Here is a 72,089-nt window from a genome sequence, read left to right on the forward strand (position 1 = left end):
TATCTTTGTTACTCATTGCTACCAAATAAAATCAGAAGAAGAAGAGTTGGTTTTCTAATCTTGAGCTGCTTTACACTACAGTTTTGCCATTCACACATCTTTCATACCCATTCACACACTGCACACACCATGGCTCAATCCTAAGTACAGTAAATGTCATTTGACTTTTACTTTACCCTTTAACACCGAAGCCTAAAATGTTTTTTGCTTGTTTTAAGCATAAAAGAGCCAGAAAATGTCCTGTGAGTAAGTGCTTTTGCCAATTTTTCTGGCAGTTATTTTACAATTTCCTGCATGTTAAAATAGTGTAACAATAGTTAACAATTTAAAATGAAGAAAAAACACTGTAGTTGCACACAAACACCAGATTTTGCATGTTGAGTCATTGTCTAAATGTCCAAAAACAGGCCCAAACATGGAAACTTATGCACAGGCGTTTTTCCAACTCTCTCCTCTCTGGTGACAAAGATGCTGATTCACTGACTTCCTGCAACAGTGCGAGTGAAATTTGACTTGCAACATCTCAGCTTTCAGAAACAGTTCGATTATTTTCCGATAACACAAACCGTTGCGGAATTGCAGTAATGCAAAGTGCGTAATATTATAAAAAGTGACTTCTACCAAAGTCATTTTCTGGTAAGAAACGTATACTTTTACTCAACTATCTTTTTTTAGGTACTTTATACAAGACTGGACATACATTAATGCGGCTGTTTCTTAAGTAAATATCAAATGTGTGTTGAGCTCAGTGTGGTCATACAAAGACATTTCCCCCTCTCATGCTCCCTCTTGTCCCCCACCAGAGCCCACAGATGTGAAGCAGATTACACCCCCCCTTCCCCCCTGCCAGCCCCTCTTTCCACTGCAAAGAAAGAAATCATTCAGTTTCAGCCTTTTCTACAAACTCCCCTCCCAACAACAGAGAGGGGCACACAGACGAACACACTCTCCAGCCAACTCTTAACTGTGTGTGTGTGTGGGTTTGCATTTTTTTCCCCCCTGACATGAAGAAGGAAACCAAGTAAGTATTTGTTCCCTGAGCTTTTAAGAAGTGGTCGTGGACCTTTCTGAGTCACTTTAAAGGGTGAAAACTTGCATTTATTTATCTGTGAAAATTCAGTGGAGACAGGTAAGTTTTCTGGATTTATCCAACTTTTACTTATAGCACTGTATTACTGTAATATGTTTTTTTTTAATCTTTGTTCTTCACTGGTAAAAAAAACAGAAATCTCTAATCTGAATTGCATGTTAATGATGGGATGTTTTACTTTGCTGTTTTAAGTGAAACTTCTCCAATTCTCCTTGACACTTTAGTCAAGATATTCATAAGCATTCACCTGTATTTTATATATATGTAATACTGGCTTATTGCTAAAGCCTCTTGTTGTCATAGTGACAGTGAAGCATCTGAGAGTGTTATGAAACACACCTGTTTGACAGGCGGGGGCCATGCGGCCGAGCTGCACCCGTGCTCTCAGCTGACTACCAGTAAGACTACTGAACGTCACTCTGTTATTTAATCATTTAATTTATTGACAGCGGACTATTTTATTAGCTAATAAATTGCATTTTAATAAATGTTTATAAACAAAATGCCAAATATCTATATAATTCAAATACAAAAAAATGGTTTAACTTCCTGCATAAGCAGTCCTTTGTGTTTGTTAATTGGAAATACTTAAACAAAAGAAGACAGACATCACCTTGAGCATTATAAAATTAAGTTTTTGAGTAAATGATGAACTAATCCAGGAATTATTTGCAAGATTTATGAGTTCCTTGTTGGAAATGAATCAAAAAATGTGGTAAAAGTTGCATTTTTATCCCCATGTGCAACTTACACAGGTCTTATATTCTTCTAACTGAAGACAAGTGTGGATTTCAATAACAACTGAACTACTTTTAGAAATATTTAGGTCTAATTTTTAGATTTTTCATGTAACATTACCATCCATTTGGATTACACAGTTTAAACATGAACTAATAACCTAAATAATGTGATATGTATGTTTTTTACAGACAAGGAAAACATTCAAGAATGAGATTTATGTAAAATGATCAATAAGTTTTGAGTCTAGCCGCATTACCATCAAAGGATGCTCTGAAATTTAAACTTGAAAAAGAAATCTCATACGTTGTAACTCAAGGAATTATGGTTGTTTCACATCTTTAGCCATATTTAAAACTTGATTGTTTTCACAATCAACAGAGTTACTGTGATTCTGAGGAAACTGATTAAATACAATTTTAAAATAGGATGATTTAAATTGTATCAAATAGACGTGCCACTTTTCTGAACCACTACACGGGGAGGACGCAGTACGACTCAACATTACTAACAAGAAGTGTGTGGCTGCCCTGCATTAGATCTTCGGCTATTTTAAGCCAAATGAAAACCACTTCACAATGTCAGAATGAAGCCAAAAAGAGGGTCGCCACAGGCCACGGAGAGTCTAACACAAATAGTGGTTCAACCAAACCGTGAGACGCCAATGTGGAAACTGTGCAGACGTGTTTTTTTTTTTCAAAAGACAAAGGCGACTGCTCTTGCCAATCTTTGACTCACAGAGGAGCATGTGTGCATCGAGTTAACGGGCCTTTCAGAGACTGAACTAATATCACTGAATATCCTTTTACGGCAGCAACGATAATTCAAAACAGGCACAATAAAGTATGTATTGTATAAGATGTTTACATTCTCTCAGTAAGGTGGGAGTGTATGGTTGCTGACTTTCAACTGACCTTCACAATTAATTCAAGAATTATGACGTTTTAAACACACTACACTGGAAAGCTATTCTACATGTTGTTTCCTTTGGAAAATACAAGTAAATAATAGAACTAAAGAGAAAACGACCAAAGCTGTAGAATGTTGGCTCTTTAAGTATGTGTTTACTGCTCTTTTGACAGCTGTTGTAACACATGTGAGGCTTCAGAGGTTTTCAGAACCAGAGGGAGCGACAGACAGCAAGCAGCCCAACAGTTGGGTGTTTTATGAGTTTGGGCCTCGACACCACAACTCATCTTAAAATAAATAGACAATTTCACGGTGTCCGTTCTAGCTGCAGTCACGAGCAGCGACGGGGTAATCACTCTGTGTGTTTCTCAGAATGACAAAGGTGCAATGCAAGCTTACAATAGAGCAATGGAAAGTTGAAATATTATCAAAAGCTGCGGTAAAAGTCGACTGCAGCGGAAACCATACGTGTGCTGACAGGCCTGATTCAGGGTTTTTAAATATATTTCCAGATGCTGAGGAGAGAATGTGAGTCTGCCATACGATGAAAACCACCGACAACTGCAGCACATACAGAGAAAAACAAAAACTCTGTGATTAAATCCCACCCGCCGTTGAAGATTTTTACTGTGGATTTACAAGGTGAAAGATTGTTAGACAAACCCGACTGTGTAAAAAAAACACAGCTTTGTCAGCTTTTACAACTCGAGCGTGACACAAGTCATGCATTCACAAAGCCATGGCTAAGCCACAGAGCATCAACAATTCTCACACACAACATTTTTACTTCACCAGTGTTATAAAACGGTCCAAGAGCACCGATGAGAAGAACGGAGAAAAAAAAAATCACATTTCACCAGGAAAGGCCTCTCATAAAAAGCACAATTAGACATGATGTCATGAGGATTTTCATGCGATAATTAGAGGCATTTGAGGTTGAATGTGAAACCCCTTGCAATGACATTTAAACAGCACAGGGTTTTATTGTGCCGCAAAAAAACATCTGTCTCATTTTATGTGATATGATCTCCCCACTTTGTTAATATACATATTTTAAAACCAACGTCAGTGTATTTTAGAATTAAGCAACTTTTTTTGACGTCTGAACTGAACTGAAAAAAATTTAAATTTCAGGATTACAAATGATTCTTTTGATTATCAGGTGAGATGACCCATGATGGAACCTCTGGAGTCTCTGGAGTCAGTGATTAAGTTAAGTTTGTAGACAGCTCAGATCCAAGGAGGACTGACACAATGCCTGACATCTGAGTGAGGCACCATCGCAGATTCTGGTGAGCAGCAGGCCAGGTCTGATAGGTAAAGGTGATAGGTCCAGATGCCTGGTGCCTTGGTATGTTTTTGTGTCTTATAGTAAATTATGGCTGTTTATATTGATGACCAGGTCTGGTTCTAAGAATATGTGCGTAATTGGCTGAAGATTAGAATTTTCTCTCACAGTGGCTCGCACTGCTGGCTCATAGCAAGAAGGTTGCTGGTTCACATCCCGGTCCAGGCCTTTCTGTGTGTGTGCGTGAGTTACCTCCAAGTTCTCTGAGTTCTCCGGTTTCCTCCCACATGCCCATAACCATACAGAGGTTATTAAGACACTCTAGATGAGTGAATGGTTGTTTATCTCTTTATGTTGGCCCTGTGATGGACTGGCGATCTGTCCAGGGTGTGACCCCGCCTTTCAACCTATGTCAGCTGGGATTGGCACCAGCAGCCCCTCAAGTGCAGGATAAAGTAGTAGATGATATATGAAAAGGAAAGAAAGTATGAGGAGAGTTAAGTGTTAGTATTTTCCTCGTATAAGGTGTCAAATAGTTGTTCAAGTATTGCACTAAATACTACAGATGATATTTTTTCTCATTCCAGGTTACCATGTGTTGTTGGATGCCTTTAATCTTGGCCTGGGTATCCATGGCAACCCCGGCGCTCTGCCAAAGCGGGGACGGCGAGTGGGGTTCCGGCTTTGACATTTATACTTCCACAAAGGCCCTCAATGACACTTCGCAGGCAGCTGGTGATGAGCCCGTGAGGATGAAAAACAGCCATGACTGGAACACATCGGCAGTATTTCCACTGTCCTCACCTGTGCTGCATTATGAGGCTCAACCTGATAGGTGCTCGGTCCACTTCAGCACCGACGCCGCTTCGGCACGAAGGCTGAGAGCTCAGAAGGAGGAGCTGGCTTATCTGCAGGCCATCCAGCGTGGAAACGAAGCGGTGGTAGAGAACCTGGTGCAGTTTGTCGGGGCAGAGCTCGAGGACCAGAGGTATGAGGACGTGATCAGGGAAAACATTATCGGCATCCAGGAGGGCCACAAGAGATGCCACGAGGTGGTAGAGAAAGCTGAGGAGGATCTGGAGAAGCAGCTGGAGGGTGACATGTTGGACAACGTCGCTAGGATGCACAAGTGAGTCGAATGTGTTAAAAAGTTAACCGCTAAATTGTGAAGAGAGTAGGCGAAAGTGATCGTCTTTTGTTTCTTGGTGTCCAAACAGAATCTGGGTTCAGACGGGTCACATGATTACATTTACATTTAAGCATTTAGCAGACGCTCTTTATCCAAAGCAACTTACAAAAGAGGAATAAGCAACATATAAGTAGTCTTGGAAAGAAATCCACTCGAACAGTGGACTGATAGAGGGTGAGATCCAGGTGCAGAAAGAGATGCAGGAGAGGGGGTAAGGGGAGTGCTAGGACAGAAGATGCTCTTGGAAGAGCTGGGTTTTCAAGAGCTTCTTGAAGACAGATGGGGAAGCCCCTGTTCTGGTAGCGCTCGGTAGGTCATTCGACGAGTGTGGAACGGCACATGAAAAGAGTCTGGATTGTCGTGTGAGGGATGTTGGCACCGCCAGACGACAATCCTTTGATGAACGAGGGGTAGTCGAGAGGTAACATATGCCTGATTAGCTGCTCTCTTTGTCTCTCTTTAACTTATTTTCACAAGTGGGAGTCGTCATCCATCCAGTTTGGCGTCTGTCATCTGTCACTTAATCAGAGTGAGCTCTCGTAACCTCGGGTCATGAAGCTGCCACGGCAGGTGCATGTGAACCGGAAAAAAAAAATCGTTCCTAACAAAGTGTTGTCATCTGCCCCGTGATGAATTTGGCATTTAGTGAGAGAAGATGAACATCAGTCAGCGCATTGATTGCCGTACTTCAACGGAAAAAAATCAATCAGTTACATTTTGGAGGCCATCGTGAGTGTGACACGGTGCAGTTCATACTCAGCACTTCAACCCGAAGACCACCGGAGGAATCAATAACTGTTTAAATTGATTTATCAGTCAAACATTTTTTTAACAGCTGCAGGTTCATGTCGCTTAAATGTAAGTATTTGATAATTCTCTGAATTCTCTCAAATAATTTGTGATTATGAGCATTTTCTGAGCATTGGTTGAGGCCCTGGAGATGAATCGACCATAATATTATTTTGAATTGCACTACATGTGTTTATAAATGCATCTTCTCCTTTGTGTTTCCTGTTTGTTTGTTTATTTTCTTCCACAGCCATTAACATTCCACCATTTATAATGGGTTTTATTGTCCTCACCTCTCGTTTCACACGATCTTTCCCACTTCCTTCTCTCCCCCTGGTGACCTGGGCTGTTGTCGTTGTTCTGGAGCAGAATCAGAGAAGAGTCCTCGTCCTTTGAAGACATGCTCCGTGCTGCAGCGGCCATCGCCAACCGGCTGGAGATCTCGTCAAAGAACCTGCAAGCCTCATTCACCAGCAGGCAGCTGAAAGACATCAGAATTAAAATGCGTCACTAAGGACGTGTTGAAGTCTCCACATGCACTTAACGGTTCACGTCATCTCCTGAACTCGTGGATGAAATTGTAAATAACAAAAAAAATAATAAAGAGGTGATGTGTCACGGTCAGCCATACATAAACTGTACAAATATGATTTGTGAGCAAAGAACTGTTGGGTAAAATCAGGTTTTTCTTTCACAAACCCAATGCCTGCCCATGAAATACAAGCTATTATTTTGCTTTTTTGGCTTTATTAGTGAGGTCAAACATGGCAACAGCATGCGCTGCAGGTTTGAGCCAAGCTGAATGTTTATGAATCAAACCAGATTGGCCTTTGGAGTCCAAGCATAATGACTCTTTCAGTCGTCTCTGGAGAAAGCTGTGGATCAGCCATCTGGTTCAAGGGTGAGGACGGAGGCTGGAACACACTTAAGATGGCATGTGGGTTTCAATAGAGATGGCAACAAAAAAAAAGAAAACAACTGCACTTTCTTAAAAATATACCTGTAGATGACATTGTATAGTTAAACGATTCCTGAAATTAGGAGGAAAATTAAAAACTAAGATCTCAATATATTGAAGAATCTGATTATGCCCATTTATGGAAAAAAAAATTGCAAGATAATTTTTAAATAGTGCCTTGATTTTTGTAACTATTAAAGTTTGTACAACACATGATTTGAAATACAGTGTATGTTTGACTGAGTAAACAACAACAAACAGCACATGAGCCTCTTTGGTTTGGTTTCAAAACCATAAAAATGTTCCTTGGTACCATGTGGTGTCATGTCTGCAAAGGGTCTACTCTCTCATATTGACATTATGGGGATGTAATGTATTTTATTTCTATGGTCCTTTAAAACAAACCACAGTGCTTTACAAAATAAACTAATTACAGACACAGACGGTAAAAAACTAATTCTCCAAGCATAAATCAAAGCATGAAAATACCAGTTAATAACTAAAAGTGAACTAAAAGAATAAAAACCGTCACCACACTACTGGGTATTAAAAGCCATTCTGAATAAATCAGTATAAGTTTGGATATAAAAAGGCACAGGTCAGTGATAACACCAATCTCAGGGGGAGCTTATTCCAGAGTCTGGGGGGCAGAAACAGAAACGGCTCAGTTGGGATCACTGAACACGTTGATTCACCCAGTGTGACCTCTAGCTGCTCCCAACAGAGAAAACCCCACAGATGTCTGTTTTGTTTTAAAGCAAACAGGTTGTATTTTGAGTTATTGGTCATTTATTTCCCCAACATTACAACTTAGACAGTTAAATCCAGTGTGTGTTTACTCATTTTTTACCTCTTTTTCTGCTTTTACTGACTTTCATCATGGTGATTAAAGCCTGGTCCTAATGAGATCACATTGAGGTTGATGTGAATTGTGGTTAGGTTAAGGTTAGGCATTAAATGGTTATGGTTAAGGTTGGGGATATGGTTCAGATTTGGCTGTAAATAATGATCAATATTGGTCAAAGCAGAGTCCTAATAAGAATATATGTGCAAACCTTTGTGTGTGTGTGTGAGAGAGAGAGTGAGAACAACAGAGCGAGAGAGGAAGGGAGAGAGAGAGAGAGAGAGAGAGAGAGAGAGAGAAGCAGGGGGAGGGGGGAGAGCTATTAGTACACGGGGAAAGACCGGAGACACTCACATGCAACTTGTCTTTTCAGAGTGGATGATGCTGTGAAAACGGATGTGATGAGCCACAGTGGTCACTAACAACTTCTGATTACGAGGAAGAACTAATATAAAGGATATCACAACATGCAGGGACGCGTAAATTACGTAAATCTTTGATTCTTTGCGCGTAAAATGTGGATACACTGATACATTACGGGATAGTTTAATGATTTAAATTCTTGAGATCAGTTTCAGTTTCATAAACTGCTACTTAAAGTCCTAAAACAACCAGATGTAGGCGACTGTTGTTTTCGCTGCCGCTCCCTGATTCAGCACCGGCTGATGGACAGCTCTCCGGCTCAGTGCGCGGAAACAATCGATGGCACGACGCTCGCGCTCATCCAGAGCGCACGGAGCTGAAAGTGAGCAGATGTGACACGTCCGTCCAAATTGGGCTTCGAGTGGAAGACGCCAAAGTTCCGTCTCTGTTCACAGATATAAAAACATCTTAGCGCGGCAGCGGCAGGTGAAGTTGTTCGGACATGCCTCCCGGCTGCGAAGATGACAGATTTTGCGCCCACGTCACGCTGTCATCAAGGTAACGCTTTTGACGGCAGGCGGAAGCAGCTCCGTGCTCTCCAGGGGAAGTTGTACTCTCCCTCTGTCCTCCACCAGCACCGGAGTCCAACATGGGACACAACCACCTGTTCTCCGTGGGCATGGCTGTGGTGTGGTCACTGCTGCTCTCTCAGTCAGGTGAGTTCTTTTTAAACATTACGCGTCACATTAAAGAGTTCATCGACATGGTGACAACATGAACGGCAGCTAAAATGTCACATTTAAACTGAGATTCAAAATGAACATGGTACTATATTAAAGTGTCAATGACTGTGTGTGTATACAATGAGACACTGCAATGTAAACAGACTATTCTGATTGTCTTGACGTGAATGAAGGATGAGACATAATCAGGTTGAATAAGTATTCTGATTTAGCACATTATGTCTTAATCTGATTTCACAGCGGTTAATTTTATGTAGACCATTAGCAACTCCATTTGTGTGAATAATGATTTATTCAGAATAAGAAGATAAGTAATCAAATAATTGGTTTCCATGTTGAAAGTTTCTACAGATGATGAACTCATGATGACGATAAACCTGTGGACATAAATGCTGCTGCTCCTGCTTTCAATCTTTACACAACTCACGGAGCTCTTGCGTCTTCTCATTTTGACACAATGTTCCACCATCAATAATCTACTCCCCATTTAAGGAAGACCTCGATGTCACTCTCACACCCACATTAGAGATAGAATCCTTTGTCCTTGACCACGTTCAGAAATAGTCTGAGCGACGCAGAAGCAGACGGAGAAAAATTAAAAGTCCTCAGGGATCAAACTGAGGATGTATTCATGTTCAATTGTCATATTTAGATTTTTTAAAACGGTCAGAATGTGGAGTAAGGTTTCAGGATTTAACCCCAGAGTCATGTCCTCACTTTTTATGTTAGGAAAAGCCCATTGTTTTATTTAGAAGACATGTTTTAGTAAACATAGTTATGGAAGAACTGTGTCAAGAGTTTGGGCAGCTCTATATGCAAGCGGATTCAGATTTGTGCACAAACCACTTCTCTCTCTCTCCCTCAGTGTTGTGAGATAACTGTTTGTCCTCTCCCTCAATACTACAGCAGTTCCTTGTGGTACCTTCATCTTTTCCCAATATACATCTCATAACTGCACCGACATTTCAGTTTTCCCTCTGGAGTCCTGCAGTTTTGGTCAACTCACAGGAAATTGTTGCTTTTTTTTCCTTCTTCTTCTTCTTACTGAACTTTTTTTTACTGTAAGTATTTGACAGCCCAATTCCGCCAACGGCGCCTCTGGCCTGAGAACCTGCTGACTCGATCATCCAAACTGGTCAGTGTTTTATATGCGCTCGCCAAGGGGCCTGGCTGCAGTCCAACATCGACGGCCCGGTGTGTGCCGCATGTTTGGAGCTGTCATCTCAAGTCTTTGCTGGCTGAAAGCTTTGATCTATGGCCCCCACAAGCCTTTTCCAGCCCCACATCTGCTTCTTCCCACATACACACGGGCAGATGCGCGTGTGCCATCCTGACTGAGAGAGCAGATAAGGAGTCTCTGGTGAATGTTTCGTTTACCAGAATTCAATTAGTTTGTGATTGCAGGAGGTTGAGCCCAAACAAACCTTGGGCAAATGAACAGGATTCACACAGTTACCATGTTTAATATCGGGTTTTTAATTTACCAACAACCCATAAAATCTCAGCCTCAGCATATGCTTCATTTAAAAAAAACGTAATTGGAAGAAGTTAGCACCTGCATATTGGACCGTGTCTTTCTACAGCCCCTGAAGTCATGCAGTTAGCATGGGCGATAAATCATTTTGAATGGATTTGCATGTCCAGTTAACTGTTGCACAGCATCCTCCACTGGACTGACCCTACATTTATGGGTTGCAAGAACTTGTCAATACTGGTGTCAGGACAACAACTCACCCATGTGGACAGGTAATAATGTGGCCTTGGCTAAGTAACCATGGCAGCTGCTGCTATAGATGCAGGTGGCCCAAGGTCTTATTTTAGGAGCCTAGATGGCAGCACACTTCATTGGGCTGCATTATATACCCTTGCAATGCCAAACGGAGCTTTGCAGGGAGAGGGTTATTAACAGCATGTTTTGTTTTTGTATTTGAGCTTTAGGTTTGGTGTGATGCTTCTACATTTCTATAAAGACAGAACTTCTTCCAGGTTTTCTTTTTGTATACTAAGCTACTAAGTAACATGATCACATCAGTGTGTGTAATCGATTATTATTATTTGACGAATCAACTATTAATCCCTTACTAAATTAACCGTCAACTATTTTGTTAGTCGATTAATTGGAGTGTTTAAAACAGGTTTCTCTGATTTTTCAGCTTCTTAAGTGTGAATATTTCTTTGCTCCATACAACAACAAAATCATTAACACTGAATCATTTTGGTTTGTGGACAAAACAAGACATATGAGACAATCACCTTTTGCAGGGTTTGGAAACACCAATCAACATTTTTCATAATTGTCTGACATATTACAGACCAAACAAGTTCCCAAATAACGGTTTATGGCTGCCATATCATTACCATCATGTATCAGCTGATCAGTTAGTGCAGTACACAGCCAACATTACATCATTTTATATATAGTCTGACAGCCAAAGAGCACTTCTACGTAATACTATATGTCTCCAGTGGTCACATCTCTTTGGGAAAAGGAATATAGTTTTGATAAATTCAGCTTCTGTTGAGATGTCGTACATGCATGACGACACAAACACACCCTTCGTTCTCCCCTTAAAAACTCTCCGGTAATTGTTTTATGCATCGGTTGTCACAGAGTGACTGGCAGCTCAGCAGTAAACACCCTCTACCAGTGAGAAATTAGCTCACCTCCAAGTAACGATGTGTGTAATTGACTCCGACGACGCTGATGAGTGTGGAAGCTGCTGTGATCCCCAAGAGACGGGAGTCCTGTCCGTGTCCATGCTGCTCATTGTCTGGAGAGAAACAATACTCGGCCTGAGTTTCTGCACAAATCTGTCTCAGCAGCTTGTACAGAATCAATTTGGAAAACACCACAACAATGACACTTAAGGGATAAAGAGAGAGGTAACCGTTGAATTTGTGTGACTACTGAGGGAGGAAGGATTTTTCCCCAGGTTTCCCCAGGGTAGACAAAAAAGTAGATAAGACATTACCAAGAAAAGTCTTAGTTGTTTTGGGTATAGGCTTGAGTGCAGGAACACAGGATGTTTGTTATATTCAGCCTCATTTCCAGAGGTTGCAATATCATGTCAGTCTGATTTACTACTGTTTGTTAAGTGAAGATTAGAGGAGAGAGATCATGGATATGATCCCTGTGTGCTGTGCCGCTCCCTTAGTCCCATCTTCTTCCACTGAACCATCTTTTACCATTAACTGTAGCATTACAACAAATCCAATTTAAACTAACATCTGCTACTTTCATTTTAAGAGATTAATATAGTATATTTAAATTCATAATAAACATCATATTGTATTTCCAAGAGAGCTTGTTTAATAATGGATTGTTGGTTATAACAGCATATTAAATCTTATTTTTTAAAAAGATGGTGGAAGTTAGTAGAATCTGAAATTTAATTTCACTGAACTGAATAAATGTCACCATAAATTACATTAATCAACACCGTTCCTGTCTTAACTTTCAATTTTAAAAAAAGAGGTACAACTGTTTAATTATCATAAATAATGTGTCCACAGTACATTGTCAAGAGAGGACACACTCGTATGCTGAGGACAAGCTCTTCAAGACGCTGTTTGCTGGTTACAACAAGTGGTCGAGACCTGTGCCAAACATCACCGACGTGGTCATCGTCAAGTTCGGACTGTCCATAGCTCAGCTCATTGACGTGGTGAGTCTTTGATGATATTAACACACTTAATATTTAAATTTCGTCTTGCACTGATAAATATTTTTACACAAGTTGTGCTTAAAACTGTCTTAACTACAGAATAATTGATGCTTTTTAAAGTTTATCTAACCCTAAAACTGTGAGCATAATGCACTGCCACTATAGAAAACACATGCAAATCACGAGGATTAGACATGCTTGTACAATTTATAATATAATACATATATACTGAGTATTTTCACTTCATGTGTTTCATTAAAACATTTTCCTAATTTGCTTGTGTCTCTTATATTTGCAGTTGTTATTAGTGAAAATATGTATTGTTACATATTTATTTGGTTCACAACAAAAAAAAGTATTTCAAGTATCTCACTCATGGTTAATTCCATAACCTTAAAGGAATTATTCCCAGTTCTCTAAACACGAGTATCGCCTTACTTATGTATACTAGGAATAATTCCTTCACATAAAGTTCGCTGCCATCTGAGTTTACTAGCGTGGCTGTTATGCTTCCACTCTCCCTCCCTCGGTCGTGATGTAAAATGCACAGAAACAGAAACAAAACATTGCTATGTTAAAAAAAACACTTTGTGTGAACTCATCTTGTTTGATGAGAAGTAGAAGTTGTAGAAGTTAAACACTACAACTTTAAGTGGAAAAATGTAACTAGAACTATAATTAGTATAATAATTGCTATTAGTAATACTCACTAATAACTGTCCTTGTATATATACACATTTTTTGTGAGGGATGACTTCATATTGTGCATTAGATCACTAGAGAAACCTCTCACATGTATTACTGTATATACTCTATTGTGCGCATATGACTGACAGACTTAACTCAATCTCTGTGTCTCTGTCCCTCTCTGTGTCTCTGTCTGTTAGGATGAGAAGAACCAGATGATGACAACCAACGTGTGGCTGAAACAGGTTTGAAAAAATAATTTAATCATGTGCACGTCAACTAAATACAGAACAACTGCCCCCTTGAATAAAACAGTCTCTGTTGTCTTTTCTCACAGGAGTGGAATGACTACAAGCTTCGCTGGAGACCATCTGACTATGACAACGTGACGTCCATAAGAGTGCCGTCAGAGCTTATCTGGGTACCAGACATCGTCCTCTATAACAAGTGAGTGAGATGAGAGCAATATTAGCACTACAACTAATGACTATACGGTTCTTATCCTTCAATGTGCAGAGTCTGTTGATGACTTACAGAAAATATTAGACAGTGGTCATCAGTCTTTTGTCATAGAAAACAACAAAATCAACTCATTCTTATATCCGAGAATCAAATGACTGATTGATTTGATTTGTTTGATTTAAAAAAATGTGCTATTTTTTGTAATTGATGAATGAACTAACGTTTGGTTTGATTCTATATAACCAGGTAAAGGAACCTTTGACTGTATTATACTGAAAAATGTGATCACACAGTGATTAACTGCTTCTGATTAAATGATAAATGCTGGGAGAATGGCACCATCTAGTGGCTTTTAAAATAATACACCTTCAAATCTTGATCTATAATTGTTTTTTTTTTAAATTACAAAAAATATACACGTTAAAAATGAAGCCAGCATACAGCACATGCAGTGCTGAAGTGTGAAATCTACTCTAATGTGAAATTTAATCCAAATTAACTACAGTCCTCCTTAAATTTACCTCATGGGGATTAAATCAAGATGGTTGAGGATGGAGTTCTGCTCCACTGAGTCTGTGCAATCACAGTCTGTACGTGGAAATAAAAAAGGTGACTCAGACAGATGAAATGATAAGGACTCGTCATTAAATCCTCAGCTGAAGCCATTATCACATTAAAGCAATGAATGGAGGGGGATATTACAGCAGAAGATTATTTGTGGGGGAAATCATAACATATTTTAATTGCATGGATTCTTTGTTTTCACATATATTTATATGTCACTCTGTGCTCCATCATCACTAAAATGTTGATCCTATACTATTCCAGTGCCGATGGTGAGTTTGCGGTGACCCACATGACAAAAGCTCACTTATTCTACACGGGTAAAATTCGCTGGGTGCCACCAGCCATTTACAAGAGCTCCTGCAGCATCGACGTCACCTTCTTCCCCTTCGATCAACAGAACTGTAAAATGAAGTTTGGCTCTTGGACATATGACAAAGCCAAGATTGATCTGGAGAGGATAGAAAACACCGTGGATCTCAACAACTACTGGGAAAGCGGCGAATGGGCCATCATCAATGCCGTGGGAACATACAATACAAAGAAATATGACTGCTGTCATGAGATCTACCCAGACATCACCTACTACTTCATCATCCGAAGGCTGCCCTTGTTTTACACCATCAACCTCATCATCCCCTGTCTGCTCATCTCTTGCCTCACTGTCTTGGTTTTCTATCTGCCTTCAGACTGTGGCGAGAAGATCACCCTCTGCATCTCAGTGCTGCTGTCCCTCACTGTCTTCCTTCTCCTCATCACGGAGATCATACCATCCACATCCCTTGTCATCCCTCTTATTGGCGAGTACCTGCTCTTCACCATGATTTTCGTCACCCTGTCCATTGTCATCACCGTCTTTGTGCTCAACGTGCACCACCGCTCACCCAGTACTCACAAGATGCCCCGCTGGGTCCACTCCGTGTTCCTGGACCTGATCCCACGCTGGCTGTTCATGAGAAGGCCTGCTCCAGATGGCCGGCGATGCAGACTGCTGCTGCTTCAGCGGGAGGCAGCTGCAGAGCAGCGGCAGTGTCGGATAGCCGGGCACAAACCTGGCAACTGCCTCAGCACCTCTGCTAACTGGTTAAGAGAAGGGACCACTTCAGAGGACTCTGAGAGAAGCTGTTATGAGGATTTAGAGCTGGGGACCCTGACATCGTATTTCTCTTTCCGTTCTCCCTCACCCAGACCTCCAGGGTCAAGTCCTCCACCACAACAGAAAACATCACAGAACAGCCAGAACAGACAGGAAGCAGTCGGAGGGACAAATAGACAGTTACCTGGAGCTCGAGTCAATCCCACTCAGAGGCCAACAAAAGTAGAAAATGCTGTATCAGACTCAGCGTTCCTGCTTTCACCAAGTGTTGTCCGTGCATTAGAAGGGGTGCACTACATTGCAGACCACCTGAGGGCAGAGGATGCTGACTTCAGTGTGAGTATCAATAACAACACTGCTGATATTATCACTGCTGACTTGCAAAGCTACACACTGTACACTTTCCTCATAGTTTTACTGTATGAACACATAAGGAGTAAGCTGTACTGTAAACCACACAGCACAGACTGTCAAGATTACACAGTAAAGGAGCCAATTGCAGGATTAACTAAAACTAAACACAAAATAAATCCAAAACAGGAGGAGATGGTTTAAATAAAATACAGACAGAAAATGTGAAAACACCTTCAAACACAAGCAGCTGAAACATAGGGAGCAGAAAACATGAGAACAGAGAAAAAATATACTAAGGAGGCAGAGATAATTGAACACAGGTGAATCAAATCAGGGCTAGCCAGACAATCACAGGAGACGAAAAGAAGACAAACACACTTGGTAAAACTAGACAAGGTACACACACTTGGAAAGAAAACAAACAAAATTCAACAAACACTACAGTAAAAAGTACCAAAAGTAAATATACACACAATTTGTACCAGTATATGAACTTAGTACTTAAACAACACACAGGATAAATATTTATACTGATGCATAATAATAAAATGAGGGATTACCAGATGTTATACCTGCAATTGTATCTGCTTTCTCATGATACACAGGTGAAGGAGGACTGGAAGTATGTCGCCATGGTGATTGACCGCATCTTCCTGTGGATGTTCATTATTGTCTGTCTGCTTGGGACCATCGGCCTCTTCCTGCCCCCTTGGCTAGCCGGCATGATCTAGCCCTTGAGAGAAAGTACTACAGATGAATGTAACACCCTACAGCCCAGTTTATGGCCTCATACACCACCAAACCAGAATAAAGAAATAAAAAAGGACTGTTTTTATGGACCCTTCTCACAAGTGTGACACATTTTAAATCCCTGTATGTTCTTGGCAATGTTAGGATACCTCACACTCAGACTGTCAGCTTCTCAGGCTCAGATTAGCGTCAATTTGTACTGGTCTGAACTGCACTTAGCCTCAGGTGCAATCCCTGCAATTCACCTGTTTGACGAGAATGCCAACATTAGCACACGTTAATATGCTTATATGGGTGGCAAGCTCTTGCTAGGACACAGGATTTAGCATGTCAATGTTTGTTTTCGTCATCTATTTAGCATGTTGTTAAGCTAAAAAAAAGAAAAGGGAAGCTAACTAGCTAAATAGTATGACTCTACAGTAGTTTGAGGGACAGCAATTTGAAAGTCAGCCACAAACACATTCAATTATTCTTACTGAAGCACTGAAGCTAGTTGGAACAGGAAGCTAACGCTCAGCTAAATATGCCTCCAAATGTGTCCCAATTCAAATGTTGACTCCTTACCTGCATAACTAGCACCTGGATAATGTAGAAGTTGTTGAAGTATTCGAAGAAAACTTAATAAATTAACAAATTCTTCTGTTTTACTGTTTTTTTTAAAGATAAAAACAAAACAAGCTCTGTAATTTCTGCTTCTTAAATGTGAACATGGACCTGTGTTTTCCCCCTGTGAGAGGTAACTGGGGTCTAGTTTTGTTCTTTGGTTTCATGGCCCTTTCATTTTGACAAAATACAGAAGGAAAAGCACAAGTGTATTAAATGGAAGATGGAGGAGATGGCTGAGGTCCATGTTGCTTCCTCATTTTGAGGGTGCACTCTGGCTCACTGCAACATTGTCCTGACTAGCATGAAGTGAACACAGCCACAGTTAATGTTATCAGTAAGGACACCTGTGCTACTCCTGGGGAAAACATGTGCGACTGCAGTAGTGATGCTGACAGCATTTATTCTCTACTTTGCTTTTTATTCAGCGGCTGTCAGCCTGGAACTGAGACGGATGTAATGGACATTTATTATGTTGGTCGTAATGCTTGACGAGTACATGTGGGTACATTAAAATTGAATTCTGAGCTATGGAAAGTTTGAAGAGTCATAAATCACAGTCAAGTGTGAATTACCTGAGAAAATTCTTTGATTTTGACTATGTAATTCAACCAAAACAGCCTGGTTTGTCCAAGAAACTGTATATTTACTGGACTTATTTCTTTGTTTTTAGGTATGTTGCAACAATTAACATTATTTTTTTTGTTGTATATGGAATAAACCCCATGATGAAAACGATTGAAAACCATGTCCTACCATTAATTGAGTGGTGTAAATGAAATTTGCTGCCGTTGTCACACTTTTACATGATGATATCCATAACTGGCGCTTCAGATTATTTATATAAATTGTCAGTAATTCATTCATAAAAGAACCAGTCTTCTAATGTTATCTTCTATGGTGTCAATAAATGTATGTGTATGTGTAGAAAGCACAATAAAAAGCTGAACATGTACAAAATCACACATGCCAATTCTAAACTAACACTTGACAGGTTCAGCGCTGGGTGATGTGATAATTATTGTTAATAAATGCCATAATTGTATCCCACTGATCTGTTGTTAATCTCTACAATCTGCCCAGCAGAGTCAAATGAGTCACATTTCACATTTCACAATATCATGTGAAACCTTTAGATTTAAATACTCAGTAGTGACAGGTATGCGTCAATCAGCAAGTGTCACAGGGAAATTGTATACATCATTCATTTTATTCTTATAATCATTTGAATTATGTGCTAGTATTTCATATTTTATGGACATGATACAAAAACCTTTCAAGTTGAAAAACTGAAACATTTGACATCTGACAATTTATGATCCATTCCATTGAGTCTTCATAATTTATGTATAATGCTCGTGATGTTAACATCATTAACATAGTGATTTTCTTTTGTTTTCACCTTTAACCTGTCTGTTTTGAAATGATACAATTTCCTGTTTGCATTACATCTTTTTCTCTGCAGTAGAATTATCGCATTTTACATTTGTATTTTTCGAAGGACATGTTTCATATTTACAAGGGCATTTCCACAGCAAATAATAAAATGCATAACTCAAATTACATTTTACATAGAATGATGTGTGTCAGAAGAGACTGCATCCTAATTATAATGTCTGATATTTGCCAACTATCTCATAAACCGCCCATTACAGTGTTGGTCAAGAATACTATGACATATTTAAATGTTTAAATATTCAAAACAACACATTTACATGATGACACATGTCTGTAGAACCAGTGGCTGGTGCAGACTCAATTTAAGTGATTTTTAATGAAACAAAAATATTCAGCTGAGTGCAAATGTTATCTCTGACTGACAGATGAGAATGTAAGGTTTACATGTACACTGAAACTACAAAGTTTACAAGTCCATTAGGGACTAGCCACAGGCTTGGCTAAGTTGGCCCTGACTCTCGCTTGGTCCACAGCATCCAGCATGTTCTTGCTGTCCACGGCCAGAGTGTGTGCTGCAGTCAGCAGCTGTTTCTTGCACTCCTCCTTCAGAGACGTGATAGCGTTCTGCTGGGCCAGACGCATCTTACTAATCAGTTCCGCCATGTCGTTGTTCAGCAGCTTCTGAGTGCCCTCGATCTGTGTCAACGATTAGCAAACACTGGATTTATTGTGTATTTATTGTGTAAATGACTAGTGAAACCTGTGTCTAGTTTTTATTGAAACTGCTACAGAGATGTTGTTTTGCAGAACAAACTGTATATTCAGATGTTTATAAAAAAATGTTCTGCAGTTGATGAAGATATGCATCAAGAGCTCTTAACAGCTGTGCGTGTGAATGGGTATGAGAGATGAGTGAAAACGTGCTGCACATAGATGTATGTAGAGTGAATGGGTGAATGGCAAAACTGTAGTGTAAAGCAGCTTTGAGTGGTCATCGATACTCGCTATATAAATACAAGCCATTTATCATTATACAATATTTGTTCTTGTATTTTTGTGTTGCTTCTGTTTTGAAATGAAAAGAAGAAAACAGAAGAAGACAGGTGGGAAAAACCTCAGTGTACCTCAGTCCTGACAGACTCGTGTAAGGTGGGCAGTATATCATCCACACTGCCAATCAGATCTCGTAAAGCCTGCCCTATAGACTGTGAGCAGAGACCAGTACAGAGAATTAATCAATTGTATGAGTCGTGACATTTGCCGTTGGTCAGAATTCATATGCCTTTGCCAATGAAACAGTAACAAAAGTGAAAGAAATGGCAACTTTATACTTAAAGGCAAATGGTATTTCCTCATTGTACCTTGATGATGGTGATATAAGCGTCGGGCTGCAGTTCAGTGATGTCATTCTTCAGCTGAACAACAACTTTGACCACGTCCATAACGGATTTATACACTTTGTCATCAGAGCGGTCCAGTTCTGCTGTGCGTGCAGGCTTAGAAAAAGAAAAGCTTTAAGTTTTTCCAATAACCAAATACTCATCATCGTTATTTTAAATGAGACACCCATTCACCTAAGAAGTAATTAAACATTTATTTTTTTTTATCTACAAATCAAACCCAATAATGGTCTTTTATATGATATATGATATAATATAAGAAAATGAATGGATGTAATTACCTGCGCTGTGAGCCGTGGCGGCTTCTCTGGTGGTGCTGTGAGGCAGAAAGATGAACGTTAGGTGAGACAGAGAAGAAAGAGAAGAAAGGCGAGGATTAAGAGACAGATAGTAATTCTTTAGTATTGGTTTAATGTGGATTTATAAATTCCTTTGAGCACTTGCCATTTGATGTGTCATCTTCAGGAGACTAAAAAGAATAGACAAAGACAAATCCCATGAGGATTAATTCAAATAAACCCTGTGAACACATTCACACACAGTCGCTGCATATAGACAATAGTGCGGAAAGAGAATTTATTTCTAGTCTAATTTAGATTTAGATTTTTGGTGTTGTGGGACATCATGCTGACTACACCTGGTCACTTGTCCAGTGGGAATAAGAAAAAAATACCTCAAAAAAACATTCCCAAAGCCATTAGGTGACAGAAGTGAATGATTTTCAGTTGAATTTTAATACATTTGAATGACATTTGGTCCTTTTAATTTCTCCTGAAATCCCAGTGTGTTCAGACAGACACCTACCAATGAGAGGGTGGCTTCATCTGATCCCATGGGGTCCTGCAAAAGAACAGGCAGGTTCATTTTATAGAATATGGACGTTGACCCTCTCTTTGGAACTGTTATCAGAGGAACATTCAACGTAAGACTAGGGGGCCGTCGAGGTCGAACGAGAAGTTTGCTATTGTTTAATGGTGTCTCGTTCAGCGTAGCCTCCAGGGCCATGGTGATTTCAGGAGCAGGGGGACACAGAGACACAGAGAGGGGGTAGACAAAAGTTAATGATGTTCTGTTTCCCACCAGGAGTTTCTCTTTCTTCTCCAGCCACATTTTATCCTCCATCATCTGCGCTTTCTGCCGGCGGAGAGTGTCCTGCATACTCTGTCTCTCTCTCTGCCACAGTCGCTGAGCGTCCTCCCTGCTGTTTGGTCCAGCGCGAGGAAACTCGTTCTCCTACAGGATCATGAGGAGAATGTGACAGGATGATTAATACCACAAAACATCTTTCCATTTATGTCTTCATTAGAGGTCGACTCTTTAACATTTTAGCCAATTACTCTGATAGGGCGATTTACAACGTATTTATTAGCATTGGCGGACACTGGCTGCAATAGTGACCAATGGCTGTGCTGCCTCTGCATCAAGGCTCCACAGCCATGTTTGTTACTGCCTAGCAGCCAGTCAAGCACAAATTATAGGTCAATGGCTATTTTTGCTCATTTGAGGGACATTTTTGCTATTCTATTCATCACTTGCTGCTGCCATCTTATGGTAATAGATGCTCAACTAATTAGGTAGTAACATAGTCATTGGAGAAGTATGGAAGTATTATACAATGTTCAGATTTTGGAATTTGTCTTGGAATATCAGGACATAATTTTCTTGGGGAGTTGAGGGTAAGGGGCTATGGTCTATTAATCACCTATCAACTTTTTAGTGGTTCAAAGTATTCTAACGGCTTTATTTTAATAATTTGACCTCTAATCTAAATGCAAGTGTTACTTACCCCCATGCTGCGACGTCGAGGAGACCTGACTGGCAGTGCCAGAGTGCTCATGGAGTCGACGGGTGACTGATATTCACACGGACTGGCCAGATCAGGCGAGCTGGCACACAACGCCTCATTCAGCTGCACAGATGAACACATACAGACATCGCAAAAACACTTTATTTTTAAGTGAAATGTGTCTTTTTATGGAAACCTGGCATCTTTAAAGGTGACTTTGCTATACCTGAATGTGTAGACCGATACTAAGTGTGTTCCCAAATCGTCCTGGTTTCATTCTGGTAGGCTAGAAAAAGTAAAAAAAAAGAAGTACATACTGTAGATTAACACATTTAAATTGTGTGCCAGTTTTGTGTAAATATCTAGATTTGACATGTGTGTCATACCTTTGGAGGAGGCTCATTCAAGGTGAACTTGGGATCAAAGAATTTTGTTGAGCGCGCTCTGTCCCTCTCTCGCTCCACTTCCTGCTCCTTCTCCATCTTGTGGACATCGCTGATAATCAAGAAGACAACTCAGTCTTAGCGAAACTAAAAACTAAATGAAATCAAAATTTGGACTACAACATATGTGTATATTATCTTTCAACATGTTTGGTTTAATAATTTTAATTTAAAAAAACAAGCATCAATGGCTGTAAGTGAAGTTGGTTTATAATGACAGCTTCAGTCCAAAATCTGTTTCTGAAACACTTTTCTAAACGTTATTTGTTGAAATCCTCTTCACAATAAAAGATAAAAAAAAAAAAAAATCATTGCAGAGGCTTCAATAAAAGAACGGAACGTCGCTGTGGTGCTTTTGTGCAGCAGCTCTGAGAACATATTGAAATGCAGCTGAAAATAAAACCTATCAACTAGACAAGAAAAAAGGAAAAAGAAAAAACATCTTCATTAATTACACAACACTGCTGTCTATTCATTTTGAGCTCTCAGGGCCACCATACCCTTGACCCGGTTGTTTGTGAGTCCAAAGAAATTGTCACTTGCGAGATGCAAAACATTTACTGATGAGAAAAACACTTGCGATTCATTGAGTTGTATGCAATCAGTGCTCAGGGTTATTTCTTAATTGTAACAGAGAGGTCATCACAGAAGTGTGACCTGATGTCATCATTCTAACCAAACCAGCTGTGGGGAATTAAAATTAAAATGTTCATTTAATAGAGTTCATTTAATACCTGATCTTGACCACCAGCTCTGTGAAGTTAGGTCTCTCTCTGGGGTCGTAGGACCAGCAGCGGGTCATGAGCGAGTAGAGGGCAGGAGGGCAGTGATCTGGCTTGGGCAGCCTGATGCCTTGCTCCAGTTGGTTGATTACGTCTCTGTTCTCCAGCCAGAAAAAAGGCTGCTGGCCACGGCTCATGATCTCCCACATGCAGACAGCTGACAGAGAAATACAGACACAAAAACATGCTTGGGTGTGTGTTTAACCTTTAATCTCTAAGACTCCAGAGAACGACGGAACTGTAAATAAAATATAAGCAAATAAGTTGATTAGCCAAATTACTAAAGTCTACAAATGTATTCCACCAACACTCTGTAGCAGTCAATTTTCACTTTAGTATCACAGACAAAGGCAAAAGAAAGTCCTTTGTTGTCATATCAGTTTAAATCATTGTTCATTCTGTGTCATAACACCACCACATAGTGCCTGTTAGGGTGAAGATTAACCAGCTACTTCTCTATGCTCTCTGCTCTTTCTCTCTCTCTCTCTGTCTTAGCAGTTTTAAGTTCATGCCTCACCAAACATCCACACGTCACTGGCTGAGGTGAAGCGTCTGAAGTTGATGGATTCTGGGGCCATCCACTTGATGGGCAACCGAGTAACCGAAGCTGTAAGAAACGGGAGGTGTTAATAAATGTATATACGTTATCCACATGAGGCAAACATTTCTAGTTTCTTCTTATTTTCTGTAATCCTGCTTTGATATTTCCTGCATATTTCTGACTGTCCTTTAGGACATAATTTAGAAACCCCTTGCTTCAGCCTCTTTTGAGATAAAAGGTTCTGATTTTCATAACAACAAATTTCAGAAGGAACACAGTGGGGAATAGTGGTATAATGTATTCAAAATTATTCTTTCAAGTAGAAATAAAATCCATCTCGCCACATTTATCTGTCAAATGCTTTACACTGTAATCAGACATCAGAGTATTAAGTATTATTTTGCATCTGCTACCTTTGTAGTATTCTTCTTCCTCGATGTACCTCGATAAACCAAAGTCTCCGAGCTTCACACAGTCTGGACTGGCGACAAGCACGTTCCTAACTGCAATGTCTCTATAACACAGGAAGAAAAGGTTAAACTGTATGTAGGTGTAGAGGAAGATAACATGATTAAATGTGATTAATGTGCAAATGATATTGCACGTTATCGCTCAACTGATAACTTCATGGAGTTGAAAACTGACTGATTAATTAAAGAAACCCTTTTTGCTGCCACTACGTCATATAAGTTCCAATCTTCACTGTCTTATAACTAACTTATAACTAACATGAATATGAATATCAGCTTGATCTGTTCCATCTCCATCTCTATCTAAGAATTGAATAACATAGTTTCTGTATAACACGTTACTTTCTTAGTATGGTACAACAACAGTATTGCCACTCTGCACCTGTGAACCATGTTGACCCCTTCGAGGTAGACTAGCGCTTTGCAGATCTGCAGGCTGAACAGCACCAGTGTCATATTTGTCAGCGTCTTCTCGTTCTGGGTCAGGTAGTTTCCAAGCTGCAACAACAACAACAACCACCGCATTCGTGTTACTTTTGGACGTTTTCAGAGACGAGTTTTCTTGATGTCCTATTCAACTTAAATGCATTAATTCAATTGTGACTAAATTAAATAAAAATATGTAATGAAATATTGGCAAGCACTAACCTCTCCATACTGATAAAGCTCCATGACAATCCACACAGGATCCTCCTCTATGATGCCGATCAACTGGACAATGTGAGGGTGGTTCAGGTTCTTCATTATTACTAGAAAATACACAGTTTGTTGTTGTTATTGCATGTTAGGCTACTGTCTTTCTATCATTGTCTACATGTGTACCTGCTTCACTCATGAACTTCTCCATCACATCAGGAGAACAGTCTTTGCAGGTTTTCACCGCCACGTTGATCCTGTCTCCATTCTGTTCGGTCGACAAACAACAAACAATACATTCTGTAAACATTTATAGTGCTCGTAAACAGCACACTACGCACAATTAATATCAGTCTCTTCAGTGAATCAGGGAATCTTTGCTCTTGATTGACACACTTACAGATTTTTTGTAAACTCCATCGTAGACTTCCCCGAAAAAACCCGCCCCGAGAATTCGCCCGAGAACAATATCGTCTCGGTCAATCCCGTACTTCACCACTAAAGAGAAAATCATGTCAAATCTCAAATGTGACTTTGTTAATGTCTTACTTTTCTAATGATATGATGACAAACTTGAACCAACCTGATCTCGGCCTTTCGTCGAGGATCTCACAGTAAATATCTGATCCTGCAAAATAGAAACAGAGGAACTTGTTGTTTTTTTTTACTCTCTCGATTTACTAAAAGATGAATCTGATAAAACTGTCACTTAGACCGTGTGTGTCCATGTGGGTCAAATAAAACTGTATGAACTGTCCGCTCACCCATGCTGTGTCTGATCGAGCTGTTGTTTCTGCTGCTCGGGAGGAAGGACAGAATGAGAGGAAGCGTCAGTCATACATTTTCATATTATGGATCCACATTGTTCTGACAGCATGATTCAGTAAAACAGGCCCTCTCCAATTCATATAACAACCAAAAAGGAATGAGCTGTAAAATGGCCAAAATCGACTCACTCTGTAGGAATCTCAGGTAGGGGACTTTGCGGGGAAGCATCTAGGATAGAAATGAGTTATGATTAAGTACCTTTTACTTTAAATTGCACATATTTTATGGATAATATATCAAATTTTACTCCCCTCAAAAGATTTTTTAGTCACAGGGAAAACAATAGGGGGCGTAACTGAATCATACACACCTTTATTTGTCCGGGAGATAACAGATTCATCTGTACCATTTTCCAAGCGGCAGTAACCGTCGATGAGGTCTATCATGTTCTCTGCCATAGAAACCGTGGCCACGTTGATGGATAGAAACTATTAGGAAACAGAGAGGGTATGACAATGGGGGGCAGATTTTCTGGTCAATCAGTATCTGTGGTAAATAATGATCTCCACAGATAATGATTAATGTAGTGCCTGACTGCAGGGGGGTGGGGGATTTTGTAAAATACTTTATGATAATATTGTCATGGTGCACACCTGTCTGGCCCCCTCCACGCTGAGATTCAGGAGACCTTTTCCATCACTCTGAGATAAGCATTGTACGGATTTGATCTGTTTGAAGTCAGCAAGAAACACAGCCTATTGCACAAAAGAGAAAAAAAACAACAAGGTATTCAAATTAAAATGAATTTAGTTATTATTTGTAACACTGTGTGACAGACATAATAACAATGTAAACAAAAAAATGCAAAATATGTCTAACCATTATAAACTGATGTAATAAAAACAAACTTTATGTATAAAATGACAAACAACAAGCGAAAAACAATGTCGTGTCACTCATAAACCAATAACTTGTTAGTATAGCTCATGTAAAGAGAGAGAAACCACACAAACATATGGAATAATATCCCTCCATCCATTTTCTACCACTTTATCCTCCACAGTAGGGTCATGGGGGGTGCTGTGCCAATCTCAGCTGACAGGGCGATAGGTGGGGTCACACCCTGGACAGTTCATCACTCTCACTCCTACAGTCAATGTAGTGTGACCAGTTTACCTAATCCCTATATTGCATGTTTTTGGACTGCGGAAGGAAACTGGAGAACCCGGAGAAAACCCACGCACACACAGGGAGAACATGCTAACTCCATGCAGAAAGACCCTTGTTCCGACCGAACTCGAACCTGGATCTTCTTGCTGCAAAGGCAAGAGTGCTAACCACGACACCACCCGTGTGGCCCATGGAATACTATGCAAACTTAAAAGTAAGGATTCAAAAGACAGTGAACCTTCCAACTCTGAGGCACTGCTGCTAACACTCTATCCAAAATCTAGATTTTTCCTTGAAAGAAAATCCTTTAACAAATGTATATAGATGAGATATGCAATATAACACACCACAGCATTATGTATGTTGAAAGGTCAAAACTCTCTCAACAAACACCTAAATCTCCTTCATGCTTACCGCAGCATTCTTCTGTGTGCGTTGGCGAATACCTCTCCCACCAATGACCAGCTCCACTGACAGACTCCAACCTTGCTGTTGACAAATGAGAAGGATTTAGAGTGCGATGTTTGTCGTCGGCAGTGTGACAAAGCACGCTGTGGTTGGTTATGCTTACGGTCAGGTACAGAAGGAATACATTATCATATATTATAGGAGAAAATGTTGGCCAATCATATTCACTGGAAACATTTATGTCTTACCTTCACGACAGTTTAGGAATCATGTGTTAACTTTTAATGAGAAGAAACATCTTGCCTTGAATGTTTAAATATGAGTATAGTTGTTGTCACCAGTGTTTATCATATTATAATCAAGTTATTACATGGTTTCATTTTGTATTTATTGTACATGTGAAATATTTTTAATGTTGAATCCAGCTAAGGTTGTCCTCTTTTAAATGTTAACATGATTTATCTAGTGAAGAAATTGTTGCCTGTTTTATTTTCATAATTTAGAATTTTAAAAAATCTAGAATAATTAATTCAAAGGTTCAATGTGAACATACTACAAGTTATGTGTTTTTTTTGTGGAACTTTTGCAACAGTCTGGGGCAAATTGCACATCCAGCTCTTGGAGGATTTGCTGTGCATGACTGTTGTTTGCTAGTGACAACAACTTAAGTGAGAAACAGGCATCAAGCATATTCAGATTAAAAGATTGATCACAGTACAGGAGCAGACATCAGAGCAGACAACAGTCAGTAAGTTTACGTGCACAGTTTAATCGAGCTAAGGCCATGGTCCGACTGAGTCAGGCAACCGGAGTATACACGTGGAGGAGAAAATCGATGTATTGGACATGTGTATGTCTGAGAAATCAGTTTCCTGTTGACCTTTACGTCACAGAAAAACAAACAGTGGATGGACGGTGAGATGGATCGTGCTGTTCTGTATAAAATTTTGGTGCATACGCAGAACGCAAAGTCTGATTAAACGTATACATGCAGGAGTAATCTGACTATGAATCACATTATCCAGGTATGTTGGTCCAACTAAGACTAGCCCGATTTTAGTTGAATGTGTTTTAACATGCACGTAAACTAAGTGAAGGCAGAGAGAGAATCACTATCAGTTAGAACATGATGTTTTGACTCACCACCAGTTCACATGGGAAGACCTCTTCATCATAGCTGACAAAGTCTTTGAGGGTCTCAAAAAACTTGATCATGCACTCGTCCTCCTTGAGTGTGGCGTACTGCTGAAACGTCTGCTGAATCAGCTTCCGTAGCTGCTTTGACTGGATCAACAGAGGCAATTGTTACAATGTGTACATAACCAAGCAAAAACATAAATAAAACATTGTCAGTGACTGATCAATTATGGTTAACTCAAGTGAAAAATAGTTCACCTTCATGCTGTTAATGAGTTGTCTAGGAAAGAAAAGGTCCAGGCCCACGTCTTTTCTTCATTTTCAAAGAAAAACAAAGGGGTTACACAGACATGAATGTTGCTGCGAGATGAACATCAAGACATTCATAATGCTATAAACAAAACAATTACAATTAAGGGTATAAAGTTAAATATAAACACTTACTCTAGCAGCTCAAAGTTAGACTTCTTCTCTAGACCTTTTGCATTCATGTCTTTATAGAACCTCCTGTAAAAACAGAGTAAAACAAAGCATATGAGTCTGTGCATCTTCAACAATAAATCCATGTATATCCCCTTGTCTATCATGTGTATTCTTCAAACCTGCAGCACAAATAACATGCTGGGTGTACGGTATATTCAGCACAATCAGTCCATCCTATAGAAATCCAATCAATTTATGTGAGACCAAAAGAACACAGAGGCTCACCTGATCTCCAAACAACCGAGCTGCAGTGCCATCCCGTCACTCACTTTACTGGCATGATACTGCATATAATCACTACGCACCTGAAGAGAAGTGAATCAGTGATATCAGATGATTACCAACGCGTAATACAACGCTAATACTGGACAATTACACAACTATAAAAGTGGTTAGTTTTCCTAAATGAAACTTAAGACTTTTATCTTCAAACTTCCTGTTACATAACCTTTGAAAATATGAACATCAGCACAGAGTCCATGTAGTGCTACAGGAAAAGGCAAATGCAAATTCAAGGTATTCCCAAAAGCCTATTTTTATTGTAATTATTATTAGCTATTATATCACTGAGGGTTTTATTTACATTATTATATAGTAATAACCACAATGCAAACTCTGCTGGCATTTTGAACAACATACATTGAGCTAATTTATAAAGGAAAAGAAGAGCTTCTTACTTGTTGGTAAAAATACATTAAAGTAGACCTGTCATCTTGGAATTTTTCCAGGAAATTAACAGGGACGTATCTGAGCCGGAGGTCATACCTGCAGGTATTGGAAAAGTTATGAATTTAATGTGACACACACTGTACATATCTACCATAACAAAAAAAAAGATAAATAATGTATGAATCTGTGTGCACCTCCACTCAGCTTCCACATGATGGCTCTCATAGCGCTGCTCTACCTCTCCAACAGTCAGATCGGGATGCAGCCAGTGAAGCTCTTCAGACTTTAAGTGTTTCAGCAGCAGACCGTAGCATGCTGTATGTTGGATGTTCGGTCCCAGTCGACCGCTCACCAGGATCGAGCGAATGATGGCCTGGACGAGACAATGTGGATTTTTTTTAAAGACATCTTAACCAACTATTACACATTATTGTGGTGAAACCTTGCTTCAATTTCATGTGTAAAAGTAAAAAAAAACACCTCCAGCTTTTGTACAAATACCACATGCTTCAAATTTGACAGATCATCTTTGATTTGTTTTTAAAATGTTCTAAGACAAACTCTTCATCACAGCCGCCTGACAAGATAACCTCCCTTCCATATCTATCTTGCTCTCACCCTGATTTGCCAGGAGCCGTCACATTTGACAAGCTTGAAGTTCTTGCCCAGGCTGTTGTTGGTGCAGAAGCAGACTTTAAGGATCTTGATCGGCCCTCCATCCCCTGTGAAGTGTGACTCTGGGCCGGACTCGGTGTCACTTTCTCTTGGACTGGGCACCTTCCAGGACAAGGTGTCACCGGTCATCACCTCATACATGTTTAGGGTTGGGTTGGCACCATCATATCAACAATATCCTGTCGGAAAAAGACATAAACATGAGTTGCAACCAAGGAAATCACACATTTCAGTGCATATGCAAGCACAAGCCTGTGATGACACCACAGTGTCTTTGACGTGAGAGTACACACCGTCCTGTGACTTGCTACGACACAGTATTACAGTCATACTATTCACATTCACGCTGTGATTGTGTGCTGTGTGTTGACGATGACTCAGATTATTCAGTTCTGAGATCTGCCAATTACAGTCCTCAGAAATCTTTTTTCAAGTGAGGGCCTGCGTGATTTATACAACAAAAGTGTGACAGTGTAGAGGTGTGTATCAACTGTATCAATGGGAGAGATTTGAAATATTCTTCATTTTCCTCTAGAAAAACACCGGTCGTGATAATCCTTGGTAAACTCCCTGTCTGCAGATTACAGAGCCAGGACAACAAACGTTAGTTAACTGGGACAAAACTCACTTTGAGACAAGCAGCAAATGACCAATGACCAAGCAACCTCATCATAGCAACATATGGGTTGGTTAGCTCGGGTCGACCCAGTTGTACTACAGGTAAGGCCAGGTTAAAAATAACTACAAATAAAAGTAGCAGAAAGGGCTTGGCTTTTCTTTTCTTTTTCATTAGCAAAATACTTTCATTATAATACTATTATTCACTTTACTGCCAAGAGCTGGATGAGAAATTTGACTGGATATCAGACAGACTGTAAAAATGGAAATAAAAATCAGCAAAAGCATTTTAGCTGAGTCATGTTTGGGCTGTTTATTTCTTCTTTTTGGGAGATCAGTATTTGTAACACAGTTAGAGAAGTATGTACTTGAAATGACTGTTTTGTTAACAGCTTCATTGTTTATAAAAGGTCTAAAATGACTGTATCAGACTGGTATCAATATTAGTAGATACTCGAGTCTATAATATCAGCATCAGACATGAAAAAGTTGTATCGTCCCATCAATAAACTCAAAACTCAAGATTACAATCAAGACTGTAAACCTGGAATTGAAGCTAACAATATCTGCCTATCAACACTTGTAATCCTATTGCCATAAGGTCATTTTACACTTTCAACCAGCAAAAAATAAAAACTTGTCGTCATCCAGTAGCTTTGATGGATGATGCAATCTGGTACATCCGAGGTACCAGATTGCTGTTATTTATACTACCACTAGGGGCGCTGGTTTTGAAAATGTAAATATAGGTCGTAATTCCTGCATACGACCAATATGTACATGTTGTTCGAGGACAGTCTTGGCCTTTGTGTACTAAAATGGACTTCTTTGTTTGAGTTGTTTACTTTTGCTTTACAAAACAGAATGCACGCTCTGACTGGTTAGCCATTTTAGCACAAGATGTCGGCCTCCATAAAACAAGTACCTATAAAAGGTTTATTTAAAGGCTACGAAAAGCAGACAACTTTTATTCTAAATTGATTATACACGCATGAAAAATGTAATCTCTAAATTGTTCTGAATGTTACACATTGAACCTTTAAGCTATCACACAGATCTCACAAAAGTGCAAAGTTGCTTTCAAACCAAACACACTGTAATTCTGACCATGCACCTTTCTGCTATGTCGATCGAAAAAAAGTAAAGAAAAACCTGTTGACTCGGCAAATAGAGCGTTTGACAACTAAATAATACTCACACCCAGTTGTGCATTAAGAGATTTCCCCCCAGTCACCCACCTCACAGCAGTGTCCGTCAGTGAAACTGTCAAAACATGTTTTCACACAAACGAGGCTCCACGCTGTGAGTCCACTGCGAAGGAGCTGAGCTGTGTTAGATTCTCTCAGGGTTTTCCGCTGTCGAGCAGGGTTGTGTTTTGTTAGCCTGAGGCCATGAATTCCCCAGCAGGGCCGCGTCTGGGTATGTTTGTGTGTAAATGTGTGTGTATAGTGAGAAAGGAAAAGAGAGAGAAGATGAGTGTGCAGCACAGACCGGCATGTTGCACCATCATCTGGGTGTGGGAGGCCTGACAGAAGAGTTTGAGGGGGCAGAGGGTGAAGTTTCACAGAAGATTAAGTCTAGGAAAATAAAAACATCCGTGGATTTAGCCGTGTGGAGATCGCCATACACACGAATACACTCCTTGGCTATTGTGGATTAGGTAAACATGGTGACATACAGTTATATACAGAGCAGAATTACTCACTTCAAAATCAGTTGTGCCAGAATAGTTTGCGCGTATTACATAAGCAACACAAACAGAACCGGATGAACGGGGAGGAGTATAACACCAATAAATGTTTAGCTCTATAGATGTTTTTAAAAGGGGTTTATAAATGATTGTTGGTGGTGGTTATGTTATGAGGCTTTGTCACTGCACTTTTGAGGACCTGTGACCTTCATGGCGGTTCAGGTCACAAGCAGGTGAGAATATTTTTGTCTTCTTTGAGTCTTTTAACACCTAAACTCTAAATCACAGAACAATGGGACATAGAAAGTACAAGCTGTATCTGGTCTAAATGGAATGGGATGAGTGGAGTGAGTATGGTGAACATCAACATGTGTGAAGTTGTGCACACGAGCATCAGTTTACAACTCTGAATCGATCGGTCAGTTAGTCGATTGACTGACAGTATTGAAGTAACTTTTAAATATAAACGGATGTCTGCTACATTCTAACCTTTGTCAAATGAGATTAAACTGTGCTGATTAAGCCTGTCATTTCCATCCTATTAATCAGTAAAGAAACTTTGCTTGCGGCAGCCCCAAATTTAAATATCTGGTCAAATGCAACAGCTTGTTTACTTGCTGTTAATCTCATTCTTGCTTGTTAAGGTAATTGATGCCATCCTAATGTGGGACACGTCTGTCCGATCTACTTCATAAACAGGATAGTCTTGTCAATTTGACAAATTTATGCGCTGAATAAATATCATGGCAACAGAAAACCCCCAATTAAAATCTCCTGACAGACGTGAAACTCTTTCTTCTCTCTGTTTTGAACAGGACTCTACTTTCTTTTGTCTTTTCTAGAGGGAACAAAACGACACTTTCCAGACACGGTGTTGCTGCTTCTCTCACACACTGTCATGCTGGCACTTGAGTTGTTATGGTAACAACTGTTCCTGAGGGAGATTTTCATCGCAATCTGTGACTGAGGTAGAAGCGAAATAAACTCTTTTTTAAAAACTCAGCCGCAACAGAACGCTACAGAGTGGTACAAAAATAGGATTATGCCGAACCAAAACGTTTACACTATCTGTAATAGAACATCTGACGTTCCCCGACGTAACTGCTGTGGCTCTTCTACCTCCAAACCGCCTACATTTTGCTCCACATGTACAGTGTGTTTCATTTACTCGTGTGAGATATAAGAGACTGACTGACAGAGATTCGGAGATTGTGACAAATGAGAATGAAATTCCACAGAAACTGGAGGAGTCAACATGACTGCACCTGTGACACCTGCACAATATGAACATAAGCTGTTTTTGTTACACTCGTCATGTAGCTTGAGGTGAAAATGTACTTTTTCTTTCAATATTTGGCTTCCTGTATAATAAAATATCTTTGGATGAACACAAATCACTGAAATTGATGTCAGACTGCTGAAGCTTAGTCAATATTTAGTAAAATTGCCCAGGCAAGCCTCTTCTTCGTACTCTGACGTCTTAGCAATAGCTTTCTTGCTGCAACTCGACCGTTCAAACCAGCAACACTAAGTCTTCTCTTCACAGTTGAAACTGAGACTTGCTTACTATGACCAATATTAAGCTGTTGTCCTGTGAGCCGCCTATCACGCAAGCTGTTGACTCTCAGAAACTTGTCTTCTGATTCTGTTGTGGCTTTGGTCTGCCAGACCTCTTCCTGTCAAGAGTTTCTCACAGTTTCTGAGTGCGTTTTGATGGTGAAGGAAACTGTACTGACTTCGCAATTTCTCTGTAGGAAAGCCCTACATTTTTAAGTGTTATGATGGTCTGTCTCTCTTGCATTGTTAATTGCCTTTTTTATGGTAACACACTACTTTCTGCAGTTCAAATGATGATCACAAAGTTATGGTACCACTGTGTGTTCCAACACTACTTTTATGCAGACAGAGGGGGTTGTTACATTACATGTCATTTAGCAGACGCTTTTATCCAAAGCGACTTACAATGGAATTGAGTACAATCAGCCAGGGGTGGAGTTGAACTTGCGACCATGATGTCTTTCGCACACAGGGTTGTAAGTAATAAAGAAATGTTGGAACACCTGTAGGACTTGGTAGAACCAACTTTCAAGGCTTGATCAACCTCCATTGCTGCAGAACAGCTCTAGGTTGTTAACCCATTTCTTGTTCCTTGAAAAAGGCCATTCTGAAATGTAGATTATTCTTCAGTTTTGGGTAACCTTACCTTTTTTTTAACCTAGCAGTTGACAAGGGGTGCCTACTCACCTTTGTACCATTTCAAGCTATTCATTGGACTTGAATGGCTTGAATTTCAATAAAAAACTAGAAAAATTGGGGTGTTCTAAAACCGGTAGTGTATAGTCTCTTCTGTAGTAAGCAAAATAAATAAACGTAAATAAAATAATAGTTGTAGAGGGCACCGGCATCGAAGTCAAGGAGGTAGCGGCCTTTTTAGCCCACTGTTGTTTTTATTAGTCATATCTGCAGATATGTGTGTGTTTGCCAATATCTGCTTGACATCAATATCATACATACCTACTTATATTGATCAGCTAAATTAAAAGAACAGTCGGAATGTACAGTTTTAATCATTTGACAGTTGTGAATCCAAAGACTGTCAATTTATGTTGTGTTTTTTTTTAAGTTAAAGAGTAAAAAAATCATTACAGTACATATAAATAAATCAAATCCAGTTTGGTTTGTTTCTAACTATCTGAATGTGTCTTTTTAGGTGAACTGTACGATGGTGCAATGAAAGCGCTACAGTCTCTGCCAGACTCTGTCATGACATGCACCCTGACAGAATCCTCACATGGTGTTTCGGCTGTAATGACACAGTAAAAGAACTGTCAGAAATCACAGTACACCTACACTACCTCACCAACTATCATGCCGAGTTTCATCAGCTTCTATTTTCTTTTCAAAGGTGAATCTTTTTCTTTTGGAGGAGCATTTTTGAGACAAAAACAAATCTGATGCTTGTCTAACATGTCAGTGAGCAGAAAGACTGTTGAGACGTCATTACACAGTGTATAAAAAACTACTTCTCTTTTAAAGACCACGTTGTATTCTATAGATTATTAAAAAAATGCAGCAGCTACAGTGAATCCTCTGTTCCTGGTACGTGTAGACTTTGAGACAGTTGTATTGTGATAAAGGGGGTCTGCATATTGCAACGTCATGACCCCAGGCACTGGAATGTGGCTGACTGCTTCTTCACCTGCACAGACATGCTTTGAAAATGAACTAAGATCTTTCTCTGGGAGAAAAAAAGGAGAACTTTGTACTCCACTTATACACACACTATGTCCTTCAAATAATACATATTATCATGAGGAAGACTGCAAATGTTCTAGCTACAAAGCCAGGTTGTACTGTCCCACAAACAACAGGACAAATATTTAAAAAGAACAGCACATGTTTGTGACAAAACAGCAACTCGTGGTATTATCGAAATGCATTTTTGTCTGTTTAATACATCAACACCATACATGGGGGCCCACACAAATTCTAATAAGTTAGCTTATTTCTTATCATTGAAGAAAAGCTTTACAACTTCAATAAACACAAACTTGAATATATGTGTTGGCTCTTACCTGATTCTGATTTCATTCCTCCAGAAAGTGACGCTTGACAGAGAATGTTATTCCCCACGGAGAGTCCAGGCCTTACACTTTTCTCTCACACGCACTGTTGAGTAAGAAAGTGGCGGCAGGTGGCCACTCCCTCACCTCTGCTGTCCTGCTGCCTGCTGAAAGGTGGGACCACTTCCTCATTTCACTGCTCCCTCTGTTACCGACAATATGGCGGATAACGTCGTCCCTCTTCTCTCTGTTTTTGTGCCTCATAGTTGTTGTCTTTCCTCGACACACAGGGATAGTTTTCAAAAAAAAAGAAACCCTACGTTGCAAAACGTTTGAAGTACGTCAAACTTTTTTTTTTGTAAAACACTCCTTGCGTTTGACTGTTTCACAACCTGTACAACTCAACAAATCTGCCGTGAAGAAATATCACTCGTTCCTTTCGTTTTATCAAATTCCTTCGTCTTAAGTTTTCACAGTTTTTGACAGCGTCAATTTACACACTGAAAACCGTTATGGTGGTGTAATGACACGACCTGAACAGCAGGGGGTGCTGCAAGCTAAGAAAAAAGTGTACTGTCCATGTGATACATTATAGATATTTTCTTATATATATTTTATATCCACTATATTACACATGTACACAGACAATATTTGGAGCAGAACTACACGGAAGAAGAAGAATCTGCTGCAGCAACAGCTAAAACTCAATTACTATTTTTTTGTTTATTGAGTTGATTGAACAGGGACCGTGTACAGCAGCATTAATCACAGAGGAAATTATGCTTTGTACCAGATTAAAGCTCTCTGAGCTAATTTCCATGTGCAGTCCCTGAGACACACAAACACACCACACCCAGAACAGTACAGAAGACAATACAGAGCACGTACAAAGGTATAGTAGTAAAAACAGTACATTACATAGTAAATTAGTGGAAAAAATGCACTGTACTAATTAAAGTAAGTGTGACTATACCCTGTGTAACCCCCTGGCCACCCTACTTTCCTCAGTCCCCTGTGTTACAGAACGTGACATTACACATATAATCTTTTTTTTTTCTGGTACAAATTATTAAATTAATGCTGGCATGTCTGTTTTTTTGTTTCTGTGCAAAATGTTTTCAAGTGTTGGTGTATTTTTAGTTCTGTTGGGAGTTTGTTCCACTTTGTTATTGTTTTTAAATGAGAACACTGATTGTCCTTGTGCTGTTTTTCTTTTGGGCATGGCACACTGCCCACTGGATTCCCTTTATAGTGCTTGGACATTTTAGGTGTCTACTTAATAATCTTCCACTGTAACAGTTTTAAGTGATTCTGCTTGTTTGTTTTGTACGATTATTTTGTTGCTTTATCCTTGAAGTTGCTCATGTTCATGCTCGGCATAATTGAAAATGAGCATCTCCCACATTCAATTCCCAAGTCTTCAGTAAAGTTTAGTGAACTTTGAAGTTTTTGTTTAAAGTTTATACGCTGACGATGTTTAAAATATAGGCTTAATTAGATTACCCTTCCCTAAACCAACCAACATCAAATTATATATGTAGGCTATGTGTTTTACCATCACACTGACTTACTTATTTTGATATATGTGCAACCCCCTGTCAAATTATCCTACTAAAAAAACATGTAAGTTCAGTTTACAGTCAGACAGACATATTTTGGCACATCTTTGTTGTTTGCTGTGCATTAAAATGCATTATTTGCACCAATACACTAATATCAAGCACGTCTGCTTGATAGGGTATGATTAGCCGTCATTCCATCATGAATAAATGCAGCTAAAGTGAAGTATTTATTTTTATTTTGGTACCAGGTGTATAAAATGAATTGTCAGTCAGACAAAACATAAAAACAACAAGGCGAAACACATCTCTGCAGTCGAATGTTTTTCATTCTTTCATCTCATTACACACAAAGACAGGATGACTAGAATAACAGAGAATCATATTATTAGCTCCAGTGCTGCTCACTGCCATATAGCATACCTGATACTTTTCCCTCAACACCTCTGACTCTCTGGAGAGAGAGAGAGTGTGTAAAAGACACTTTGCATGAACATGCCACAACACCACCTGTGTGCCCCGAGTTCATGCCTCAAAATACTGGCACAGCTACACACCGGGGGGGGGGGAGCGTGGTGACACTTATTGGCACGAACGAAGGAGGACGGGGTGTGAGGGTGAGGAGTCGAAGGGGAGGAGTAGTCTGAAAAAAGTCAGTGTTAATGATCACCAGTGAACAGTGAGACCGTTGCAACTGTGAAAGCGTGCCACTGCTGTGCCCATGCCTGCTACTGTCTGAATGCATGCAAACCCGAGCTCGAGGGGCACCTGTTGTGGATTCTTGCCCTTGACACTGCTCTCTTATGCTGGTTGGGTGGGTGTGGTTTGGACATGTTCTGCCCCAGACTTGAACTCCCCTGCAGCTGTCACTGCTCCACTCCGCTATGCCAAACCCGCTACAAAGTATTACTGGATGTGACAGCAACAAACAAGATAAATAAATAATAATAGAACGATTCAGATAGTTTTATTTGTAAAGGCTGGATCTTGCTTAATACAAATGAGAATGTAAGACAGTATCGTCTACTGGAAAACAAATAAATCATTGTAGTGGCCATTCTGGGTCCTGTCTCTGAGGCTCAAGGGTTGGAGAGGTTCTGGTCCAGGGTCCCTGCTTGAAGGTTCATCAGTCAACCACAAAGAGAGGGAAAATTACTTTAAAGAGATTCTCAACAGCTTTGAAATAGAATACAAATCACCACAGACCCACAAACCGAGACAAAAGGACCACAAAGAGACAAGAGACATAAAACAACCATTGAACACAAAGTGACAAACAACCAACCAAAATGGAGATGCAAAACATCTTCAAAGAGACATAAAATAAATTCAGAGACCCAAAACAACTACAGAGAGACACAAAATAACTAAAGAAAGATACACAAAACAGCTACAAAGACTACACAGCTACAATTACCAAAAAGAGACACAATGTCAACAAACAGACTAAAAACAACTACAGAGAAGCAAAAAACAAGTACAAAGTGGCCTAAAACTACCACAAATCAATACACTATGTCATGTAAAATACACAAAACAGCTACAAAGAGACATAAAAACAGCTACAAAGAGACATAAAAACAGCTACAAAGAGCCACAAAACAACGACGAAGAGACAGAGAGACCTAAAACTACCACAAAGCGATACAATATGTCAAGTAAGACTCACAAAATAACTACACTGATGCACAAAACAGCTACAAAGAGACAAAAAAAACAAATAAGAGACAAAACAACTACAAAGAGACACTAAGAGTTCTGTAGGTGTCATCAGTTCTTACCATTTCTCCTATGGGAGCCACGCAGCCAGGTTTTTACACTCAGGAGACTTTTTTATTTATGTAATTTATGTCACAGCTGTGCTTGTGTTGCAATGCAGTAAAAACGTAAACATAAAAAAAAAGCTGTACATGCCATATTTTTTTAGTGCAGCATTGAAACCACTTATTATTCCCCTAAAGCAGGTAAACTACAACGCTCATTTGTGTTATTGAAGTAGATTTTGTGGCTCAGTGGAATGAGGATATTATCATATTCTCATTCGCATTTTGATGTTGTCACTAGCGGAGGTAAATAGATTACATCGTCACATTGTTTGGTGAAATGAAAAAACAACAACTTTTCTTTTAAATTTTGAAGAACGTACGTCACGCAAAATGTAAACGGTTCAGGTCAAAATTCTACATAAGTAAAGATATCACCAAGTTTGTTCATGAAGATTCCCACGTATCTTGTCATGTATTTGTTTCTGTACATCACAAGCTTGTTTATGCTCTCCGTAACAGGAGTTCTTCATTTTGTCCACAAGAGGATTCAAAGCACCAGTTCTCCAATGACGCGTGGAATGTGATTTGTTATGTTTAAGAGCTATGATAAATGTTTATTCTCCCACTCGTTGCCCCGGACATGTGATGGTGTTCCCTTCCCTTCCCTCAGAGCAAATATTTCTGCTGAACCTGCGAGAGACATTTTTGTGGTTGAATCATTTGGACTATTTTTAGAAGCTGCTCTTTTATGAGGGATGAAGTGTTATAAAATCCCCCAATGACTGCCATTCCTGTCAATGCATCCCACCCTAATAAGTCCCCACCCTTAAACACTGAATGCTTTCATCTTATAGCTCGCTGCCCCCACCTCGTCCTAACTTGTTATAGAAACCATTCCCCATCTGTCCCTGGAATAATGTCTGGAGTATTTATTTTTCTCTCTCCTCTCATGGTCATTCAGACCACATTCTCTTACCGTTAACCTCCGAGGTTAAAATATTGTTGACGTCACTTCTTGGACTAATGGTAAGCTACGACTCTACCCGAGTTTCTCTGTTTGTTCACCTTTTGACCTGTGGGACGGACACCTGCAAAACAAAGCGATCGGACTCCGGAACGCCTGAGGGAGGGGGGTGGGGGGAGTTATTTGATTTGGGTAGCAGGTGTGTGTGTGTGCGTCCTGTAAGGAGTGGTCACTGAGTCCCATCCAAACACAGCGGGGGTCCACAGTGTTCACCGACGTGTGAAGTGGCCCGGGCAAAGAGTGGATAATAAACCTGGCCTGCATTACAATAGAGGCGAGAAGCAGCGGGGGCCCCACATCACAGCTTCAGCAAACAAGTTAAAATGCACAAGAAAATCTCATGTGCGTCCTAAAGAAGTGTTCTCTGAATAGAGACCCGTTGTTCAAAATGATATACAATTAAGGCCCCAGGAGGAAAGATTAAAGGTCGCAGTAGTGGTTAAATGGCTCCTGCAGTAAAAGCATAAAAAGAAAAAGAAAAAAAGAGCAGGTCATTAAAGACAGGTTTGACGGGTAAACAACAAGGTAGATAAGGCGGATTGTGTAACAAAAAGGCTATTTATGTTTTCACACAGATCTGTGAATGTTGTGCAAATTCAGTGTTCAATGATACGACTTTTTAAACTTTACTTAACTGGTTGTATTGTTGAATAGCTTATTTTAAGATGACACAAACTAAAACATTTACTGGTGATTTTCAGTGAACTTTACTGATTTACAAATGCACGGCGACGATTAGTAATTAATTACAATACACCTATTCAATTAGCATATACTAATTGAAATTAAAAACACATTTGTCCCTTACATAATCATACAATGCGCATTTAAATGCTTTGGCGCCTGTTTGAATGAGCTTAAACAGCTAAACTAAACACTTTAATGAATAAATTAAAGTAAAAACCAACATATTCTTAAAAAAAAACCCAAACAGCACTGTGTTAAAAAGTGCAGGAGAAGAGTTTGTGCAAAACCATTACGTGCACAATGTAAATGCAGCATAAAAAAAAAGGTCGACTTCTCCTGAATGTCACGTTCCAGCGAAAACAAAGAATAGCAGTTCCTCATTTCACATTAGATAATATCTCACACACTATTTGCATGAACTAACTGTTGAATGTATGGTTTCAGTAAAGTCTAAAATATGGCACTGCTCGTACACATAAACCCAACAGTGAGTGGGGTGTGGATTTTGTTGACTTGGTGACTCGCGCTGAAACGAGGGCAAAATTCCGGGTCATACACCTGTTATAGTGTGGAGTTTTTTCTGTGGTAAGTTAAAGTGTCACGGTGCCACCAAGCCACAACCCTGTACTGACTTTCCAGTAACTTTCTCGTCATATTTTTTGTGATTCAAATTCATAGAAAGTAAAACAAATCACATGTCTGAGGGACCGAAACAACAGACCGCATATTTTTCTATCATTTATCATTTAATTATTTACTCAACCTTGAATCCAGGCCATTTCTGACTGCTTTTCTGGGGGGTTTGTATTTGTGTACCACATTAATATGTCCAGGCTACCATTGTTTAGCAATGTTTCTCAATCCTGGTCCTGGATCCCACTGCCCTGCATCTTTTACATGTTTCCCTGCTCCAACACACCTGATTCAAATAATCAGCTCATTAGCAAGCATCGGCAAGAGGCCTGTTAATGACCCATTTATTTGAATCAGGTGTGTTGGAACAATGAAACAAAACTAAATAATGCAGGGCAGTGGGTCTCCAGGACCAGGATTGAGAAACCCTTGCATAGAGCATTTTACCTTTTAAAACGAGAATTTTAAATTGTTTTTATGTCGAGGGATACTCATTTTTCCATTTTAAATTGTATATCAACATACGTACACACAGAGTGTTGCAATGTAGCAATGTAGCAAAGTAAAAATACTTTGTTAATGTACTTAAGTACACAATTCACGTATGTGTACTTTACTTTGTTATTTATATTTCGAGCAACTTTTACTTTTACTCCACTACACTACATATCACTGAGCTACCGTTCCTCACTTTTTTAATACTCCTACATTTTTCTTAAAAGTTAAATCACTTTTCAAAGTACATTTTATATCAGAAAATGACTGTTGATACTTAAGTACAGTAAACGTCATATACTTTAAGACTTTTACTGAAGTAATATTATAAAAAGTGACTTCAACTTCTATGAAAGTCATTTTCTGGTAATACTTTTTACTCAAGTGTCCCTTTTAGGTATTTTATACAAGACTGCACGCACACACACACACACACACACCATATGATTTGATCGCCTGCATCATCCAGGAGGAGAGAGAGAGAGAGGGAGAGAGAGAGAGTTCAGATTAGATGACACTAAATTCCAGTCACCTCTCCTCTCTTTACTTAATCTAAATGAACTATTTATGTGTTGTCGTCCTAGTGGATGAGGATACTCAGCGAGTGTTGGGACACATACACAACAGTGATGAAGGCATGGCTGGCACTCTGTGGGGGGACTTTATGTGTGTCAGCTGCCAAGGGTATCAGATGGTGTGATTACATGACACAGGTCAATCCTCACAATGGTCCACTGAGACCAGGCCGAGGACAGGAGCAGGGGACCGGAGGACGGAGGGGGTTTTAAGTTGTTGAAGTGGTTTTTGTGTCTCTGTGCATGGCTGTAAATTGTAAACAAGGTTTGTGAGACTTGCGTATTAGATAGATGGATTGATAGCTAGCTAGCTAGATAGATAGATAGATAGACAGACAGACAGACAGACAGACAGACAGACAGACAGATAGATAGATAGATAGATTCTTTTTTATTATTATTCCAATGACTGAATGGTTAATTTTCATCCACTGCGTCACGTGACTCCATGCTAATGACATGTTAAACAAAACATGCAAAGGGAAAAAAAAGTCCCTTAAAAGTAAGACATGTTTTTATTTGCATCTCAAACAAACTACAGCATACATTTACCCTCACTAAATGAAGCAAAAACCCCCATTTAAGTATCACTGAATCAGCTTTTACTTTTCAGTGGTACAAAGGCATGAAAGCAGCCGCGCAGACAAACATCCACTCATGCTTGTGTCTCTTGTTGAACCCCCCCCCACACACGGCTGCATGCACACGCACACAAACAAACACACTCACAGAGAGGGAGAGAGAGAGAGAGAGGGAGAGGGAGAACAGAGAGGGGAGGGGCAAAGAGAGGATGATGTCACCCCAGTAGACTGCTAAGCCGAGGATTGAGATAATGGTGACATTTCAGGGGAGGTGATGTCATTCTTCCACTGCTACCTCCTCCTCCCTTTCCATCCGTTCCTGTCCTCCTACTCCCCCCCCATTCCTCCCTCCCTCCTTTCTCTGCTCCTCATCCTCGTTGCAGGTGGCTGGCCAGGCTCTTTAAATCCCAGCACTGGAGAATTAGCTTTTGAATAGACGCAGAGCATCCAGGCAAGAGCCCAACCGCCCACCCCCATGCTGTGCTATGATGTGTGAGACTCTTAATGAGTGTGGGTGTAATGTGGGTGTTATGTGCTTTAACGTGTGTGTGTACATACTCAGACTGGCTGTACTCTCTTTTGCACTGTTCCACAGTACATTAGCTTGAGTACACGCGTTGGGGTTGGCTTTTTTTATGTCGTAACAGCATTTGTTTACATCGCCTTAAAGCACAGCTTGAGTATAGGCTGTGTTTATGTCGATGGGATTTTCTGCCCTCCATCCCAGTTGCCTGTTGAGACCAATCATGCGGGGAGCAGCAGCCAGGCTGCAGGGCTGGTTGGCGCTGAGTCGCTCAAGTCCTCGACCCCCCCAGGATCTGCTCATTTAAGGGTTTCCTGACTTCACATGAACAATATTTCTCCCCACAAATGTATTATATCACATTTTAAAATCCGTGTATACCTCACACAACCTTTGTTGCTCTCCTAAAATGACGTATATCATATTTTCATAACCAATATATACCTTACACAACCTCTAGTTTTCTTCTGAAGTGTATTATATCACAGGCTATAGTCAACGTGTACCTCTTACAACCCACATTTGTCTCCTGGAATACATTCTATTACATGAATACCTCACAGAACCTATATCCCTCTCTTGAAATCACAATTTATAATCCTTAAAAACCTCACACGACTTCTGCTTCTCTCCAGAAATGTATCACGTACGATCTCAGCCGGCCTCTACTTCTCTCTTGGAACATGTTATATTTAAACTGTATTTGTTGTATTATTTAAATTATTTAAAGTGCACAATATGACTCAAAAACCAAACAAGAAGCTCAAATATATATATGACGCCTCATGTTTATATTCTGTGATCTAAAAACTGCTACTTTCCTTTCCTCCTCAGAGTTTAATCTGAGGACACACTGGGCAGCATTTGCATTTTATGGAGATTTGGTTTAACCTACTTCAGCACCTTGGGCTGATTGCCACAGATAAAGATGCTTCAAAGCCCGAAAGCTGTTGTACCTTTAGTCTGAACCACTGAGCTCGAGGCGGCTCACCAGCAGTATTTTTATCCCCGAGAACGCACCGGTGGAAGGCTGCACTTTCACTCTGCCAAGTTCTGGTGCGCTGTCTTTCTTCTCCTGGTGAGAGGACTCAAAGCAGCGTGAGTGTGCTGTAAACAAGTTCCCACCCCCCACCCACACTGCCACACACACACACACATACACACACACACACACACACTGTATCTGGGTAAAAAAAAAAAGTGCTTTCTGAAACCATAAGGACCCGTCTTATCATATGATTGCTTTTCATATGTCACACACTTGAGTCACGAGGCACAGAAGGCTTCCCTTCGCACCTAGAGGAAGTCAACCAGAAACAAGAAGAGTGCATGTTCACAGAGCAACTGCCTACAAAAATGTGTGCAGAGACGTGAACTTGAGCAACAACACTCTTTTTATTTGCTCCCTCCAAAACACTAATGCATAGCCATCTTTTATATAGTTAGCATTCCTGTTCTTCAGAACTGCCTTGTGTTGACTTATGTAAAGTATCTTTGAGCATCATTAACTCATAACTCATGCACCTAAAAGCACAAATAGAGTAAATTCATGTACAAATGTAAGACTACAAACTGCATACACATTAGTAAACACTGTTAAGAGGGCATATTAGCATTCATGTAAATATAAAAACAACTTGTGTTTCAAAATACAAATGCATTGTTTTTAGACTCATCTGCAGAGAGAGAGAGAAAAACGCTCTTTCCAAGTATGAGATATAATGATTCAAAGATGCTCTGTTTTGTTTAGATGCTAGCAGTCACATCCAGCTTCACCTCCAGGCTGAGGATTCACAGTGAAGGAGGCACGATGAAAATATTTACTGTGCACTGAGCAAAAAAGGGAAATGGCTTCACTTTTTCACATGTTCACAGAATCTAAGGGTTAAAAACCTTTCAGCGCGCAGTGCTCTTGAGAGGTCACTAGCGACGTGTCGTGTGCAACAGCCTTTTACATTACAGGAGTAACTCCACTCCGCCCTGTCTCCCCCGGGAACAGTTTTTAATCCTGAAATGCAGAGTAAAGTTGATATACCTTCTTTTCCGTTTGATTGCCTCACCTGATGTGTGAAAATTGTGCTGTGTAGCATCAATTATTGAAACCTTCATATACGGGCACGGGCTCCTGAGGTATGCACGGTAAATCATTCATATATTGGTGGCTTTTGTCATGTACAGAATCATATTTCTTGGTCCTTGAACGTAGTCTATTACTCACACATTTGACATTGAGGAAATAAGAAAAGTGTGACATGTAATGGGAGCTTGTTTTAATTTGCCAAAACAACAAAACAGGTGCACTCGCACATTAGCTACCTTGCAGACGTCTTTGGTAAACACACACCGTCAGACGTAATGACAGATGGCATTCTCAATCCAGGAACATTCATCTGTGATAGTGGATAGATGGTATTCTTGAACGGAGGGTCCCCCAGGACGCTGTGCTGTCAGACGCTGATGAACTCATTAGACACGCATAAATGTCTGTGCAGGAGTGGGCCTGTTTCTATCACCCCTCAGCTGTCGGTGACACGGTTTACTGTGGATGGAGAGCCGAAACACTAATTAAGAAGAGAGATGTACCTGAGGAACCTAATACCAAGTGCTCTCAGGGTTGGTGTACTTAGTTTCACATTAATAAGTCATAATAAATCCTGGGAACCAGTGCTGCTTTTCGTCTACTACTCACTGTGTCCAGTTTGAACTGCTGAGTGGTTATTGAATAATGAATTACTGTTTTATGCATCAGTCATACATAGAGGCATACGAAGACATTTCTTCATGCAGAAAATCTTGAAACCCCTCCCAAAATGACTGTAAACACTCAATGTGATTGCATGCATGTTGAAAGTCCAATTTTAGTCAGACTGAGATTTTTATTAATGTCATATAAACATGATAGTCCTACTGAAATCGAGCTTGTCTTAGTCTGACTAACATACCTGGATAATGCAATTCATATTCCGATTACTCCTGCATGTGTACGTTTAGTTGGACTGGAGACGGACTTGGCGTTCTGTGCATGCATCTTCAGAGAGACACACAGTTTTTAGTTTTAGTTTTATTTTGATGTTTCTTCCTTGCGTGCCTGATCTAGGTTTACGTCCTGTATTTTCCCTCTATTGTGATAGTCTGCCTTGCAGCTGATGTGTTCCACCTGTGTCTTAAGTGTTCCACCTGTGTTCTATTATCCCTGCCTCCCCACCATATTTGCTTCCTGTGCTCCCCAGACTCTTGGTTGGTTAATCTGTTCAGTTTAAGTTTGTCCGTGGGTTTGTTTACCTTTCCAGCCTCTTGGGTTCCTTGCCTCTTGTTTCCCTAGATATTTGTTGTTTTTTCTATTTTTGCCTTAAACTCTTCCCACTGTTTTTTCATTTATTGCATTTGTAAGTAATTGTAAATTTCCTCACTGCGGGACAAACAAAGGACTATCTTATCTTATTTGGGTCCTGTATTTTGCATTATAGACACATTTGTGTGAGTAGGTTTTTAATGTCATGTCTGCGTTTTTCAAGCCATGTTTTGGCTTGTACTTTTAAATGAATATGGAGTAACTTGTGATGTATGATTTAAAAAACAAAAACAGTAGACTTGGCAACTACATTTTTCACAGCCCAGTTTGGCTCAGTACAGTCCCCATTTGGTTGGGGGAACCCCTGTATAAGGCCATCAGGGCAGCAGCTGAAAATGTTTACATGTCAGCACAGGTAGCAGCAGGTGGAGAATAAGGGAGAATTAAAGAGGCCACAAGACAAAGTTTGTAGGAGTGTGACCTAACAACATAAACACATTTGACCAAAATGTAGTGAAACCAAAAAGTTTGCACAGCCGTCACATTATCACATTTACCCTCATTATCAAAGGTCTCATAACGAGTGACCTGACCTGTCTTAGCTAAATTTAGCAGCATTCCTGCAGTGGGTTTCCCCCTGATGAGGGTGACAACACTCAACAGGAATGCTATGATGCACTGATTGAGGCCCCTTTACGTCTCTGACTCCCATTGTTGGCCATCTGGGCTGTGGACTTTCCTGTCAACCCCCCTGATATGTGTACACGGGTGATGTTTGTGAACTGCAGGTGGCTCATGAGGGGTCACTGGGGTCCCACAGGGAGACCACAGAAGAGCTGCTTAGGGGATGACATCACTCTAATCCTGATGTGTCGACGCCTCAATCTCCACCGGAGTGGAGACAGTGCACCAAAATGCTTGGGTGCATGTGGGGAGATCCTGATGTCATTGTTTGCCTCTGCGGCGGTCTTGCCTGGCCACCTGAAAGAGTGGCGAAAGTTTTTGCAGCTATTTCTGTTCACCCACATGCCTTTTCCTGGACTTTCTATTGAGCAAACACTCACTTCCTTTGCTGAAACAGGGCGAGGACTTCAAAGCTTTGGCTTCTGGCAACCTGTCTGTGTTTTCGTTACAAAGATGTGGAGGTTGTGGTAGTCTTCTGAGTCCAGTATGAGTAGATGAGGTTTACCTCTGCAAAAGTTTCTGCTATATAGAAGTTTTGGGACCAGCCCAACCCAAGGTCAGGTATAACATTTAATACTGTTTTGTTGTAGTTTCCATCCCCACAATAGAACAGCTTATGTGTTGGATAAAGATGACACACTTTGGGTGTGAGATCAAAGGTCAAACAAAGTGACAAAATATAACTCTTCAAATTGAATGAGATACCTACAACAGCCATTGTCATTGATCTCTTAAAACTGCTCAAGTAGATTCACAAGGTAAAAAATCATTGTGTTACAGTCACATTATCAATCTCAATAATGAACAACAACATGTACATAATTAAAAAGGTGCACATGGATGTTCAGAAACAACAAACTGAATGGATAGCTCATGTCATTATGGATCTTTTCCCTTGGTTTGTCTGAGTAAAAGTTCTAATGTATGGACACTTCCTACCTACTCCCTTTGGACACAGGACAGTGGCGTTGTTATTTCCGTCTGTTTTAGTTCAGTTTAGAATGTCTTTGTTGTTGTTATGTTGAAAATATTTCTTCTTATGCTTTTTCTTTGAATTTATCAGAATAGAAACACATTCATTCATAGCCACAGTGGAGTCATAGTGGATATGAATGAATGTGTATGAATGAATGAATGAACTTTCAGAAAATACTATAAAATATTGTCAAGGTTGTTGCTGTTTGTTGTCCAGGATTTATTAGGAACAGGGTTTCTGCTCTCTCCCCGTGCCATGAAGGGACAGTCACACAAACAAGGTCAAAGGTCATGCATGTGACCTAAGGGCTTCCAATCCTCCTTTAGTATTTAAGCCATATGACCATGTGACTTAAGAATCAGTCAGTGTTCGTGGTGAGTTACTTAGTCTAATGATAAACCATCCTTATTTAATTCTCTATTAAGCTATCTATTCTTTCCACCATTAACCATTAACAGCTGACCCACTTCAGCACTGTTTTTCCTTCGACGTTGGCAACAGGCAAGACGGCCTCGTTTTGTGCAAAAGACACTGTAATTAAGCGATGGTGTCATCCATAACATAACCCTTTTCATGGGTTGTTTACACGTTCTCTTCTATTTTCTCACTGGCTGCGCTGCCAGTGTTTGTGGGGAGGGGCGGGGCTCGTGCTCATTCAGAGAGATTGCGCAGACAAACAATGAGGAAAATCAGTGAAGCCACCAGTGTGCAATATGATGTGTAACGGGCGCAGTGTGTGCCGTACTTAAAACAGAGACATAGCCTTTGATTTTGATTTGATGTTTTCTACATCAAACGTGCAAACAGAACAACAATAACAGCAACATTCGATCTGATGTATAAATCTTTCATGCCTGAAAAGGAGTAAGAAGCAAATCTAGATCTGAATCCTACGTTCAAAAATGAAATAAAGCTGTGCACGATAAGCCACAACACCAATTACATTGTATTTACATACTAAGCCCGCTATACAACATCTAATGGCCTTAAAACATTTTTTTCCTTATCCACATACTACATGAAAAAACCTTTTTCTTTTTCACAATTTCACGGTAGGAAATCTGCATAATTTGTCACATTAACATCACTTTCATTTTTGGTTTTTTTGCTGTTTGTTGTTTATCATGTTGTTTGGACTTGGTTATTGTTGTTATCACTTAGTATGTGTGTGTGTATATATTGATAGATACATACATATTTATAGTCTGTACATACTAGAGTATTCAATATAGTTTCTTCATATATATATTTCCTTTTTCCGCCCCTTTATATTTCTTTATATTCTTGTATGTTTACAGTCTTAGAGCGACTCAGGGTTACATTTCACTGTGTGAGAGTAATGATGCATGTGAACGAATAAAAGTCTTTAATCTAAAACAAATTGTTGTTAGCACACTATTTGTTTTAAAATTCAACTTTTTGTTATTAATTGTCATTAATATAAAACCCCCCCTCTGGTTGTAGAACACTTTCTATGCATGACATACATATAGATGCCTCTGTGCAGCACGTTTGATGACCTGTCTTACAGTAACTTTGAGGCGAAAATCCCCTTAAACTGTTTTTCGTGGCAGCCACACAGGAAATGAGGTCACCGCCTTTGACGAGTCACCATACCAGCTTTTATACACATGATATCATTGTGGGTTTGACTGCACACAGCTCCCCAACACAGTGTGTGTGTGTGTGTGATAATTGGCTCTGTGGGATGTCACTAAGGTCACGGGCAAACTGAAATGTAGGTCAGCAACACTGGCAAATGTGAATTGCTTTAAATGTACTCGGTTTGATAATGAAATAAAAATCATTATTGTTAATGCTCCATCTGCAGTGATGCTAAATGAAATTCTATGCTATACTTGCTATACCTTTGTCTTTGTTTACTCAAAAAAAAAAGTCTTTCCCCGTTTTGTATATATCTTGCCGACTTTGTTCATGTTTTCTTTGACAGTGGGGGGAAAAACTTTAAATTCTTCGGAGACATCTCTAACCGTCTCCTCCCGGTTCCACGCAGCACACAAAATACTGTATAGTGAGATGTACTGTATTTCCAAGGCTTCTCTCTGTGTCCTCATTGCACCCAGATCTGTGCTTCCTTTCTTTCAGCGCTAGAAAGCAGAGGCAGTCATGCTGACAGTCTCCTCTCTTTAAAGTCTCTCTAATGGCACGTCAATTCCTGCTTCCCCTGGGATGCTGACTGGGGGAAGATGAGGAGACTGAGTGTGACTGCTGGCTATAGAAGACCAGCCAGCTGCAGCTCATATCCACTATGTCAAAATCGACTCATCCTCTCCTCAGTAGGCAGAGACACATTCGCCATGGTGAACCCCTGAATTCAAGGCAAGGCTGTCATGATGATGTCTGGCTGTGTGTGCGCCCCTGGATGACGATCGTTTGATCCGCATGAAAACGCTCTGAGCAGAAGATAATGTCTCCAGTCATTACTGCTCGCGAGGTGCCAACCGGGCGTATTGTATTATTAACAAGGCAAGAGGAGAAATCTCTTCCAATTACAATGTCTTCATAAATACTGAATGCAAGTTTCTTTAAAATCCCGAGCAGAGCTCATTAGCTCATCTATTTCATGCTCCCGCTTTGAACACAGGTGGCATCTTTAAGTGACTTGACTACATTAACTTGAGCCTTATTATCAAGGTGGTACTATTCTAAGTTTTGATATGTTCCGAAGTAAAACAGTACTATTGGTGTGACCACTCTGGCTCAGATGTATCCACATGAAGGTCACAGAGGGCTTGGGCCCATCCCAGCTGTCAAAAAAACAGGGTCACACACTGGACAGGTCACCAGTCCATTGCAGGGACAACAACCCTTCACTCTCACAATCACACCTGTGGTCAATTTAGAGTGTCCACTTAACCTCTGCATGTATTGTTTCTATTGGATTTTGCACAAACTTTGATTTGTTAAAGAAATGCTCACTTTAGTATTTACTTCATACCGCAGCCTCTCAAAGCTGCTGGTTGACTGTAGCTGCGTTCAGATAAGCACTGAAGTCTCCGCATGTTCCAGAGATTGCCTTGAAGTGCTGTATATGGACGTGCACATTGCCATGCTCCGCCCTCATCCCCGCTTGTGTCTCCTCCTTCCTCTCCTGCAATCAGTTCACCTGTGGCAGGAGCACACCTGCTGCCAATCTACTCATCAAGCACCTCTACTTATTTCCAGGTTCTCCAGTCACAACACATGTCATCTGTTACTCATTCGTTGGATAAATTGTTAAACCGCCACCTGCCTGCTATTGGGTCCAATACGTCGCTTTAACACACACGTCCGCAAAAGTCACTCCAGACATTCTCCAGAACTCCGATAAAGCCCATGGGTCGCCCAGCTGCTCCAGACCTTCTTCTGCTGTGGTAAGCACTGTTTGTCTGACTTAAATAATCTCCTGGTGCATTTGTTGTGTGTGAAAGTGTCTGTACAAAATTGACTGGAGTTTATGTCTGATAAAAGCTTGTGTCTTGTATATGATCAGCCTGCTGTGTACTCACTAGTACAGCCTCAGAGCACTTGCTATAAATGAGGATTAATGGCCACAATTATCGCTTAGTAGCTTTTACTTTCCTTAATGCACTGTTTTATGCAACACATGTCTTTGACTGGTTTAAATACGGTTAAGCATTGAAATACAAGAATTGGGCTTTTTGCACAGCAGCCATCACATCAGTGTTACTGATCACATTGGTGAAGTGATGATAATGTGACAGTGAAGTACACGCACAGAAACTGAGAAAGCTGCATGGATCGTTAATTTCATTCTTTACACTTGTAATACTATGACCATTCAAAATGGCTGCTGTGCAAAGGGCCCATTAATCTTCTTAATGCATTAAGAAAAAAATATATAAAAAATATCTTACACCGGCGAAGAGCTCATTAAGTCCGCCTCCTGCAAGCTGCAGGAATTTGGGGGTCATTAAAAACAGGTGGTCCAGGCCACAGGTGTATTTGTCAACCTTTCTGCCGGAAATGAAGCCACATCTGTTGAAATTGCACACGGAGTATTATGGTACCGATAGCATGCTGGCGCACAGACTGCCAGCATCTGTTGCTCATGTGCAGCGGTGACAGGGAGCTGTTTAACGCTCAGTCGCCCAAAGAGCGGGGCCCCCGGGAAACGGAGAAGGAAGCCAGTGTAAAGACAGTAGAATTAATTTACAGCTCAGTCAAGCAGCATTTTTTTTTTCTTTCTTCCATTTAAATTGATTCGAAAACACAATTTTGTCAAGCATGAAATTCGTCTGTGGCAATGGGATAATTTCTTAACACAGATTTACAAATGTCAACAAAGCTGCTGCTGCTGGGGACGACAACATTGCATTCAGCATCGTCTAAACATTTAAAGGTGTGAAGCAGTTCGAATGCTTTTTCACCGTGACTCTTGTTGTGTGCAGTGTTGAATACTGGCTGTCTAATTAAGACAGCCTTAAAAATGTTCAAAACATGGCCCGGCCAGGACTCACACAGCTTGGTTAGAGAGTGTTTGCTGTCGAGATATCGTTTCCAGCAGTTTATTTACAGGAAGAGGCTGGAAGTGGAGGCTCATGCTGTGTGCCTGTGTGGCTCGCCGGAGTGTCACTGCTTTAATGTGAGGAGCGCTCGCAGCCGATGAAACGGGCAAAGTGTCCTCAGAAGAGCTTTCATAGATGCCGGTAGATCACAGGGCAGCTGTCACACCTCAAGGCAATCTTCAGCAGCACAGGGCTGCTGACCCTACTGAGATACACGAGGTCTGCACAGGAAGCTGCGCAATTATGTGAGAGATGTGTAAGAAAGGAGCAGCTGCTGCCGATTTCAGTCGCCATATCTCTAAACCAACTCACAGAGGTGAAGTTGTGCATCTATTTATTTATTCTATGACCGATTAATGACTAAAATTCCCTTTTTAAAACGAGTAGCCAGTACAAATGCCATAATAACCGTGTAGTTAGTATGTCAGCATGATAAGAACAAGGTTAGACAGTATATGTAAGACACAAACCCAAGATTTTGGGCTTCTTGTAATATCAATGGGTATGCTAAATGTTCGTCATTTGCATTTCCTGCTGAAGTAATCCTATTTGCATGGTAATGCTACATCCTGTGTGTGTGTGTGTGTGTGTGTGTGTGTGTGTGTGTGTGTGTGTTCCAGTGTTTTGCAGTCTATTCACAGACCTGTCCAACATTTTCAATTTTTTTCCTTCCCTCCCTGTCAGTTCGTTCCGGCTACAGCGATGTGCTTAAAATGCTGAATACACACTGTTCTTGTGGAGACAATACCTTTACTTTTATTTCCTGCATTTATCCCCCCCTGCATGTGCTGTATCTAATTAGCTTTAGACAGACAGAAGAGGTGATCCTCCACAGGCAGTACAGAAAAAATCCCCAAAGTTGAATAGGTCATTTCACGGATGAGTACGGCGCTTCGCTGATCCCCCCACTAGAAACCCAAGGATATGTAAATCCCGGTAGCTTGGGCAGATGATGTAATGCAAAAAATCTCCAAAATCATGACACACATGAGAAGTGCCAGCGCTGGTGAAAGACGGAGCCATCATTTGAAAGGGAGGATTTACGGCGCCTTAAAATGCAGCTTTAAATTAGGTGAGTCACCAGATTCTTCCGGCCTTTTGGAAAGACCCGCAGTGGTTGTTTGTCGTGAAGTCATCGTCTCTGACATTAATGAGGCCTCGGCAGAGACAGAAAGTAATGCTGTTGACATTTAACTATAGTTAAATAAAGGTCCATGCAAGACATGAAGAAGTGTTTTGCTGACCGTGTTACACCAAGGTCTTGGGTTGCTGACGCTTTATATCAGCTTTGAAGATCAAACCATCTGATACCTGTTCAGATTCATGATATAGCTGGCGAGGCTTCCTTTAATCTCAGCTACATATGCTTTGGGAATGTGATTAGGGCTTAAGAGCTGATATTCATTTTGACAGTATGTTAGAAACTCACAGAAGTATATTTCCCTTAGAGAAATCCTCCTGTGATGACTGTTAAATGTAACGTGATCCTTATCTACATGATTCCTCAGGCTACCAAGGACCCATGAGACTCCTAATAGCAATTCATTTGGGGAATAAATTTAGCTTCTGTCACTAAATGTATAGAGCAAAATGCACATACTGATGAGCTGATGCACATAAACATATGCTCTAATGCACATAAAAGGCACAGATGAGCTGGACAAACATGAAGGAATCGTAAAAATTTGGATTTGTGATGTCACGTTCCCCTTAGTTGGTTTAAAGGAGAATTTGAACATTAATCGTCATCACTTTCTTGCTGTGAGGTAGAATCATACCACTCTCATATCTTGTCCATTAAATATGAAGCTGGAGCCAGCATCCAATTAGCATAGCTCAGCAAAAAGACAGAAAGCAAAGGTTGCCAGGTTGGCAGGACACCAGGAGAGACTCTATTAAAAAAAACACATGTTAATTAGTGACATTAATTAGCTGGGGTGATTAATTGCTCTCATGCATGTCTCTGTAGGTTATTCAGAGAAACCACAATGCAGATATTAATGACTTTTACAACCATTTTGGATGATCCAATCACAAGTGGGCAGCTCTGATTACAGGTGTGAATGCACTACAGAGACACTTAATAGCCATGTTTCCACCGAGTGGAACGGTTTGGTTTGGAATAGTATGGTACGTATTTCTTCTTGTGTTTCCATTAGGAATAGTAGCAAAATAACCCCGGGCGACAAATATCACTCCCTTGCAATAGGTGTCAATATCCCATGGAAGTTGAGGCAAACGCCCGCAGCCACAAACCGAGCATGAGAAAAAGAGCTGCTGGATGTCCTCCATTGTTGTCTCTCGCGTCGCGTTCATTGTCGTTGTTCGTCTCATACTTTTTTTTTTATAACCTGACTTTGTGTTTGTTGTCTGAAGACTTGTTTCAAACATTTAGGGAAAGTAGAGTGGACACATTTTGCATTTTGCTGTGATTTCTCCTCATTTCCAAACTGATTAGGCTCAGGCAGTTAATTGCTGCCTCCAGCCAACAATGCCTCCAGCCATTGTTTATTTGCATAGAGTGAAGAAGTAAAATCCAATCTCAAGTGGTCAGTTGAGACCAGGGGCGTTGCAACAAGAAAGGCAAAGCAGGCAATCGTCTGGAGCTCCAAGCTTTGAGAGGGCCCCTGAGAATGGCTGATTACATTAGTCCACAGCACCAACTTTGTGAGAGCCTCCTGAAATTCTGTGATTATCTATGTACATGAGACAGCATAGATACCACAGTCTGAAACCTCTTACACCTCTTACAAAAGCCCCATGCAAGATTTATTTATAGCTCCCCAAACAAGGCAGTGGTGGGTGAGTGGTGTTGTGCTGAATACATTTGTTTAATTTGTAGCAACAGAAAAATCAAGCAGGTAGTTTGTTGACTGGTCATAGACTGGCTTCTGTCTAAACAGTAGATAAATCACTTTTTATTTGTAGTTTGGTACAGAGTTCTTGCAGTGCTATGCCATGCACCTCGAAATTTTTATAACCGAGTGCGCAATAATGGCGCAGTAGTGACAATCACATGCTTCTGACGTCTTGGAGATGAGTTTTTATGGAATAAATAACAAGGCAAACATGGAAAAGTTACATGTTAACTGCATCAAACACAGTTTGACCTACTACATCTATCATATTTTACAAATTCCCTCACATTATCTTGGTTATTTCCTCTCTATCCACAAGTAGTTTCTCTGTAATGCTGTCTTGGAGATTGGAGCACATTGATGTGCAATGTGTGCCAACCATAGATGCCTCGGTGCCTGCTTGTAGGGCACACGCCATCTGCAGACGTCCGTGTTGTTGTGCCTGTGGGTACAAACAAGGTTTGATTCTATGTTAAGCCATCCACAGCTAGAAACGGCTCAGCATTCAACAGCCAGGAGTGACCTGATGTACTTATGATGTAGATCACCAGGTATGCCTTTGTTCTCACACTTCACCTGAAGTTCCGGAGCTTCTTTGTGTGTTCAGTCTCAAGAAGGCAGATTTTCATTCCTCGTCAGTTGTGTTAGACGGCAGTAGTTTTAGCAGGGTGTACTTTGAGGTACTCACTAAACTGAGTGAGCGCATTAGACAGCAGGAAGGCATTTCACATCACCTCATACTGCAGGAACATTCAGCTGTCAGCAGTTTTTTTTTTAACTTGTGCATATCCTGATTTCTGCAACAGAAGTAGAGAGTGTATTTTTTTTCCCTCCATGTCACTTCATGAAGAACATTTTAAGTGGAACGCTTGTTTACCTAAAAAAGCTTCAATCACAATTTTATGTGGAGCATCCTTTGCAGAATAAACAACACAACAGTTGAAAGGGAAAAGACATTCTCTAATATAGACCCAGTTTATCTTCCAATCCAACTAAAGTCATTTGGAAGAGAAGTATGAACAATTTCTGTGGTGGATGCTAATGTTGTTTTTACTAATCATAGCAGTATAATGTTCCTGCCTGACTGAGTTTTTGCCCGCAGTTATGTTAAATTAAGCAGTATGCATGGCATGCTCAAATCACAGAATTATTTGAGACTTCCACTCCCCCAACTCATTAACTATTCAATGTGGACTCCTGATCCTGCGGGGTATTGACATTAATTCCCCACACTACTGGAGCAAGCAGTTTGGAATGTTTAAAAAAAACACAACAACGAAAGATTCCCCAAACCTCGCTCGGGCTATCTTCAAAAGCTAAGTTTTTCAAAACAAACTAACCATTTTGCTCATTTGCGTATTGCAGCCTGCCTGGAGAAGAGCCCCGTCGATGCTGCATTATTAACCGAAAAAGCTAATTATGCATTTCACTGGCCCATGTCCATTACAAGAAAGACAATAACAAGCTCATCAGCAGTGACGACAGGAAGAGCTCTTTAACAAGTTGTTGATGACAAGCTTGAAGACTTGTTACTAGGATCATGTTCTGCTCCTGCTTGTCTAAACCAATCTCATTCCAGCAGCTCACGCTTTGCCCTGACCTTGGACAGTGGATTTCCTTGAGGGCAGGGTGGCCACTCTGGAAGTTGAACGAACTGGCTGAGGGTGGAGGAAACACAGGAGCTTGTGCTGAGGCAGGCAGAGAAATGTATGAATGACTGCAAAGAGAAAGGCACCAAACCAATGAGGACGAGGAGGAAATCTGTGAGCCAATCACAGAAAGCTGCTCCTCTCCCCCTCCAGCATCTCCCTGACTTCTCCTCCTGACTGTTACCAGGTCACTGTGCCTGCCCGAGCCTCTGAATAATCTGTTTCATTGGGTCAGTGTGCTTCTCACAACGCGCCTGACTGGCTGGCTGGGCATACGCGGTTGCTAGGGAGCTCAGCCAATCCGAGCAAGGCGGAAGTTTCCCCTCGGTTTCTAGGCAGGTTTCACGTGCTGAGGATGTTTTGGCGGGAGAGTGGAAGAACATGAGCGGGAGGGGCGGCCGCAGAGTGAAGTGGAGCATGTGATTGTGTGTGCGCGAGAGTGAGTAGGTGTGTGTGCAAGTGCATGACAAGTGTGCATGTTTGCGAGCGCATGTTCACTTTGCCCTGCCTCTTGCTTTCTGATGCAACATCGAACTGTGTCTCCTGGGCTACTAGGGACCTTGTTGTGTGTTTTTTTTTTTTCTTCCTGTCCTCGCAGGAAACGGGAACCAATTGCTGTGCTGTTGCCATCGGAGCGGGGAGGTTTGTTTTCCCTCCACTTTCATTTCTGGTACCTCCCCATCGACAGTTACCGTAGAAACAAGAGCAACTCCATCTCTATTTCCATCCATGTCTCCTTCCTTCAATGATTTTGCCTTCTTTTTTTAATCCACCGCACAGCACCTACTTATCAACACTCCAACAGCCAATGAAGTATTTAGAAGGCTGTGTGACATCTCTGAAGAAGACTGTATAAAAGCAGAGATGAAGAACTGCACAGCACATGCTGAGCTTTAGTACATCTTGTACAGTGGCAACTCTTGATTTCTGTCAGAATGTAAAACATGTCAAGAGTGAGAGGTAATGAGATTAGCTGTCGTGGTGTTTATTGAGAATAGCTGTCGACTCCTTAACTCTTAAAAACAAGCCACCCCAGCCTCCCCCTCTTTGAACCCCCCCCACCGTCAACAGAGGGAGGCAGTTGATCATACATGACATGGGCTTTCCAAAATCCTATTATTGCCACTTGAGTGCATATGGAGTTACAGCAAGTCATACTATCACCCCGGCAGGATGAAAAACAACTTTGCTGTAAACTAACACAAACCTTTAATTCATAAAAACCCTTACAAGTGTGCTTTTAGCTTAATTGGACTTGCATAATCTGATTAAACTGTCAGTTTGTCGACAGCCTGACAACCTACTTGGTTCTTGCCTCATCAGGGTTTTGTTGTGCCACCACTTTCCCCTAACTCAGCAGTGCCTTTGTTGAGATTATTACCATCCTAACAAAAAAAAAAAAGGCATCCATTTCCAAACTAAGGTCTGTGCAGATTAAAAAACAAAACATGGGTGCAGAAATAATTTGTTAAACTGCCAAAGAAAAAATATTGCTCCACTGATGCAGTTTTATTTAACAGGTTCCCAGGTCATATGGGGTCACTGACAAGTGTGCTTTAAATGCTCTTAGTCATCTAACTCAGCGTCATGAGTCAAACACGGCTTCCTGTTCAGTTTTGACTGAAGTCTTTAATGAATAGGAAGCAAGTTTAGTTGCCTCCGTGTCACTAGATGTGTGTGTTTGATAAAAACCAAGAGTAGAAGCTCCCTCCCTTTCAATAAGTGGTAGCCTAAACCAACCACATATCCAACAATAATTCAACGTTATTTACTGTCAGTGAACCGTTGCACACAACAACAACATTGTGTTGGCTGTGAGGACGCTTCTAACCTATGGCTGTACGCCAAAGGACACTACAAATTAAAGCCGTTGTTTTAGATCTTGCACAGGCGTCATCATGTTGGCTAACCTGTTGTTACACCAGATGGTTTGTGACACAGAGGAATCTTAACTGTACAAAAAAAGTACAAGACAGGTGGTTGGTTCAACCTGTCCTGATCACACTGTGATCTGGGTTTTGTTTGTCTCTTTCTCTCTCTGTGGGCGTGTCTGCCGGTGACTCTCCCTCTTTGATTGGATGATTACAACACACCTGCTGCTCATTGGCTCATCTGTCTGCTTCAGTGTGAACCCTCTCATGAATTCGTACATCTGTCACTGTTACCGGACCATTGGACCCACTGCCACGCCAGTGCCGCCCAGCCCGCACCTCTGTCCCCTGACTCATCACCACTCTGTCATCCACATCCCTTGAACAATTTCACTTGTCTGTTGCTGCATCTGGGTCCAAATCTGTACATTTACAACAGAACCATCTGTCAATGACGGATACCAAAGCCGGTTGAGAGAATTAAGGAAACATTCTTTCCATTAAGAAAAGTCTTTAGTTCTAATCTTTTCTCTTCATCCATCATCTACTGCTATATCCTCCCCACTTAAAATAAGCCGGTATACCCAAGATTTTTCAATCTGGGTGAACTCACAAAAACTAATTTCTATTGCCAGTGGTTGGTCGACCGTGTTGTTGTTGCTTTTTTTTCAATCCTGCATCACCTATGTGTGACAAACATGCCAGAAACTATGGAGCTCTGTGACAATATTACACTCCTGATTTTAAGGTTCAATAAAAACATTCATGGCTAACAGCCATGCTAATGGCTGGAGAGTGAATGCATGTCGTAGCGTTGTGCTGGAAAATGAAATGGCGCCGTAATTCGAAGCAGACAGAGAAGAAATGATTGTGTTCACCAGGTCTCGTGTTCCTATTAATGCCAATTATAGTTGCAGTCGATTGAACCCTGCATGCATTGCAGCCATTTGACCAGCGAAAGTTGAAGACAAACCTGTAGCTGCTATTAGCGCTCTCATCATATTATGACACTGATTGGTCTGAACAATTATGGTATCAGAGGCAAACAGTGTGGCGTGTGGCGAGCAAGAAATCCAGCTGCCTCGAGAGGTTACAGTCTGCCAGTCAACCTGACAAATGGTTTGTTTACCACCTGAGCGGCTGCTGCTCAGTAATCATCAAGCGCTTACTGCAACTTGCCACCACAGCTGTAAACATATGAAGACAAACTGAAAGACACAGTATGACAAATTCATTACCATACTACACTGCATCCAAAATATTCTCAGTTTTATTTCTAAAAAGGATTACATTTAATTCGTGGCATTGAAGCGGCGTCAAAAAAACCCAGCATAATCACCGGGACGCGTTTCCCCCGGGTGGTTCTGGGCTTCAAACGTGCTACCTTTGGATGAACTCAGGGAGAGCCGCGTTCATTGTCAAGAGCGCCTCCTGTACCTGTGGTTAAAATCAAAAAGTGTTGACAGAACAGGCAGGAGGCGGGGTGGAAGCGGACAGAGGCTTCCAATAACCTGCAAAAAAAAAACTTGGCATCACTGTCACGTAATTTCACAATCAATTTTCGTGAGAAACTGTCTCCTGAAACGGGGATTTAGGTGCATAATTCAATGGTAGGAAGATCAAAACCAACAAATTGTGCATGCAGTAAGAGTAGAAACAGCGCCAGAGTTGTTTGGGTGTGGAACGGATTTAAGAGTGAAGACAAAGTGTCTGGACGTCAGGCGCTATTAAATTAAATTGTATTCCTATGCTTTGAACTTTGAAAATTTTAAGGCTTTTCACTTATGCTGGCAGAAACAACTCACTGTGGAGAATTTGTGACGGCCTTGCTGGGGAAAGAAAAAATGGGCTGGAGCATATTGTCTGCCACTACCTGACATATTAGAAATACTGGGAGTTTCAGTTTAGATGACAAGTTCTGAGTTCAACACCAACACAAAGGCTGTTTATCTGCTTCAAAGAGGTTGACGCTGTGCACCTCAAGTGACTTCAAACAGTGGAGGAGATTGCACAACGCGTGATGTTTGCGTCCCTGAATCATCCTGTATTGACAGTGAATCACGTTACACTCTCAAACTAAACAAGGGGAAAAAAAATCTAATTTGCAGCACAAATATTAATGTTTCTGAGAAAGACAAGACTTCAACAAAATGTAGTTTGTTACTGATTAAAAACTACCGTCAGTGGGATATCTGACAGTGATTGAAGCGCTCTATTCCTGGAGCTTTAGTCTGTGTGCGCTAATTAGTTATTGATAAAGGGAACTCGGGGACGAAAAAAGCGATAAAATACTTATGGACGATTCACCCCCATTTCTTTGTTTTGCAAAAGCATCACACAGTGGACTAATTAATTTTTTTAAGGTTCCACCTCTATAATGCTGTTGTAAACGGCTGAATATCACATCAAACTGATGTTTTTCACTTTTAAATTCCAGTGGGAACCATTTATATTTTTCAAAAGGCGCTTTAATTGTGAGGTTTTTTTTATTAATTAAGTAATATGAAGCTCAGCTCTTGAAATCATCTAAACGTCAGTGGAATAAAACTGCACATGTATTCGATGCTAAATAAATGAATTCTTGAGTTGTTATTGTTGGCTCTTCCTTTTGCTGTCTATGAAATACAAACCTCATCTCAGGTTCATTGTTAGTGCCAGTGTGTAAAATCAAAATTAAACCAAAAGATTGGATTTGATTGGATTGGTATTCAGTGGACTTAATGTTTACATTGTAATGCAAATATACCAGTCTTGTATAAAGTACTTAAAGGGATACTTGAGTAAAAGTACAAACATCTTACCAGAAAACGACTTTGGTAGAAGTTGAAGTCACTTTTTATTATAAGTACTTAAGTAAAAGTCTTAAAGTATATGACATTTACTGTACTTAATTAAGTAATTTTCTGATATGAAATGTACTTAAGTTTTAGAAGAAAATGTATTAAAAAAGTGAGGAGTAAGGATTGACCAATGGTACCTCAGTGGTAGGGCAAGTTGTCTTTCCACTGGAAGGTTGTGGGTTCAGTTCCTGGCCCTGCTGGTCTACATGTGTCCTTGAGCAAGACACTTAACCCCATGTTGCAGTGTGTGAATGGCAAAATTATAGTGTAAAGCAGCTCGTCAAGACAAGAAAAGCTCTATATAAATACAGACCATCACCAACTCTTCTTCTGATCTTATTTAAAGTAACGAGAAACAAAGATAGTTAGAGGAAATCTAGTGGAGTAAAAGTATAAGTTGCTAGAAATATAAATAACACAGTGAAGTACACATATGTGGATTTTGTAGTTAAGTACAGTCACAAAGTATTTGTACTTTGTTACATTACAACACTGAAATACAGAGCAAAAGAACCTCTTAAATTGCAATGGTTTTTATGGCACCCAGTAAAGTATGGTAGACCTCCTTAGAGCAAAGCAACTGAAACATGGAGTTATTTTTGTCCACACAATCTGCTTCAGTGTTCTTTGACTGACAGCTGATGGGCTTTATTGGGGGTTTACACCACAACCCCCCCTAAAACAAACAGAGAGAGAAAGAGCGAGTGAAAACATCCATCATCTGATCTCTTCCTCCAAATTTTGGGTGGGGTGCCTCTCGCTGCAGCATTGACTTTTTTTTTTTTTTTGGAGGGGTTTGGTGTGGATGGTGGGGGGGTTGGGAGCCAGTCTTAAACAAGGCAGAGGGGGGTTGTTTGTCAGCCTGTCCATAAACTTTGTATAGGAATTGTGTGAAAAGTTGAGAGAAAATCACACTTCACACATTACCAGCTGTACAACAAAGGAAAGTGTGAAAACAACATAACATCCTGTGCACACTGGTGTCTGACCAGCGCTGCACGATAAAAACCAACAGCATCTGCTTCCATGCAGAAATTGTCTCCTGGGAAAAGATCTGACTCACACGATGGATCAAGCAGTCTCACTTTTCTTGCCTGGCTGTTTTGCACTCAATAACCCCTCTCTCTACACATCAGGCTTCATTTCGCCCTTCCTTTTCTTTTTTTTTTAGAGTGATGCCATGCATAGGCGCTCCCCCACCCAGCCTACAGTGACGGTCAGTGGCTGCTGTTGATTCCACTGTCACTGTAGATCCATCACCATTTTCAACAATGGGAGGCCTCAGGGGTTGAAGTCAACTAACAATAGCTCAATGCTTAGACTGACCATACACCGGTGTTTCCCAAACTTTCTATATGGGGACCTACTTTTTTGAAGATGGCATAATTTCGTCATCTAAAACACAATATAAAAGTGCATGGCGACGGATTTACAGCCATATCTGTAACACCTTTTGAATAAGTTGTGACCCATCTGTGGGTCCTGACCCAGTGTTTGGGACATTTTTGTTGTGTTATTGTATGTTATCTTGTGTTTTACTGCCATGCATGTCATTTTATGTTCCACCATCTTACCTTATCTTATCTGAACTTATGTTGTTTACTAATGTCTCTTGTCTTGTGTTTCACTGCCATGCATGTTATTCTATGTCATTCTATGTCTTGTTATCTTGTCTACTCTCATTTTATATTGGGTTTTATTGGCATGCATGTTATGTTGTTATTTTATGGCATGTTTTTGTATTTTGTTGACAAGCATGTTATGTCATTTTATGTCATGTTACCTTGTCTACTCTCATTTAGTTTTGTCTTTTGTTGACATGCATGCTATGCCATGTTAATTTTATGTTATGCTACGTTCTTTTATGTGATCTGATCTTGTGTTTTACAGCATGTGTGTGATCGTGAAGTTTGTGAATCTGCTGGTGACAGCATACATCGCTCCTCACCACTGCGGACCCAGCAACTGGGTGGATGTAATCTCTCCATCTACAGCAGCTCCCAATCAGCTGAGCTGGGCGTTGAAAGCAGTCACATGTCTCTTCTGGGTTTGTGTTTTTTTTTCTCTCTCTCCCCCTCCACGTGTCAAAATACACGAAACAGAAGGCGGGACCAAAACAAACCACCTGATTGGTCCACCGTGTGTCACCAGCTTGTGGTGGAGGAGGACTGCTCTCTTAAAGGGCCAGCAGCAATATTTATAGCCTCTTTTTTTTTTCACCTCAACAACAACATGAGCTTAATATTTTATGCAGAGACAAGACACAGGTGTTTTTCTATTCTGTTTTTTAAAATGTTATTAGTGAATGGAGGATAATGACATCAACAATGAACTACACTGAATGCACTTCTTTATAAACAAAATTACAAGATTATGTAACACAAATTTGAAGTAAACCAATAACATTGAAATCAAAATATGTTGTTGCAATTATTAATTAATGATCAAAATCAACCATGATCTCAATACATTTCGGCCACAAAGTTGAAGCCCAATGTTATGTTTATAATAACAAACAAACACAACATATAGCATCGAATTATAAAAGCAAAAATTAGTATCATAATTTCCTAGAGGGTTAAAAACAAGGATTATTAGAGTTATGTAAATGGGAGCATTTCCTAGCCCAGTCTGAGAACAGCTTGCAATACCTCCAAAGCCCACCAGTGGGCCATTACCCAAGCACTGAAGTAGCCAAATATAATGAAATTTAACTGAACGTCCCAGTATGTAAGAGTTAGTGACATCTAATGGTAAAACTGTAGATTGCAGCTCACAGAGAATCCTTCATTTTCAAAGTAGATCGGATATCGGACAGGTAAAATTGTTAAATCCGATACAATAAAAGTCCCATATACATTGCGCGCTTCACTTTCACTATACATAGACTTAAAAAAAACACCAGCAAAAGCATTTTAGCTGAGTCATGTTTGCGCTGAAATGACTCAGCACAAGTGTCGTTAACAGCTTGGCGTAAAATCACACCAACTGATATCGGCATCGGTAGAAACTCCATTACCAATACGGTAATGGTATCAGACAAAAAAAGTGGTATCATCCCATCCCTACATAAATGGCTTATTCAAATGCAACAATAATGACATTTTTTTTAATGATTATACACTTAATACTAACAAACTTTTGGTTAGAATATTCTATTTCAATCTTTAAACCTCCTTAAATGTCCCCTAATGAACATTTACCTTATGAGAAATTAAATACTACCTTGAATTTTATTTGTCATTGATTGTTCTTTAAAGTAATGAGTGTATTTTGTGTCTTTCTGCTTGAGCTGCATTTGCATGACAACTGTGCCGCTGACTCGGTTGCTTGAGTACACGGTGTGAAGGATGGGCGGTTCCCGGCCGTGGTGAGGGCGGACCGCTTTGACACAGAGGAGGAAAAACAAGTCCGCTCCACTCACCCAGCAAACATACACGAATGTCTGTGATGCACGGACTCATTTCCACCGTCGCTCCTCAACAGTCCGTAGAAAATAAGGCACCACAATCTTGTCAAGATACCACCGGTCACAACGGAAAGCGCGTTCGCTGGCGGTGAGTGTTACGGACGTTTTTTTAAAAAAAAAATTCATTTATTATTTTTCTTGGTTTTTCTTTTTTTTGTAAATCAAACGGAGGAATAGTGGTGTCTCACCTCAGCGTGGCTGTTTGTGGGAGTTTGTCAACAAATGAGTGAGTAGTCCGGGCATGTCCTGTCCTGTCCTGTCCTCGTGAAGAGCGGAGCCGCTGCTGCTGAACGTGATGCGTTCACGTACCGTTCTTTTATATAGTATTTGTCTTTTTTGAAATAAGTAGTGACAGGTTAAGTTCATCTCTTGACTCGAAGCGTCCCGGCCGATGTTTCCCCGGTCTTTCAGGCACAGCCGCTTTGTTATTATTTTGTTGTTGTTGTTTTTTACCATTTATAGTCAATTTACACACAATTTGTCCATTTACTAACGTTAACTTTACGTGAGTGGACACATTACCCATTCAGTACCCATTCACATTTATGACACACATTTGTTTTGAGGAAGAGTGAGTGATACGTAGTGCAAAGGCTGCTTATGTCACTCATAATAAGACTTTACTAAGCGTGTATGACATTTGTGGTGCGTTTATTGTCACTGTCAGATGTAAACAAAAGAACCACACGTGAAGGGAACCACTCATTTTAATTGTCTCTGTTTGTGGGTGTTATTATATTGTCGGTTTGGTGACGATTAAGCGTCAGCTTCTTGTTTGGGGACTCGTTAATTGGGTCGAGCTGCCGCTTTTGTAGATCATGTGTCTGCGGTGAGGACACGGTCCGACTCGGCGTGTTGACGCGCAGAGCTGCCCGGGGGCATCGCGCTGCTGTTGCTGCTGATAAACATGCAGCACTATCTCCGGTGGTCGTCCGGTTATGAAGTAACTTGATTTTAAAAAACAAACAAACAAAGGATACCAAATGGTTGTGTGTGTGTTTCTTTTTTTTTAATATAGAAATTTTGCATTCAAAAACACAATTTTGTGCACAGATACCAAAACTTGGATCAGCTCTAAAGTGATAAATCAAGCTGAAAGTACACTCTCTTACCCACCGAGTGCTGGTTATCATGAGGAGTGTAGCTGCAGGACTCACCTTGCGTGCACTCTTAGCCCGGGCGGTGGATGGAGCAGAGCCTGGTGCACAGATGGTGCAGCAGAGGGAGCCACTCTCTACTACATGCAACAATATCACACTCTGCCAGGCTTCCATCCCCCCCTCCCCTCTCTTTATGCGTGTGTGTGTGTGTTTATGTTCATATTTTCACTCCTCTGTTGATTACCAGTGAACTCACATTGCCACTGACAATTGATCCCAGTGAAACTTGCTGCACATTTTGCAGGGAGATGCCTCTGCTGCCTGCATGCGTTATGCGTATTAAATAAACAGCTACTTGATTTGCTTGAGGAGAGGTTAACACACATTGAAACCACACTGAATGGCAGTATTGTATAATTACAGTGTAAGTGAGTGAGTAGTGGTACAATGCCGTGTTTTCCCAACTTTTGCTATGGTGCCCATTTTTAGAAAATACAAAAGAAGTCACTGCCAGTTTCACAATTTGTGAATATGTTTCTGACTCATTTATTTCACTGCCACTTCTGTTACAGATTATGTTATTTTGAATATGTAAGTCGCTGTTTCCAACTGCTACATGTTTGACTAATAAATCACAGTTTCATTTCCTGAATGTTATTCAAAAAACACACACAGATAAATCATTAGTGCATTAGGCTGAAATCTACTTATTTGTTGATTCTGACTCATATTTTTGGTCTTGACCCAGTCCCTTGGAGTTACTGGTGTCAATCTTAAATACCCCTGTAACCAATTAGGCCGGATGGTGTGTGGGAAATAAATTATATAAATTATTAATAATTTGTGTACAATTTCATTCATTCTCACAAAGAGAGTTGGAGGTAATAAACAGATGGTTTTATAGATTTTTACATAAACAACAGTTAATTATTATTATTGTTATTATTGTATTCTCACAGATGTTCAAGTTGTTTTCCATCTTGTCTTCATAGTATGTGACGTCATGCAAAGGGACAGTTTCACACACACACACACATACACACACACGCACACACACACACACACACACAGATAGATATAAGACTTTTGACTGGCTGTCTCTCGGTAAACACAATACCAGTGTATCCAGTTTCGGCTTTTGCATTTGCCAATCAGCTCAGCCCATTTGCCTCCACTTGCACAATAAAAGGAAAAGACAGGCGCTCTAGACAAAAAAAAGAAAAGAAAGATGCAACAGTAGTTCAGTTTGAGGCACGTTGCCAACAAGGAAGAGAGAGTGAGTGTTTGCTTTCAGCAGGGACAGTAGAGGATGGAGTGAAACTCATTATCTCCCTCATGAAACGGTTGCTGCACGCTGCACATGACAGTCTAGCCAGAACTTTGGTTTCACTGAGGTTTCACTCACGTTGTGTCTGCTGCTGAGTGTGTGTGTTGACAGAGTTGACAGACAAGTGTTGAGCACAGGTCTTAAGCTATGTTCACGTTACCAGGCTGAAATGATTCATATCTGGGTCGGTTTTTTTCCAGTTGACGTGACTCAGATCTAATTTTTTTTCTTTTCGTGGTTTCTGTGGACACAGAAACCCAATTGTCAGTTCAGATTCTTAGTACATGTTTCTAAATCATCTTATATTGACAAGAATGAGACCATTCATATCGGAATCCACGCTACTGTTTGTATTGTGTGAGTGTCGATGTCATCGACTTGCACAGCGGCAGCGCTACAAAATCAAACCACAATGGAGGAGAGTGACCTTTAGAGCAACTTCTCGCTCAGAAATTCCCTGCGATAGCTTCTGTGTTTGCATTTTCCCTATGGAGGAATCATTAAAGGAGCGTCGTATCTGACCTATTATACCATATTGTATGATTTTCTATTGTTTTTGATGATGCATGCGAAAAGGTATTTGTGCGCATGCCGCATCCCATTCGAGAGGGCAAATGTGTTCACATGCAATACATACTTGTGAATCATCAAATCTGATTTGTTGTGAATCTTTTTGGTTGGTCATATGAATGCAGCATCCGCGCTGAGCAGCAGAATTGTGTTGGAGCGACCTAATCTCGTGACTGTGCTTTGCCCTGTGGCGCGCTGTTCCGGATTAAGATAAATCTTGAGTGAAAAAGCCTCTCTGGTTGATCTTTTGGCATTCAGTTACAATTTGGCACATGAGCAGCAGCAACTTGGCAAAATGATATCTGTGCTCGAGGGTGGCAAATCTGCCGTAGCGATTTCTGCCGCCCACTGGGTCCCACTACTCGGGGTGTTTCCATACATTTGGCTCCCGCTGCTGCTCATGACTGAATTAAAATGAGATGATGACTGTGGCTAAATCTGTTTTTTTGTACATATGTATATTCATTGCCGGATCCATCTGTGCGTCTGAGACGATGCGTCTCTTCTTGTTTGTTTTGAGTATTACCTCACACAGCATAAGCCTCTTAGTGAGCATTATAGTGACTAATGATTTATTTTCACTTGATGTAGAGTGGGTGAGATCATTCTCCTTCTGCCAGAGGGCAAAGTTTACACTGATAACCAAGCGATATTTTGCTTGAACTTGAAACAAATCAAACCCCCGTCATCCAAGTCTTTACTGAACATCTCCTGTCCCCCTCTTGTCTGTCCAGGGAGTTTACCGCTGAGGCGTCGGATGGATGATGAGGAGGAAGACATGTCACAGCCCATCTCGCAGCTCTGGGGAACGTCCTTCGGGGACATCAAATATGAAGACCGAGCGTCATCGATTGCAGCCGGACAGGCCTTTGCTGCCGTCACTGCCGCTGTGCCCACGTCGCAGAGTCACAACAACAACAGCATCGGCATCAACGCGCTGCCATGCAGCTTGCACTTGCAACCTCGCATACCCTTCCATGGTAAGGAGGGAAGAAATCTGAGTGTAAAACACTGGCTGATGTATATGTAGTGTAACCTCATGCTTTTGCTCACTTGGAACTGCCCCCCGTGCCCCCAACATTTAATGGATAGTTAAGATATTAGAACGAATACATGAGAGTAAATTACACGGTGAATTATAGCAGCAAACCAGACAAGCCTAAAAATGAAGCTTCCTCATAAGTGGGACATTCCCTTCGAGCGTAATATAATTGCTCAGAACTTGAGAAACACGCAGTTTGAGGAAGCCGTTTGTTTGCCATGGTGTAATCATAATAATGATATAAATAACTTAAACTATGTTGTTTACTTTTATCGTATAAAATGAAAGTGCTTTACAATTAGGCCGTGAAGGAAAGCAGAGTAAAAATAGACGAATAAGATGAAACGTAGTAAAAAAAAGATATTGCACTAAAGTGAACCTAAAAGCCTGTAAATAAGTAGGTTTTTAGCACATAGTAAACAGAACTTGCATGTGTGATGTAACACAGGGTGTTTTCCCCACTCGCCCACCATGTGGATCCGTTTAGGAACAGTAGCATTAGAAGACAGAAAAGTTCAGGTGAATCAATAAATCAATCACAGGAAATGACAAAATGCATTAAACTTAATGTATAGAGAAATGTTCCTCACATTCAATCTGTTTTATTCAGTTTTAAATTTCCTGAAAAGTTTCAGTAAGACGGTGCTGCAATACAAACATAATCACATTAATGTCTTGCAGCTTAAATCCAATATTGTTCTCCCATCTCTCATTAAATCAACGTGACATCACCCTAATTGAATTAAACAAACACCGAAGTAGAACGCTGCTGTTATTGTGTAAGAAGTGCATGTTTTTCTGGGTTTTAAAGTCACCGGTGCACAAACCACCACCGGCTGGTATTACCCCGCTCTTCATTGTAATCTAGCCCATAATGGATGTCATGCACTTGGTTCCGTGCCAGCTCTCCTCCCCAAACACAGTGCAGGCCGCTGGCTTTGCTACGACATACTATGTCCCTCTGTGGCTCCGGAGTAGCAAGGCACACGTGATGACACATTAAACAATAGTTTTCCCCTCCGAGTGGCACGACTGCCGCAGTGCGTGCGCGACTCATAACGAGTAAACTTGGTGACATCGTCCCACAGCGAGGCGGCAGTTCAACAAGGCCACTGTTGATTTAATAAGGTGTTTGAGTGTTTCGCCTACCAACGCACACACACACACACACACACACACACACACACACACACACTCTCTCTCTCTCTCTCTGTTCCTTGTTTGTGAACACACGCTTCAGTTGTTCCTTGAGTGTCTGCCTTGTAATTTGTCCATCCTCAAGAGGATCTCATAAAACCTGTTCAGGTGTCAGCTTTACGGCAGCAGCTTAAATTGAATACAGGTTATTTGACTAAAAGTTGCCGCGGAGGACAGTGTTAGTAATCATACAAGTATTAATATTAATCATTTAACATGTTTTGCATTACTGGTACCTCGTGATGTATGTCATACTACTGATGCCACGTCTCTTTGCCTTCGTCTTGCATTCAACGGCGCCAACAAAGTTCCTAGAGAGTTCTTAATGAGCTTGTTGTTTGCCTTTTAGGTAGCGCTGGATTACGTCCACACTTCCCCGCTCACTTTGAGCCTATGGAGGACCGGGGAGAGAGGCAGAATGAAGAGGATGAGGAGGAAGAGGGCAGAGGGGAGGAGGACGGAAGGATGGCAGAGAGGGTGGAGGAGCAGGCAGGGATGAGCATCGAGGTGCAAATTGGTCGTAAACTTCGGGAGATCGGAGACAAGTTCCAACAGGATCATGTTGAACTGGTAAGCCTCAGTCCAAAGTAGTGAAGTGGATCCTTTTCGTGACCTCACGCCAACCCGAGTTTTTAACATGTTTATTGTAAGAATGCAGACATTTTTTAGTCTAAGCACTTGTGCATACAGTGTGATGATTCCAGGGATGTCCCAGAAAATTGCGTGACGACTTAAGAGCAAAACAAACTCAGAGTCGGAGCATCGTCACCACCTGGTTGCACTTATTTGTTCGATGTTTCACACGGAAAAACAAATACAAGAGGAAAAAAAACTGGATGATGTCATGGTTGAGGAAACAGAATCTACCATGTTATCCTGTAGTTCAGGACTCGGATACTCTACGGCTTCTGTCTTATGTCAACTTATCAATGTGTTAATGACACAAGCACAAGCAGACTCACATTTACTCAGAGGCAGAGACCCAGCTTTTACCTAACCCATTTACTCTAAAGCAGAAAGTTTGTGAGGGAACGTGTGAACTTTTTCTATCTGTGTCAGCTTTTCTTTGATTAGAGACACATATCAAAGATACCCTGTGCCAATTTGTGGCTC

The 72,089-nt window shown here is 40.6% G+C and overlaps 3 protein-coding genes and 1 long non-coding RNA gene across 8 annotated transcripts; 2 read left to right on the plus strand and 2 right to left on the minus strand.

Moving 5' to 3' along the window:
- The first annotated feature begins 922 nt into the window (after positions 1-922).
- si:ch211-142k18.1 lies at positions 923-7,177 on the plus strand. Of its 3 annotated transcripts, none has more exons than XM_044049488.1 (3): positions 923-1,021; positions 4,613-5,154; positions 6,373-7,177. In XM_044049488.1, the coding sequence occupies exons 2-3, from the start codon at positions 4,619-4,621 to the stop codon at positions 6,515-6,517; spliced, it is 681 nt and encodes a 226-aa protein (XP_043905423.1). In that variant the 5' UTR covers positions 923-1,021; positions 4,613-4,618; the 3' UTR covers positions 6,518-7,177. The 3 variants fall into 3 exon arrangements, with proteins under 3 accessions (XP_043905423.1, XP_043905424.1, XP_043905425.1); XM_044049489.1 differs by lacking the exon at positions 923-1,021 and adding an exon at positions 1,067-1,129; XM_044049490.1 differs by lacking the exon at positions 923-1,021 and adding an exon at positions 3,909-4,029.
- A 997-nt stretch (positions 7,178-8,174) lies between these two features.
- Positions 8,175-18,137, plus strand: chrna2b (cholinergic receptor, nicotinic, alpha 2b (neuronal)). Its single transcript, XM_044049085.1, has 6 exons — positions 8,175-8,884; positions 12,425-12,576; positions 13,464-13,508; positions 13,601-13,710; positions 14,554-15,721; positions 16,345-18,137. Exons 1-6 carry the CDS (start codon positions 8,818-8,820, stop codon positions 16,468-16,470), a joined length of 1,668 nt encoding a protein of 555 aa, XP_043905020.1. The 5' UTR covers positions 8,175-8,817; the 3' UTR covers positions 16,471-18,137.
- A 135-nt stretch (positions 18,138-18,272) lies between these two features.
- ptk2bb (protein tyrosine kinase 2 beta, b) lies at positions 18,273-36,175 on the minus strand. Of its 3 annotated transcripts, XM_044049084.1 has the most exons (31): positions 35,742-36,173; positions 29,802-30,037; positions 29,378-29,556; positions 29,192-29,279; positions 28,740-28,819; positions 28,476-28,538; positions 28,290-28,344; positions 28,038-28,178; positions 26,901-26,975; positions 25,970-26,071; positions 25,687-25,804; positions 25,505-25,544; positions 25,313-25,344; positions 25,132-25,176; positions 24,949-25,046; positions 24,735-24,816; positions 24,561-24,661; positions 24,295-24,410; positions 23,856-23,956; positions 23,419-23,508; positions 22,854-23,058; positions 22,063-22,171; positions 21,903-21,962; positions 21,677-21,799; positions 20,971-21,123; positions 20,695-20,730; positions 20,335-20,359; positions 20,172-20,206; positions 19,852-19,986; positions 19,615-19,695; positions 18,273-19,186 (listed from the first exon to the last, which is right to left on the minus strand). In XM_044049084.1, exons 2-31 carry the CDS (start codon positions 29,997-29,999, stop codon positions 18,968-18,970), a joined length of 2,985 nt encoding a protein of 994 aa, XP_043905019.1. In that variant the 5' UTR covers positions 30,000-30,037; positions 35,742-36,173; the 3' UTR covers positions 18,273-18,967. The 3 variants fall into 3 exon arrangements, with proteins under 3 accessions (XP_043905019.1, XP_043905017.1, XP_043905018.1); XM_044049082.1 differs by having other exon boundaries at positions 20,695-21,123; positions 35,742-36,175; XM_044049083.1 differs by lacking the exon at positions 35,742-36,173 and adding an exon at positions 31,715-31,899 and having other exon boundaries at positions 20,695-21,123.
- A 30,199-nt stretch (positions 36,176-66,374) lies between these two features.
- On the minus strand, positions 66,375-66,990 carry LOC122783701. The gene is made up of 2 exons (XR_006362071.1): positions 66,898-66,990; positions 66,375-66,687 (listed from the first exon to the last, which is right to left on the minus strand). It is a non-coding gene; the product is annotated as an uncharacterized LOC122783701 (long non-coding RNA).
- Positions 66,991-72,089: the final 5,099 nt, after the last annotated feature.

The sequence above is a fragment of the Solea senegalensis genome, linkage group LG17, assembly GCF_019176455.1.
Source record: "Solea senegalensis isolate Sse05_10M linkage group LG17, IFAPA_SoseM_1, whole genome shotgun sequence".
Lineage (NCBI taxonomy): Eukaryota > Metazoa > Chordata > Actinopteri > Pleuronectiformes > Soleidae > Solea > Solea senegalensis.

Excerpts from the sequence above, each read along its gene's own strand:
- si:ch211-142k18.1 (XM_044049488.1), top strand. The coding sequence starts at position 4,619 with ATGTGTTGTTGGATGCCTTTAATCTTGGCCTGGGTATCCATGGCAACC. Across the intron at positions 5,155-6,372 it reads AACGTCGCTAGGATGCACAA|AATCAGAGAAGAGTCCTCGT; the intron begins GTGAGTCGAATG and ends GTTCTGGAGCAG.
- chrna2b (XM_044049085.1), top strand. The coding sequence starts at position 8,818 with ATGGGACACAACCACCTGTTCTCCGTGGGCATGGCTGTGGTGTGGTCA. Across the intron at positions 12,577-13,463 it reads TAGCTCAGCTCATTGACGTG|GATGAGAAGAACCAGATGAT; the intron begins GTGAGTCTTTGA and ends TCTGTCTGTTAG. Across the intron at positions 13,509-13,600 it reads CCAACGTGTGGCTGAAACAG|GAGTGGAATGACTACAAGCT; the intron begins GTTTGAAAAAAT and ends CTTTTCTCACAG.
- ptk2bb (XM_044049082.1), bottom strand. The coding sequence starts at position 29,999 with ATGTATGAGGTGATGACCGGTGACACCTTGTCCTGGAAGGTGCCCAGT. Across the intron at positions 29,557-29,801 it reads ACGGCTCCTGGCAAATCAGG|GCCATCATTCGCTCGATCCT; the intron begins GTGAGAGCAAGA and ends TGTCTCGTCCAG. Across the intron at positions 23,957-24,294 it reads GGGGTCAACATGGTTCACAG|AGACATTGCAGTTAGGAACG; the intron begins GTGCAGAGTGGC and ends CCTGTGTTATAG.